The sequence below is a fragment of the Hakea prostrata genome, chromosome 6 (genome assembly GCF_041222555.1).
Source record: "Hakea prostrata isolate BN-2017 chromosome 6, UWA_Hpros_2, whole genome shotgun sequence".
Classification (NCBI taxonomy): Eukaryota; Viridiplantae; Streptophyta; class Magnoliopsida; order Proteales; family Proteaceae; genus Hakea; species Hakea prostrata.
Window position 1 is genome coordinate 39,688,293 of NC_142605.1, and position 71,073 is coordinate 39,759,365.

Below are 71,073 nucleotides of genomic sequence, written 5' to 3' on the forward strand. Positions count from 1 at the left end.
AGATCCTCTTCCTCTTGCATCGTCTTTCGTTCTGTCCGTCTCATTAAAAACAATCATCACACAAAGAGGAATCACGTCCTTTTAATTATAATCATCACTTGATTTTGTTTCCGTTGTTTCTAAACAAATTGTTTTTTTTTTTTTGTTTCTAATCCAGAAAAATCATGAAATAAAATAAAAATTAAAAAGAAAATACATAGAGATGTAATGTAGTTCATACATTAATGTGGTACGCTACATCAATAGGCAAAAAATGAGAACTTCCAGTACTATTTAGTTGAATACCAGAATCGAGATCTCTCAATCAATCACCACAACAATATTACAAAAACTCTCCCCTCAAATCTAAAGCGAAAATCCTAAGTCTCCATGACCTTGTAAATGAACATATAAAATACATATATATAGACTTTAATTAGGTAAGTAGATCGATCCAACAAATCGAGTCATATCATACTAATCCCCTTGCTTCCATTGTAGATGTCTTACCAAAATATATCATTGTAGTGGCATCAATGGAGGATTAGTGGAGTGATTGAGAACCTCACCTCTCAGTGCAGAGGTTGTGGGTTTACAACCTTTGCCAGTGGCATATGTAATATCTCCATTTTGAATTTTTCTATGCATAAAGCGCCTTTGTTACAAAAAAAAAAATTACTGTGGTTGATCCACCTTCAAAGTCCAATGAAGAATTTGGGTCACAACATGACCTGATTCAATCTTCTTATCTAATGGTTAAAATTAAGCTGGTCCACACAACGTGGGATGTAGAGGATCCTCATAAAAGAGAACTTCTCATGCCAGCCTAGAAAGGGAAGAGTGTGAGAGAGAGTGGGGTTCCACATAATGAAACTTCCAAACCCAAACGGGACAGGAGGTCTCATTTACTTTGTATCTCAATAAATGTTGGAAAGCGATGTAAAAGTGCCTTGTTTCATATTTTGTGAGATGTCGGCATTTATTGATGAAAAAGATGTTATCGTCTCTCCAGGTAAGGAAAAGTGTTGGAGACAAGGTTGAAAGCCTCTCCATTAATCTTAGGAGAACTGAAAAATGTGACTAAGAACCATTCAAAGAAATAATTATAGAATCAATCAAACTTTCTTTGGCAAATTTAGAAATATTTGTTGGGATACGGGGATGCACACTACAAACAAAAAAGAATACAAGAAAATTAAATACACAAGAAAAATAAAACATAGTTTGAAAAAACTGTCTATATTTTCAGAAGAGAGAAGAAATCTCACTATTTTCAGGAAATCTCATACTACTCTTACACCTACAAAATGCTATTATTTGCTTGTCTTCAATCACTATCCTCAGAATGAACTCTCCAATATATTTACAATTTGAATGAGAGTTGTTCAAGAAATTTCATAAAATATAGTGTTATACCCCTCTTCCTACCTTAATATAAAGGTGTCAATCGGTATGGTACCAACTTTGAATAATGAAAGCCAAAACCTTCCATACCGAATTTACATGGTACGGAATGATTTCGGTGTTTGCAAAAATGGTTTGGTACAATTTCGATATTAAATCAGTGCGAAAAAACAGTTTAAACATGGTATCTAGCACGGTACAATTTTGGTACGAACGAACCCATGCCACTTTTGTTATTAGTTCATTAAGATCCTAATGAAATTACGATCAAACAATCAATAGAATCTGACAATAACCGAGACAAAGTAAGTGAATCTAATTAAAAGAGACAAAACAAATAAATCTAAGAAGAGGAGCAAAGGACGAAATCGATAGACAAAAACAAAAAATTAAGAATAGAGTAAATATGAAGTGTTTTAATTATAAAATTACATTTATATCACTTAATTTAGTATTGCTACCAATTCAATACAGTTTCGGTACATACTGACAATATGAGTACTTGAAATCAGTGCGGTACCAAATTTCAAAATTAGGTTCTGACACTTACTATACCAAATTTTGAATAGTGACTCTATGGTTTTAGAAGACACAGTTCGGTACGATTAAACGACACCCTTGCCTATATATATATATAATTTGAAAAAGAGAAATAATTGCATAGATATTTGTTAGTGACGTTCAACTCGGTTGCAAAGCTAAACCGAACCCTTTCAATCAATTGAAAACGATTTACGGATCAAGGATAGACACCATAAGCTAAACCGAACCCTTCCATAAATGTTTTATTTTACGCTACCAAATGTGTTAAATGGTGCATCATTGATAAGAATTTCTGCTTTGCTGTTAATTGAGTTTCGTTATCAGATTAGACCATAGACCATCAGTTGGATGAAAACCCGTGACCAACTAACAGTAAATCCTACTACTCCCCATTTCCTTCCTTTGGGAGATTACTCAGATTAGCATTTAATTTACTTCCATTAACGGTTGACTCACTCTGATTTCAATCTTTCTTTTTTCTTCTTATGAAGCAAAATTCAAACCAAGCTAATAATTAAGATGCTCTTTTAGTCATAATTGCTGATAGCTATTGATATCCAATCGGTTTGGCAAATGGCAACCAAACAGTAACAGTGAGTGGATCGAGGAGAAAAGCAAATCATTTGAACTAGAGAAGGATTTGTTTGTTGCCAGTTTTGTTTTTTACTTTTAAAATATTTTTCTGTATATGTATTTCCAATTTCTGTATTCAGTCAATGCTCCAAGAGTTATCATAAACCAAACTAATTCACCATAACAATGTTAAGAAATTTTGATTTCCTAGCATCTTTAATTAGCATTTGGGTATATCATCAGGTGGACGTGGAAGGGTCTCCATCTCTCCCTTCCCATTCTTCACTATAAAAGCCATGGATAAACCCCAAGATGTATGAATCTCTATGTGACAGTGCATGAACCATACTCCTACAGAAACAAATAGAAATAAATTGTTACCCAACTAACACATATGATATGCTAATTATAATTTTCAAAACAGTAATTTCTAAGGCCAAGAAAACCATACCGGGATTGTCTGCAACAAATCTTATTGCAGCCCATCCACCCACTGGAACTGCTACTGTGTTCATGTATGGTGGATCAACCAGGTTGAGCTTCACTGAGTCAGGATCATAGTTGCCACTTCCATAGCCCACAACATAAAAGCTATATCCATGGAGATGAATGGGGTGGTTCTCAGTAGTCACTGTACCTGTGTCTTGCAAAATGAGTTGCACCTTTGATCCATATTCAAGGACCTTAGTCTTAGTCCCAACCAATGACTGGGTGTTATTGGGAATATTATTAGGTGCTCCATTAACAATAATCATATGAATTAAGGGGCACATCAGGGAAATCCTCACTGAAGTAACCATTAATCTTGTTGTAATAAGCTTGCAGAAGTGAAATATTAGGCATAACAAAAGAGATGTTGTTAATGGAAGCTGCCAATACCCCACCATTGGTGAATCTGCAATGCTTAGTGGGTTCTGCTGATTTGCACTTTTGGACATTCAATCCAATGGTAAAGAAGAGATCAGTGTCTATATCCAGAGGCAAAGCAACTGGGTTTAAGCTCCTCAAACCATCCATTATTGTCCTGACAGCAAGATCATCACTGAAACTAGGAAGCTTAGCTGATACTGCTAAGCTGTTAACTGCTGCATTTGTGTACTGCAAGTAAGCTATGGCTGGTACATTCAAGAAAGTAACATTCTTAGCAGACATGTATGCTCCCATGGCCATGGAGTACCTGCCAATGGGTTGATCAGCAGTGACAAGCACATTCATTGTCTGCCCCGGCGCGATCATCAGACGATCAACAACGAAGGGCTTCGTGTACTCAGAATCAGCTTCAACAATGGTTAATTTGTGGTTAGCAATGGTGAAGAAGTGCTCCATGTTCAAGGCTGCATTTATAATCCTTAACAGGTATGTCTTCCCTCGGACAACATCAATCTTATACACATCTGAAATAGATTTGCAGAAACTATATTAAAATTTGTAAAACAACCAACAAATAATTTGTTTTTATCCTTATTGAAGAAGAAAAGTTTGTTCCAGTAAAATAGGCATCAATATGAAGAATACTAAGCCAGTTATTACCATTAGCAGAGCAACTGTAATTGGGACCCGGGTGGCCATTGAAAAGGAAAGCATTTGCTGGAGGAGGACCTGCTCCGCTTGCTAGAACCTCATTCTCCAAGGGTATTACATCCCTCATCCAATGTTCCCCTGCCCATAACAAAGTAACATTGAGCCTTCTCTGTAATTGCAGTGATATACAACAATGGCGATCAAGCTTTAAGAAAAGAAGACGATCATATACAGTGGATTACCAAGTATGACAATGTGCTCTTCGTAAGGGTCTTTAAAGGGGTAAGGAATGCCAGTTTTGGGGAAGACGACGATAGCACCATAGACGGTTGCTCTGAGCCAAGATGCGTGAGCATGCCAAAACAGAGTACCCTTCTGCTGTTGCAGAGTGAACTTATAGGTGAAGCTTTGCCCTCCTTGAATTGGGCACTGTGTTATATAAGCTGGTCCATCATACCAGCAAGAAAGCCTCTGCCTTACTCCATGCCTGAAAACAATTTCAGTGTCAGGACCCAGTAATCCTCACGCATGGTGAAGAAAAGATACGAAGATCAATTGGTCATTATTATCCCAATTACCTATGCTATTTGCGTGACCCATCATGTAATTATGCATGAATTATGAAAGGGTAATTAATAATTAACAGAGCCATTATGGGTTTTGCTTAATTACCAGTGGATTGTAACATTGTGGGGTGTTTCATTTTTGACATTGACAATCACTTTATCGTCTTCTTGCGCGTAAATTACAGGTCCTGGAAACATTCCATTAATGGTGACGATGTCTTTGCTCTCACATAGCTTTGTGATTGTCTTCATCTGAACCTAGAAGAAAATAGAGCTGCATGCATGATCAGTTACAGAGACACTTGAATATAAAAAAGAAGGAGCTAGACAAAACCAGAGGGAGTGAGAGACCTTGAAGTCATAGAACCTTGTATGCAGAGGCCATTCTTTGGCTATGGCATGAAGAGTAGCAGCATTAAACATGATGACAAAACCGAGGAGAAACAAAGCAACCAAATTCGCCATTACTTTAATGCAGGGAGAGGGAAAGAGTTGTGGTGGAGGAATGAGAAAGCTAAGAGGGAGAAAAGGGGGCTTTTCAGTAGGATGATGAAGCTGAAGAGATGAGATGAAGCCTTCTAATAGTTGTGGAGAGGGTGCAATAATAGGAAAGGAAAGGAAAAGAGGGTCTGTCCAGTTTTGTATCATGTTTGTCAGCTTTCATGATTATGTAACATGGGTTCGTGATAATATGGTGTTGGAAGCGTGAGTTATTCAATTCATATGTGTTTGATCCAAAATAATAATGATAATCATATAAACACACACAGGAACACACACCAATCCTTCTCTCTCTTTTTCTGTCTGTGTCTCTCATTTCCATGTTTGGTTTAGAACCTGTAAAGACTTACACCAAGAAATTATACAGTTTGACTGAGAACCTGAACAATGAAGGTACCTGCTCCCTTAGCTCCTTCTTCCGGAATAGTCCAGATTCCCTCCACCCAACCTCTCTGTGGCCCCATCCTTCCAGTCTTACGTGATGCTTGACAGAGTCTCTGTCCATGTCAACCATGGGTTCCCCGTGTAATGCCTTTGTGAGTGTGGGAGGATGGAGACACGGTCAAGTTGGGTCGAGAAGATCTCCACACTCCCCCAACAAAGCAAAACACGCAAAACACGCCTGCATCCAATCCCTACATTAAGTTTTGTCTTGCAATCAACATGTTATGTGTGTAACGGGGGAGGGGCAGCAAGAAATCTGAATTATCTTCTGTCGAGGGAATACATACTCTTTTGCTTCTCTTACCACACAATAAGGGTGATGCATGCCCATTTGGGATCTAGTGGAGTTTTACCTTTAAATTATTTTTATTAATATTTTGATATGAGTCACACCCATATTGTATGGTACAAAAGCATCGATGGGGCAATATCATGTTCCTCTAACGAGGAGGTGATCCAAACTTAGCAACAAGTAGCTAGCCTTTTCTAACACCACATGAAGCTAAAATCTCAATGAACACACTCACCTAATACACAATATATTAAGTACTTGATCAATGTACTAAAAGCTCTATAGCTAATAGACGTGGCCCAATCTAACACTATGCACCACATTGGGCCCCATTAGACACGTAATGCAACAACCCCCACACCTAGCAGTTATGCATTTAATATGCAGCTCTGTGTTGTGGATATTGGGCAGCGCCCGCCACCGCCGGAACCGCCACGGAAAAAATATACAACGGTAAAATCAAACAAGTGGATACATGTGAATACAAAATATTAAAACACAAGACCACAAACACAAACCAGATTCGATCTTAAGCCCGAGTCGGCCACCACTCCAACGATCGAGATAATGTTAGACAGAAACAGCGCGGATGGACATGAGTAGATGTGAGAGAAAAAGAGAGGTTGGGCATACAAAAGGAATCAAGGTCCGAATTGGAGTTCAAGAGAAAGAAGAGAAGGGTGAGTGAGGGGAAAGACAATTCATAAATTGATTCGAAAATAACGAACACATAGGAATTCCCATAAGTTGAACCTAAGGTAGCGAAGAAACTAAAACAGAGAACCAAGAAGAAGAAGAGGAACGATAACAAGGAACCCAGCGGCGGGTTAGATGATGGCAGCACCGACAAGTCACCAGTATATGGAAAGATCACGTGTCTCACCCCCCCTCTGCCGGTGAGGGCAAAAATAACAACAAAACCCGCAGGAGCCGGCCACAAACAACACGCAACCCGGAGAGTCAAACGAAGGAAAACACGCACACAAGAGCGGGGGGGCAACAGTTGAACAAGCAAGAGTGAGGGGAACGCGAGGATATCCAAGAACAACAAAGAAGGAAAACAACCCCGCGCAGGCACGACGCGGCCACAACGGGAGAGGAGGGAAGGGGAGGACGGGAGCATGACCAAGAGAAGACAGAAAACGGGACACCCAGAGCCGAACCCCACGCCCCGAATGGAATGTGGGTTTAAAAGAAATTTAAAAATTAAAGATGTTAAGTGAATTAAATATGTGTATTACCTATCTTAGTTTTGTTTAACCATTAGATATGCTTTTCACGTGGCGTCGGCTTCCCGGTGTTTACGGTCGAGATCAAAATCTTGAGTCGGTTTCACTTTTCACCCGCTTGCTAAATGGATGGTCTGCCCACAATCGAAATCTCAGCCAAGTTTTCAATCTCAACCGTAGGCATGCTACAAACATGCACCCCAACCCTCATTTCTATGTTTGGTTGAGAACCTGTTAAAGCACTTCCACCCTGCAATTATACCGTTTTGACTGAGAACCTGAACAAGGAACCCACCTGCTCCAGTAGCTCCTCCTACCAACTCCCCACGCTCCCCCAAGAACGCAAAACACGCCGGCAATGTCACTCTTGTCTTGCAGCCAACACTCCCACACCATGGCACCCTACGTGTAAGCGATACAGTAATCCTCACCTTTTGTGTTACGAATGAAAACAACTGAGTTCTACGTAAAAGCTCTCATCAATTCTCAACGCTGTTGCACTTTACAGAGTCCGTCATTGGCAAGGAGTTATACTGAAGTACGCTCACACATCATTGCTTCCTTCACTCCTCGAACAAGAGGGAAGAAATGAATCATCAAACTTTCTTAGAAATGAAGCAATCATGGTCCTACATGCTACAGCCAACATCACCACACACATGGCCGACCAAACTCATTGACTTCTACCTTGCTTCAATTAGACCACTGCCTCTTGGGTGGGACCCTTTTATCTGTTTAAACCATATAGATTTATATATTAAGAAGGATCTAGACCAATCGCATCCTTAGCCTTTCAGAAATCATCTTTCCTGACTAAATTGGATCAATGGCTGGATCATTTAAACAAACCTTGAGGTGGGCTCTAAAACAGAACGTAAAGCCCATCAAGCCTTTTGTTTCTACGTGTGCTGGTGTTTGTAGAAAAGATTAAGATGATGTGATTTTCGAAAGAAGAGAGTGGACCCCAGTGGAGGTGGGCTCGGTAGCTTGGAAGTTGGCAATGGGCCTGGTCCTCTTACCACAGTTTGCCCCAACTCATACCATATATAATGGATCCCCTACACCATGGGACTCGGTTTAGCTGAATACGGATGCAATCATTTGGAAGCACCTGGTCTCACCCTTTCAGAGCCCAACACCACAACCTCACTCCTCGTGGCACAAGCTCAAAGTTTGGATCCTCTACCTGACAGTGTATATTTATGCTACCCTCACACCTCTCCACTACAAATTAGGAAGAAATTCACATGGAGTGGGATTCATTGGTCCAGTGCAATAGCTCTTCTTCATGCCATCATTTTGAAATTTTGATTGTACGGAGCTTTTCCTTTACATGAAGGATAAGAATAGACATCCTCCAAAGGCCAATTAACCTCAGATATGGGATATTCTAGACAGAATAAGGGTGTCAATTCGGTATAGTACCTATAATTTGGTATGGTACGGTACTGTATCGAATTTCAAACCCTCATATCGAAACAATACTTACTGAATTTATAACACTATTTTAAAAAACGGTTGGATACAGTTTTGGTATAAAATCGGTACGAAAAAAAGGGTACAATTCAGTATACGATAAAGTATAATTTCGATATTAAAAATATAAAAAAAAAAAAAAAGCCATTCTTCTAATCTTTTTCACTTCCAACGTAGGAGTGTTCATAGTATTAGTTGTGTAATATGGTTTTTAAGTTAATATATTAACTATTCAGATCTTTAATAGGTGAAGAACAAGATTAGTATACTTGTATTCTTAATACAATATACTTTCAATCTAAGCTTAATTAAAGAAAAAATCAAAATTTTTTTTTTTAACAATTGGGTCCAACCAGGAGTAATGTTAAGATGGATTGGGTCTTAAATTGGACCCAACCCAAGAGTAGTGTCAAGATGGATTGAGCTTTAAATTGGGCCCAACCCAACTTAGATATAAGATCTTACCAAAAAAAAATTTAAATATAAGAGTGTAAAAACTCACTACATACCATGGCATTGCTACCTAAGACCAAAACCGTAATGTATCAAATTCCAAAAAACAGTTTCACAAGTGATTGTACCAAATTTGAAAACAAATTGATTTAAACGACATCGTTCAGTATAGTAAATTGATATCCATACACAATTGACACCCTTACTTAATTTCCATTTTAGATCCTACTTTTTCTCTCACATTTCTACCAACATCAAGTGTGTGGCTGATTAATTAACCTAGAGAACCAATCAGGTGACGACATCAATGCTTTGGCATATTTCTTCTCTTTAAATCCTTGTGCATGCTTGAAGAAAATTTCTATTTACTAAAGGGAGGGGGGGGGTGGAAAAAAATTCTGCTAAATACGCATGCGTAGCTTCCTCGTGGCGCATGTTAGTGGGCCCATTCAATATCAGTATATATTTTTCCCGTTTATTAAGAATATAATTAAATTGGACCAAAAAATATTATATATAAACTTGCGACAATAAAAAAACCATAGGTCACATGGAATCTAATGATTCTCCACTCATTTAAACATGATAGTCCATCACCCTATTCTAAACGAATCCCACTAATCTTGACCACATTAATTTAATAATAACAGGGTTACCAAAAAAAATTTAATAATAACAGAAGGAACCACATTAATTTAATAAATAGAAGAAACGGTTTCCATCAACTTTCCTATCTTATATATATATATATATATATATAGTTCATCCCATCATAGGTTCTGACCACCTTCCTATTGTGATTGACACTATGGGAGGAGAAGAAGGCCAGATGAATCAATGTGGTTTCAACATCAAGATTGTCGGAAGGTAGCAAGTCAAGCCTGGTATGCTGAAGAAGGACTTAATTCAGCAGGCAGGTTAATGGCTAAGGCTGGAAATGTCAAAAAAGGTTTTTCTAAGTGGAACAGAACCACTTTTGGCCGTGTGCAGACAAAAATTTCTCATCTTCTCAAGAAGCTGGAAGTTGTTCTTCAACAGCCTTCACAAGGAAATGAAGAAGAAGAGGGGAAATTACATCAATTGCTGGAAATAGAACTGAAGAAAGAGGAGGAGATGTGGGCTCAGAAATCAAGAGAATTGTGGTTAAAGGCTGGGGATAGAAACACAAAATTTTTTCCGACTTCCACTCTTCAGAAAAGAAACAGAAATCGAATCTCAAAGCTGAAATTGAGTTGTGGCAGATGGTCAAGTTCAGAAGATGAAATCTATGGTGAAGTAGTGGCCAAATATAAAGAAATATTTTGCTCTAACGGTATTGATGAGGAATCCCCCAAAGTGTTCTCTCCTGATTGATCCAAAAGTTACTCAAGAAGATACCAAGATTGAGAGTCCTCCTAGAAAGGAGGAGATTAAGGCCGCATTGGTGGAAATGGCTCCGTGAAATCCCCCGGCCCCGATGGACTCCCCCACCTTATCAACAATTGGGATTTGGTAGAAGAAGATATTTGTAAGTTTGTCTCGAACTTCTCTCCGGTAGCATGCCTAAGGAAATAAACTCCACTATGTTTGTTTAATTCCTAAATGCAACCCACGAAACCATGATCAATTAGACCCACAGCCGGCAATGTTACCGTTAAGATAGCAACTAAAGTTATTGCTACTAGGCCGAAAGGGATTCTAGATAGGATTATCGGTGTGCCTCAATCAGCTTTGTTCCCACTAGAAATATTTCGATAATGTTCTAGTGGCTCATGAGTGCTTCATTATATCAAGAATAAGAAGAGAGGAAAGAAGAAAGTCATGGCCCTAAATTGGATATGAAGAAGGCTATGATAGTCCGGAATGGAACTGTCGAAAGGACTTATCTAAGCTGGGATCGTGATCAATGGGTGTCTCTAGTGATGTCTTGTATCAAGTCGCCTCTTACAATGTGTTAGTTACCGGAGCCGCCGGGGATCCATTGAACCCACGAGGGGCATTAGACAAGGAGATCCAATATCCCCCGCTATTTGTCCCGTGCCCGAAGCATTAAATGCCGTCTTCAAAGCCGCCCTTCATGAAAATCTCTCTCTGGTTGAGAGTCGAAACAGGACCAACCCAATCTCATCTATATTGCAGATGATACCGTGTTGTTTTCAGAGGTCAACTACAGGAGTTCCGAATATCAAAGCATGTCTTGACCTCATTGTGCCGCTAGTGGCCAACAAACAAATCAACGAAGTCATCTATATACTTCAGCCCTAACACCGCTCCTAGGTTCAAAAGATGGCTCAAGAATTGTGAAGATTCCTATGGAGGTCCACCAAAAAGTATTTGGGCCTCCCTTCGGAGTTTCAAGCTTCAAAGAAGGAGAGCTTTCGAGAAATACAAGAAAGGACAAGTAAGAGAATGCGGGGTTGGAAATCTAACCTCTATCTATGGCCGGAAAAGAAGTTCTGCTGAAGTCCGTGGGGCTCACCATAAACAACTATGCAAGCATCCCATTTTATCCTTCCTAAATCTCATCATAACAAGATTAGGAAGGATGCCATAAATTTCTTATGGGGAGAAAAGGAAAACAAGAAGAAGATGCGGGTGCATGGGAGAGACTATGTCGGCCAAGGACGAGAGGAGGTTTGGGGCTCGGGATCCATATTGCGAATCGGCTCCATGTAAGCTAGCTTGGAGAGTGTGGAGCAATCCGAGGCGATGGGTCAAATTCTTAAACAGACATACTTCCAAATCAGAACTAACTACCCCCGCAGGCACAAACCCCTCTTGGGCATGGAAAAGTGTTTAGAAGGAAGGAAAATACAAACCGGCAGATGGGTTGTGGGGAATGGAAATTCTATAAGAGTTGGGAGGACCGGGATCGCAACCCCATGTATGCGATTTCAAATGGAAGAGATGCCACCCGAGGAGAAATCGATCGAGAAGCACACTCTCACGCATACAATCCGGAGAAGGAAAGCCCGAAATGACCCGGGAAGGGATTACAATGGTCTCCCGAGCGGTGGTGGAGAAAGCGCAATGGAGGCGCGGAGTACCGAAGCTTCACCCTCTCCGGGTGCGATCGCTCAACGCGGAAGAATCGTCCGGAATGTTGGTAAGATGGGTTTCCTCCGGGCTTCGTCAAAAAAGGGATGCAGCCAAGGAGGGGGAAGGGGTGGGCCCGGCAGGGATTCGGATGGAAAACCCACAAGGGGGCGATCCCGCCTCGTCGCCCGATGGGCGAGATGCGGCATTAGAGAAGGTATTTGTTGGCTCTAGAGGAAGGCTTTGTTAAGCCCGGTGGAACGGATTCGGCGGAGGCGATCGAATTGGACCAACAGGAACCGATCCAGGGACATTCAAAACAGCCGGGATGGGGAATCCTCAGAATCCAAATACTTTTCATGTTAAAAGGGAGGTAAGCGAGCAGACTCCTGCCGGAAGGCCGTGTCCGAGCGGCCGGACTCTTGGCCTATGTTAGATCCCGGGTTTCTTGATCTTTGTAATCCGGATGCCTTGCGTGGGTCACGCGTTAATATATAGACCCTTTTCTACCAAAAAAAAAAAAAATATATATATATATATATATATATATATATATATATATATATATATCTTTACATCACAAACCATATGTATATTTTTATATCTTATATGTTATATATATTATATATATATCTTATATTTTTAATATATGAAAAAATACATCTAAAACAAAATGCAGTATTGTACTTATGTGATCTACCATCTACGTACGTATACGGTAAAAGCTGTACTCTTCGTTCAACTGAAAGTTCCTGCGATCTCTTCACTTCATAGGTCACAGAAGTAAGATTTGCTGTATTTACTTTTTCCATCTAGATCCATTTGCTTTGTTGGATTAAATTCGAAAAAGTAGATGATTTTGAAATCTGAATCTCTCAGCAGTAATTGCTTCAGAAGCTAACCAAAGTCGAGCTGCTTCTTGTAAGTTTGATCCCAGTTTCGATGCATTGACCTCGTTGCAGTCTGCGAAATACTTTCCTGAAACGTCTTTCAGTCTTGGATGTGCTGCAACATAGCAAGTAGTTGCCGCAGCCTGTGAAGCACAGTCATGATTTGAGTTTTAAGGTATCGAATCGAACAGTTCGCACTTCGAAATTCGAAGAGTTCTTATTTAAATGGAAGTTAACAAGTGAGACTAATTAATGTTACCTGAGGAATTGTTTTCAACAGCTTCGAGGCCAAGAAGAATAGCAGATCTGAAATTTCAACGTTGAAACGTCTCAATTTTATCTGGAATACTAAAGTAGCAGTGAAATCGAACTTCTGATGATCTATTTAATCCAACCAACCTGTAACGAAGCCTTCTCGATCTCTGGTGAGTCTTGTTCTAACTATCCCTGGATGAACACAATTTGCAGTTACGTTTGCCCCTGATTCCTGTGTTCAACGAGTAGGCAAATTGTTTATTTCATATCAGCTAAATTTTATATTCATTTTAAATGAGGCAAAAAGAAAGAAAAAAATTAGTAATAAGTCTCTGTTGTGATTCCAAAAATAATCACCTTTAGTTTCACAGCGAGCTCCTTGGTGTGCAACACATTAGCTAGCTTCGAAAGAGCGTATGCACGTGTAGCATCGTAAGATCTGAACATCAAGACAAATAATGATCAATTGTTTTTCCTTTCTTTTGGATTTCACGATCAGTCCAGCAGAGAAATCTACAGAAGTTTTCTATTTTTCTTTTCCGATTCTTCGAGATCGAACCTTTTATTTCTAGTAATCAATTCAAGATAACGGATTGTGTCACCGGAAAACCAGCTATGAACACTTGATGATACGTTTACTATCCGCCCCTGAATCCCTGTCAGATCCGCTGTTTCAATCATCTTCTTTAGCAGCAATCTTGTTAGCAGAAAATGCCCTGTATTTCGTCACAAAGAGAAATCCTCCATTAATAAAAAGCTTCTGAACAGCTAAAGTGTTTAATACTATTAGTATATTGTTTACCTAGGTAATTAGTTGCAAAAGTCATCTCGATTCCATCTTCAGAGACACAGTGCTCGTGCGAGAACTTTCCAGCGTTGTTTCTGAGTAAGAAAGCAAAAACAAATTAATCAGACCAGAATGAAAACAAAATCCAGCTTTTGCTTTCTTTCTACTTCGACAAAAGAGAGATTTTGGCTCACATACATGAGGAGATTGAGAGGCAAATCCAAGGCTTCGAACTCAGAGACGAAAGTTCGAACAGAAGAGAGAGAACTGAGATCGAGAGCCATGACGATGATATCTGAATCTGGAAACTCCGACATGATTCGAGCCTTCGTTTCCTCGGCGGCTTTTGGGCTCCGGGAGGGAAGGACTAGCCTTGCTCCGCGTTTGGCTAGAATCCGGGCCGTTTCAGCTCCGATTCCTGACGTGGCACCTATCAGCCAAACAGAAGGATTACAGTTAACAAGGAAAGAGACAGATTCTGAGAAAACAAACAGAAAAATATTTAAGTTTTTAATTTACCTGTGATGATAGCAGTGGTGGAGCTGAGATCAGGACAGTCTTCTGTTACTAGCTCCGCCGTTGACTTGGAGCCAAAACCACTTGAGCCGGCGGTTCCGATCAGGTATTTTACTGCTTCAAGCATTTTGCTTCTTCTTCTTCTTCTTGTTCTCTTCACTTTTTTTCTCCCTTTTGTGCTGCTTTGTAGGATTTGTTATTAAAACGGGTTTGGCAGAGAAAAAAGAGAGAGGGGAAGGGTGAGAGGTGGAGTTATCACTTGTCAGTTCTGCAAATTAGGCGCCGCACAGCATTTACCTAAGACGCAGAGAGATGTCGGTGAGCTTATTTGGTATAGGACGGGAGGAGAAGAAGAAAGTGAGAATAGTTCCAAGAGGACGTGAAAAATGTTGTTTGTCTGGTTAAGAACAAGGCAATGCTAGTATATAAAGAAAGGTTTGGAGGGAAATCTATCAAATAATGGAGATTAAGATACAGAGAGAGGATTTATTATTTGTCACCGATCATTGGTGGGGGTTATGAAGATTTAGATGATTAATGATTAACATCATTAATGTAATATTTTATGATATAGATTTAATGTCTTACCCAACAAAAAATAATTAGCCTTGAATTTGGGTGTCCTAATTTTATAGGTCTATACAAATGCAGAGTTTTTCTAGTGGTTGAAACTAACACCTTTTAGTGAAAAGAGTGAAAAGGTTGTGGGTTCGAGAAACCTCTTAGTGAAGAGGTGGTGGGTTCGATTCTCGTTGAGACATATTAATATCTCCATCAGCTGGTCTATATAATTATAATTTATTTATATTTTTAATTATTTACAATAAAAATATAATTATATAAAAATTAAAATTTTGAATTTTTTTATAAATAATCTTTATCAGATAACTAAATAACAAAGAGAAACAAGCTAAAAATAGCATCTTATAAATGTAAATCAGCTGCATTAATTATATGTACAATAACTGCTGCTAACAGTTGAAATCGAAATTTCAACCATCCATCTTACAAGTGGTTGAAACTTAAAAGGAGAGTCAAGATAGAAATTTCAACTGAAACTTGGATTTTGGCCGCTTGGAAGTAACTATAGAAAAGGGTGGAGTCCCATATATAGAAACAGCAGAGAAAGATGAAAGTAAGTGGGCACCCGGGTAGACGTTAGCTAGCTAATGGCCTAATACAGAAAAGCACGGCGAGTTTTTTTGTTTTGTTTTTGGTTAAGCACGGCGAGTATTAATGGGCAGCGAAGAAGGACCGGGAGAATCTTTTGGGCAATTACTCGGCTGGGGCTATCATAAAAGCTGCTTTGGGGAATTGGGAGTGGTGGTGGGTCCTACTGAACTAAAGGGCTGAGTAGTACAGGAAGTCAACAACTACTGCTTGTTTTCACTGTTTTAGTGTAACGCGAAAGCGTAGCCAGTGCAACCCACATCATAGCCCTATCATTCTGATCACAGACCTCTCTGTTCGGCTATTCCTGCACTTCATTTTATGCTGCTTCACCAATTCCAGTGAATATTGGCAGAGGATCCTTCTGCATCCTTGTCAGGGTCTTGGTCATGGTCATAGACGCCGAATATCCATCACATGGAATTGTGGATCTCCAGTCGTATCGACTCAGACTATTTTATTGTGTCGTCCTATTAACGATATGTATCGGGTTTGTAAATATTTGATTTTCTTAACTAAGTTGATAGTGCAACGGAGCAGTAAGTTTATGCTATGCTAGTCATGAGAGGTGGTTCACCCGATAAAAGACCAACGCTTTCACATAGGGCGTCAGGAATCTCCTCAAGGCTAGAGAAACCCTTTTCTATATTAATTATATAAAAACTCTCCTGGGAATGTAGTCATATTAAGTGCAAGCTGGCTCAGATGAACTTCAGATTAAAAAAAAAAAACTTTATGCTCCGCTTGTTATAGTATTCTTTTTTCTATCAAAATAATTAGTAATCTTTCATTTCTTTCTTTAAATGTCTCTATAGAAATAATTTCTTCTTTCAAACCATAGTTGCGATAGACAAAGACCTTCCATGGATGGAAAGGGAATCATGTTTTTTTGCAATCAAGAAAAAGGGAATCGTGTTACATAAATGTATTATTGATCTCATCTAATATGGATATTTTTTGCCATAAATGACACTATGATAGGGTCCTTAAAGGCAAAAAGAGAGATGTCGACTAGAGGATGATCCTTCTTTTCCCAATGAAAACTCTATTATCTTTGCTCTAGTGGCATGGAACTCAAGTAATTAGACTTTATGTTGGATAGAAATTTATAACTCCTTACTAGGTGATGATGGCATTTTCATTATCACTCTCATTATGATGCAAGGCCACACAACTAGGTATGGATATTTACCTCAACATTAAACATATTGACAATTTTGATGAAAATTAAAGCTTTATACATACTCAAAGTTACGAAGTACTATTAAAACCTTTAGTGATTTCATAAATCAAAATCCAGATGCTACAAGCTGTGGATTTTGGTATTAATATTCTATTGATCAATATGTACATGATGAGTGGTACATATTAATACATCATTCATCCATGACAAAAAAACCATCATTCTTGTCTTAAAAAAAAAAAACACTTTTTGTTAGAAAATATTTTTTTAGTATATATTAACATATATTTATTTTACATAAGAAACAATCTAATTAATACACATTGATGCTCTGTCTTCGCCAAAATATTTTTCCTCAACCATGATGGGTGAAGCAATATGTTTAAGAGATGTCCTATATGATACTATACACTGTGGCTGTAATTCGTTTTTCAGAAGTTTCAAATAGGAATCTATACTGGGAGGTTCGCAGTGTTAGTGTTTTGGATGATGTTCTAACTTCTAAGTTTGTATGAGCTTGTTGATGTTTGATGGGTTTAGTGTCTCTTTTCTCTCTCCCTTCTTCTCTGCTTAAGGAGAAAAATACTCTCAAAATCTGACAAACAGGCTGAACTGAAGGCAGAAAAGAACCGCGATGAACATGTTGAGACTTGGGATTCTGGGGATCTGAGCTGAGTCGGGAATAAAAAAGAAAGAGTATTGCAGAAGTTGGAAGTAGCAGGTCTAGGCAAATAATAATAATAAAAAGAAAAATGCACAAATGTCGAGTAAAAAGAACTAAAGAAGAAGGAGAAGTGGAGTTGTGTTTAACATTTTTGAATTTAGTGAGTAGAAATCACACGTGAGGATTTCCGTTTTGCAGCTCAGTCAAATTCATGTCCTTGGGTTTGACACTTCCGGCTGGGCTTTTGAATTTAAAATGTCTCCACTCAATCATTCTCGGTTAATCACTCTCTGTGCCTTTTCCTTCTTTTCCCTTCTTGGAAGATAGGAATCATAGGATCATGGACGGAGTGATGGAACCTTTAAGATAAGTGGCTTCAATGCTAGATTCTCTCTCTCATCATCGTCTCAAATGCCTAACTTCCACATGTTTCTCGCCCTACTATTGCTTCTCTGAAGTATTAATTATTATATTGTCACCTGTATTCTTGTATTCCATTTCAAAGATCGATTGATATATTTGATCTGCAACTCAAATGAGAATTGACTTATATTCCTTATGCTCGCCTACAAAGTAATTGAGAGATTTGAGATTTTTGCATTAGGTTTTGAATGAGGGTTCTTGTAACGTATCTTTGGTGATTGGTTAGTAAGAGATCTCTATTTGATTCTTGTTCTTTTTATTATTATTATTATTATTTGATACACAAAACGGGGTCAAGGACCCAAAGGAAAGACTGAAACACTAACTAGAAAAAAGCCTAAATTTATCTTGAGGATCTCTTACAATTATAAACCACATTAAAATTGTATGTATTTTAAATTTCTTTCTATTTCAATTAGTCATCTCAGGGCCGGGCACGAGCGAGACAAAATTAGAGATCAAACACAGACCAAACCAGAGCATGGTCATAAAAAACGTGGTTAGTTGAATTTTGAATGAAATCAGATTTATCTTAAAAATTATTATGAATAGGTTTAAAATTAACGCTGATAGAGGGTGAAACCGGTTCACCTCTCCCATAAACCGATCACGTTTATAAAATGTGAATCTCGATCATAAATCTAGGGATCACACAACCAAACGGCAAAAATCTCCCATTTGTGAATCCAGAGATTTGAAATCTCTGGATTCACGTAACCAAACAGGCCCTTAGTGCTTCATTTAATATCAATGACGGTTGATACTAATACAAATTGACACATATAATTGATCTCATATTGATAGACTATGATTATGTATTACTAACAATATTCTAATTTTGTATTCATGATACATTTTTTATCCAACCCAGCTCAACCTGCTCCATTTGTCCATTGATTGATTGATTTAAGCTCAACCCAGAAAGGATAAACAACGGAAACTTTGACTACTTACCTCTTCCATTGCTGTTTGAGTATAGAACAGAGACCCCATTTTCAGGAACAATTGCATTTTCTAATCAGACTTTCATAGTGGAAGTATTCGAAGAACTTAGATCAGCTTCATTTGAATAACCAGTCAGAAACATTTTTAAAAACGATTCCCCAAGAGCATAGTTTTCAGTTATTTTAGTGTTTTAAAAAACGTGGAGAGACTGTCTTGTGCTTGAGGTAAATTTGACTAATGAAACTATTAACTGCAGGGTTTGACTAACTAAACAAGAATTAAACAGTTCTAAGACCAATTTGACTGACATTGGGAAGACAACCGATGAAGGACGACTTATTGGAGCATGATCACAACCCATTTACCATCTTTTCTCCCAAAAAAAATGGTGAATTAAATATGCAGGCTAGGGTCTAGTGATGTTGGAATTCAGAATTCCAAGTATGTTTTGGGCAAATGGCTCCCTGAACTGGGAGAGAGTTAGGTTAAGGCCTCTCTCCTTCGCACATGAGATGATGAGATACCAAAGGAACCCATTACAGAATTTTCTCATTGACACGCATAGAAGGAAAAAGCTTTACAAGCAAATCTGCAAAGAGCTATAGAGAGATTCTGAGTTAAAAAACTTGGGAAGCTTTCCACCAATGGTCAAAAGTTTCTTTCCATCTGATTTGTTAATTTGTCTCACATAGAGATACACTGGATCTGTTACACCTAATCTGATAGTCTGATATACTTAAAAAGTCTTTGATTCTATTGACTAAGAGGAGAATAGCTTGTAATCCCACATGGCTCGATGAAAGATTTTTGTTCTACGTGGTCACCTATCTCTTGGGTCCCCCACCCACACCCTCACATCCTTCTTCTTCTTCTCTAGTCTTCAACCAGTTCTTATGAACAAAAGGAAAAAAGAGTTCTGAATTGAATTAAATTACACTATAGTTCTTCAATGATTGCTTCACTATCCTGTGGGAACACCAAATCTGTGGGTGGGGCTGTTCCCTTAAAATTAGGCTTATCGTTTTCCTTTAGAGATTTCTAAATATTGAAGCTGGTGAGATTAGGAACTAATCATCCTCCACTCCTTATTATTAGTCTAATGACTCCTCTACAAGATTGGTTGATGGGTTTCTTTCAGTGCAAGATTATCAAATTCACACTCAGTCTCTCTCTATCTCTCTCTCTTCGTGCCTTTGATTATCCATTTCTTTATAAATCTTAGTGGATCTAAAGCCAAAATTATTGGAAGTGGAAACTGAGTGGGAATTTTTGTTGGTTTTCTCTTTGCCTTTCACTCTCAAACCAACATCTTTAACTCCCTCACACACAGTGCTTTTTTTCTGGATTGGAGGGCTTTCTCCATCGATCTTAATCCTCTGAGGGAGACCCATTACCTGAATTTATGTAGATCCATCATTATCTCAAAGGATCTTAAGATTCTTATTCTTATAGATTTAATTTTCTGTGAGGATTATGGAGATTCTTCTACTAATTGTCTGTGAGACATAGAAGATAATGAGATACCATTAACTCCCTTTGGTTATTATTTGATCACAGAACCCACAATCAATGGTGTTTCTTTTCTTGTTTCAGTCACATAAAAAAGTCCTGAAACTGGTAACTTGATCTTCTTCTTCTTCTCCAGAATGTTGGTGCCATGGAGACATACACAAACCCTACCATGGAATCTTGATTTTTAACCTCCTCAGATTCGACATTTTGTCACCAAAGCAAGAGACAAGCATAGGTTCTGGTACAACCACTACAGAACATTACATGATAGTGGATATATTCATAGATTTGGATTTAGATTTAAAGCATCTACTGATCTACTCCACCAAACCACCAGATCAAGAACAATCATACACAACAGTCAACTAAGGCAGGCTTTAGCTTGGACCAGTTAATTAATCACATGAGATGAATTAAACTATCTAATAATGAGAATTTTTTTAGTCTCTATCATAGAACCTAATCCAGGGTGGGTAACCCCACAGATCTATATATCTGTACAGGCACAACCTCCACCTGTTGCACTTAGAAATGGGTCTTCAACTCCAACTTCAACTTCAACTCGAAGTTTTGTTTTCTGAACCAAATGGGCTTTTTTGGATGATACTGTTCTTTATTTCTCCATTAGTAAAATTACTTGTAGATTCCTCCTCATAGACTGTTTGTTATGGCTCCAACCACTACTAGGATACGAAGATGTGCTAAATCCCCAACTTTCCTTCAAGCCAATCACTCGATTGGTCCCCCTAACCCCCAATCTTTATGGGATCAGACCTAAATCTTGTAGGTGTGGATATTCCACCATTTCCATTATTGATTAATTTTACAAATCATAAGAAGGCATATCTCATGCTGCATGCTTATGTCCAAACATCCAGTCTGATAAAGATCCCACTTACAACTGAAAATCATTTCTTAGGAACCAAGTTATGTTTACCAAATCTTTGAGTCGCTGGTGATTAAGCTGATCAATTTCAAAACCAGAAAAATTACCCTGAAGCTAACAGAAAGAAAAAGATTTCTTGATGGGCTTGATGGGCTTGGTAATCCTCAACTCCCAACCGTTGGCTGATGAGAGAAGTGGGCTGCGTATTCTCTTTTCTGCCATTGAAACCCATACAAACAAAAGATGCTTGCTACATTCAGATATTTGGGCCCCCATCCCATTGGGCCATTGGGCTTGTCCAAAAGCACCCCAACCATGGCTATCTATGGTTCAAGCAAGGAAAATTAGAATCTGATCAATGCCTCTTTTGGTCTTTTTGGTCTTTTTGGTGTCATTTCTCATTCTCTAGGAATTCATTTTTTTGCCAAAAAGAATGTTGTTTGGTAACTTTTGTCCATAATAAATTTTGAAATAAAAAATAAGTTATGATATATCAAAATGAAAGTTTGATAAAAAAAAAATAATGGTAATAAAAATTAAAAACAAATCAAAGCTTAGGAGTGAGAAGAAAAAAAAAGATTTTCATAAAAAGAATCTACGTTTAATAATATACCTTCAAGTTGCATTTGGATTTTAAGTGACTTGTACAAAAATGAATAAAATGAGTTTTGGACCGCGAGTTTGGGGAGTTTTTTATTTTCTTTTAACAATGTAAGAAAATGAGAATGATAATTAATACCATAAAAGCTATTAATGAAAATGTTATATGTTTAATTCTCTCTGGTAATATATGAAATAGTTCCTTCTTTATTTATAGTAAATCTTCATTATACCTTAAAAAAAATTAGAATCAAATCAAACTCTATGTGCTTTGTTTTATCACAGATAACCAAAGGTTAGTTTTTCAATGATTTTGTTTTGATCTAACTCATTAGCAATTAATCATTGCAAGATGAAACTAATTGAATCCAATCAAAATCAGATTGAACATATTGTTTGACGTCCCTAAACTACCTTAATATTAAAATTTTGAATTGGGCTGTTGACAAAAACTAATGTCTCTTAATAAAGAGGTCAAGATTCGATTATTACTCACAAACTCTAGATTGACATTTGTTGATCCATGTTCTAATTTCTTTTTGATTTGAATCCCTGCAATTAGTATATTGGTTCTCTCTTCGTCCTCCATAAATTTCGCATTTATATCTGAAAAATTGCAACTCCAATAAAGAATGGTTGATGAAATGGAAGAAAACCTACAGATCATTCATGTAAGAATGTTCCTCTTAACTTATTCTCAAATTTCTATATACACCCTTTTATTAATTACATTCCCTCTTTTCAACCCGTTTGTTTAGAGTCCGGATCATCTTCCCCAACGGTCATTGACCACAAATTACAGGGGCCCACAGGATTAAGGTGCTAGGTTTTTTTTATTTTAAAAAAGACCCCACATAGTTTGTCGTTGTTTATCCCCATTCCACCTCTTGCTCTCTTAAATTACTTCTAATTCTCTCATTGTTTCTCTAATTATTCAATAATGGGTTGTATGAATTTCAAGCGACCTAGACGCAAGCATTCCTGCATGAACCAATCTGGTTTGGTTCACAGCAATTTGGTACCTCTGCAACTTTTCGACCCCATTGTCATCTCCTTTTGCCAAAGGCAAAGGCAATAACAATCACATTGTCACCCTGAGCTCCTCCATTCTGCGTCTAGTGGAGGTGCTGTGAGAGTTGCAAAAGGAGTGGGAGAGTGATAGTGAGACTTTGATCACGGGTTCAAAAGCCACGTTTTGGTTAGGTCGGAAGATCATTGGCATAAAAATAAAAATAAAATTATCTAAGGAAGGGGTTTTTTGGTCATTAAACAACTTAAAGGGTATTTTTGTTACTCCATATTTGAAATTTGAAAAAACTTACCTGTAGAAGATGGTGTTAGTTGCTTTGGGACTTAAACGTAGTAAGAGGACCCAACATTAGTTTATACGCTATTAAAAGGATACATGCGAAAAGAAAAAAAAAATATATAAAAATAATTAAAATAATGAAATTTGGGTTAAAAAAAAAAAAACAGAAATTAGGGTAGTTCGATAAAACCGAAAACCCGTTTTTAGGTATTTTGAATATATAAACAACTCAAAAATATCGCTCTCCAGTCTCTACGCGCTTTCTTCACGGTTTGGTGTTCCGTTTGCCTTTTAATTCTCAAATTCCCTGCAGATTTGTGCAGTTCTCCGACCTAAAAGTCTCCTTTTTCTCAGATCGCGAAAATCCATTTAGAAGAAAAGAGGAATTCAAATAAAAATCGTTGAAGATGGAGAATTCCAGCATCATCTCGTGCGAAAAGCTTGATCGAATGGCGTCCTGGATTGGTACGAATGTGGCGTCGGCGTTTTTTGCATCGTTGGAACGGTGTTCTTGCATTAACCTCACCACCAATGACCCCAATGATTTTGAAGACGAAGAAGAAGCCAAGGATCGTCCACTGATGCTCACCAAACCGATCAATCACGATCTACCCGAGACCCTCGATGTCGTTAAGCTACCTGTCTGATCTTTAATGTTCATTGATTGCTGTTGGTACTCCTCTTACGTCTCCCATATCAAGTCAAATGTGTTTTATTCTGTAATATGTGGTTCTGATTTTAATGGAGAGAAACTTTCTTCTGTTAATTTGATCGTGCCTGTACCGTGTGGATATTGACCTAGAAATTTGGGCTGCTAGTGTTTCGTGTTCATCTGTTGAACGCGATTTCTATCTTTGATATGTGCGTCTGAAGAACTTTTCTGTTTCGCTTTTGTTATCTTTGATTCAACTTTGTGTAGAATGGAGCCTGACTGATTATGACTGAAGAACCTCAAAAGATTTGTGCTGCAATTGGTTATGCAATTCCTCTTTTTAAATTCGGACTTGAATGAGGAATCTCAGATATTCATAGGTATTCAGGCACCTCTCCTTAACGATTAGTTGTTTAAGTTTTGCGAACGCTCCCAACTTTTATAGAATTTGGGTGAAAGCTTAGTTGTGAACAATTTGGTGATCACGGATTTGGCTTTGGGAGCCAAAAGCCTGTTTTTTCGTATTTTTCCAATTGGTTCATATGAGAAGGGATGGAGATCATGTTATGCCTTTTGGAAGCTGTTTCATATATGGTGATCATGGTTTGGCTTTTACCCAGAAAATTTAAATAAAAGAATCATGATTTGGCTTCATTACATGTTTGGGCTGTAAGTTGTGTCTAGTTCCCCCTGTTGGATGGGACTTATTCATTTTCATCAGGCATTACAAATTCGGGGAGGTTGGGTGGGAGGGATGCTGTAGTTCTTTTTCTACTTGCCGCTTTACATATTTTCCTTGTATTTTTACTCAGAATAAGCCTTCTAATTTGAGTTGGAATTAATGGAGCTAACTTGAAGTTTCTTAAGTTTCCTTCTGAAAATATTTGAAGTATACTGTTGTCACAGCTGAAATTTACTCAGCTCGCCTCAGTCTTTCTGAACTATATAGGGCTGGACACTGATCCTTTTTCTCCACTCTGCTAATCATTCTCTAGGTAATTAAAATTTTTGCTTTGCAGCCTATCGTCAATTTTATCATCTCATTTTCATTCTTACAGTGCACACCAAATATTCTGGTTTTATTCTTCTTACCTCTAATTTTTTTTTTATTCCAAGGTTGATCTCCTGAAGTACAACTTTGCTTTTCACTGATATTGTTTCATCCACCAAAACCACCACCAACAGATAGTATCCACCAAAGTATTTAATCTTGAATGTCTCTAGTCAACTGATAGATGACCATATGAGTAGGGCAAACAAAGGGCTTCTAGATTGTCAATATTGGTAATGTTGGATTTGGTTATTTGATGGGCTATGGAACATGAGTGCTACATCTTTTAAATTGGTTATCTTCTTGGATATCCATCCATGGTTATTTGTTACACATTTGCTGCCACTTTTGAGTTAGAGAGATCTTAATTTGTTGTATTCGTTGTTTCTAGGTAGATTTTAAACTAATTATCGTAATGGAAATGCATGTGTGACTTTAACTATAAGTTTGTTTGCTATCCTAATGAATATGTAAACGACTTGTTGCCTGTATCCAATACACTGTGATGTATAGTACTACTGTGTCATGTTTCCATGACTCTGGAGATCACATATGTCTAGCTGCAACATGTTTGTTGGTCTTTAATATCATTTATAGACTTCTATGTCTTAGACTTAGTTACATGACAGGTAAAACTCATGTAAGGAACCCAGTACCATCTCTCTTTTGTTCCTGTGGATTAGCTGGTACTTCTTTCTAGCAGTTGATTCAACATTTTCCGAAATCATTCAATAAAGGCTTTCTTCATGGTCTTGTGGCTTATGTTGTGGTTAGAAAGCTTTTCATTGTAGTGAAACTTTAATTCCATTACCCACAGGTGGTTGGAATAGGTTTTGCAAGTGTTTTTTGCCTCATTTTCTTAACACTCCCCCCCCCCCCCCTTCCCCGAGATGCAAGTAAAAAAGTGTTTTTCAGTCTTATTATTTCACTCGTTAGAAATGTAGGAAGTTGATATGAGAAAATGGTTATACACTATTTATTGATCTATCGGTTGGCTTTCAGGTTGTTATGATTTTGAATGTTAGTTGGATCATCCATGGGAATTTCTTTTTCTTTATCTCCCCCCCCCCCCTCCGCGCCCCCCGGTCCGCCAGGGATTTAAGGTTCATCAGGGCCACCTTATGCACAGCTGGACTACATCTTCAAGGGAGTTTTTATATAATGAATATAGGTAGGGCTTCACCTGTAGTTTGAGGGGAGATTCTAACTTTGATCTCCTACATGGAAGCGTTGGTCTTTTGTCAACTTAGCCACCTTTGAGGGAAATTCTTGTTGTTGGATTATAGGAAACTGCCAATCTATCTTCATTCTCCTTTGGGAGATTAGACGTTCTGAACTTGACACAGTAAAATGACTGAGTATGAAAAAAAGAAACAGATGGTACTAGAAAACTAGTTGACACTTATATGTGGAAAATTATGTCCAAGTTTTAGAATCATGCAAGTTTCAACTGCCATTCTATTCTATGGAGTTGCAATTTGCATTATTTGTAGGCTTTGTGAGGACGCATAAACTCCCTTTTTGGTAGGAGATGGTCTAGACAGTGGTGTGCTCATTGATAAAACTATTGCACCTAGGCCTGAAAGCCTAAGATTGTTTCTTTTTAAATTTCCTTTGAATGCCTCTCTAGTCTCTCCCTCTCTCTTTCTCACTCTCTAGCCTCGATCTGGTTGAGTAAAAACAACAGTTGCATAACACAAACACTGCTTGAATCAGTGTCGATCAAGTTTTTTTTTTTTTTTTGATGAAATAAAAATAGCATTAAGAAAGGTTAAAAGCAGTTACAAATATTAGGTACTGTTCTATTACAGTCATCCACCTGATTAGCTACTATATTAGCTTCAAAATATGATTGAAACACTGGGTTTGGGAATTTATCATAGTTCACATTTTATGCTATCTTAGCCAGTTCCATTAGCATACTTAATTCTCCTAAAGTTTATGTCTCTTTTGAGGGCCATGGTAATAGAGCTGTAACTTGTTCATTATTGGTCCAGATTTCTTGTACTTGTAACCTATTTCCTTTTGTCTTGTCCATCCTAGTTGTGGTCCCATTATTTTTTGGCCAGAAGTTGTAGCTCCATTAATATTGCCTTCAAGACGCCTTTTGTTCTTCCTTTATCAAAATTGACAAACTGTATATGTCCATCTATGCATATCCCCGTGTCGATCAAGGTTGATTGCCAAAGCTCCGAGGCATTCTGGCCTGAACAGGCAGAACCGTTTTCCAGTCGTTCATCTTCACAGCTTTTTAATGAAATTTGCCCTAGTATTGCAGAGAGAGAACCCATTTCTTTCTCAAGATGGAAGTTAGGAATAAGCTTAATATCATTTGATTGAATAATTACATTAGATCCCCGTGGCATGGGAAAACTACGATGTCAATTGATCATGTTTCGTGATTCTTTGAATTAGTAATCATTAATATATTTTAATTAATAATGGTTATATGATATAAGTTATCCCAGCAATGGGATGCTCAAGTGTTAGGCACTAAGTTGTACTCTTAAACATCCTCAAATATTTTTGCTTCCAAATACTTCAATAGAACTCATAATAGTAGAATAAAGTGGAACCTTACTCAACCAGAAGCTGCCTTCCAAGAAATAATGATGATATTTTCTTTTCTTCAATATAGAAAGGAAATAGATGGTTGAAAATATCGATTAAACACAATCCCCAAGCGAGGACTTCAACTCCTAACCCAAACCAACAATGTATCTCTGATATAAAATATGTTGCATCAAGACACATTACAATAATTCAAAGGCTAAGATGCCTTTGGCCTTCCTGATGATGAACCCACAAAATGTATTATCTGCAACATACATGGAACGACGAAATTATCTGTACCATACTTAGCAGAACGAAACGTGCATGTCTAAAATGATGCCATGGCGCTTCAGAAACTCTCCCAACACCTCCAACCCCAATGGAGGGCGTTCTCTCATTTTGCTTGTGCTGATCAAGCCAAAAACGCATTGAATTTTCTCTCATCAGTCCATTAGCACTGGAAATAGATATTACACAGCCTTCAATATTTACCTAATCCCTGCGAGTTAAAACTATGACGATGACTTGAGTATCTTCTTGTAATCATAGAAATTCCCATCGAATGGTTTGACGGTGCCTTGTGATACCACCCAGAGTTCGTCTACACTTCCAGATATAAGATGCTCATCATGACTCACCTGGAAGGATTTAATTATGATAACCGAAGTTAGGAAAATAGTAAACAGTGTGTCCACATCAAGTGAAGGAATAATTCTGAAAAGCAGAGCATCACTCGACGACGCTTCCAACTAGGGAAAAGAGTAAGGACATATTGTAATACCATGAGTACACCTCCTTGGAAAAGGACAAGACCTTGAATAAGTGCCTCTACAGCATCCAAATCCTGCACTCCGAATAATGAAAACCATTACACAAGTTTCCTGGCTAATAGCAATAATATCAGACAAAACTAACTTTTTCCAACCAGGAGGTAATTTCTATAGCTACCAATATATTATACAAACATGCAGAATGAGACCTTAAGGTCTCCACCCAACCTACAGGACCTAAATTAGAGTATCACCCAGTCCCAGAATTGCTAGAAATGGTAATCTAAGTTCTAACCATGATAATCAAAGAAACCATCATGATCCATACAAGTTTTTCTTAATGAACAACGTCATTTCCAACCAACTATATACATACAATCTGGGGAATGGATGCAAACCCTGAAAGCTTTAATCAGTTCTTTTTCAAAATAATTTCCAACATCCAAATCCAAGAAGCCACTATTTAAGATGCACCCAGCAATAAATGGCACGAACACACCTCTTAGCAATATATATTGATCATCATTTATCTCCAGTTCCCATGTATTCACTAATTTACACTAGGATTTATACTGCAGTTGTGGACTGGACACCCTTATCCCAAGTCCCGACAACTTGAGATTGGTTATTCTCTTCCTGTTCTTCCATTCCATTCTAAGATTCATGCCATTTATTGAATTGAAAATCTCTCTTATTCTCACTTTATCTTGGGTATTCTCTTAGCACAAAACAATTTTGCCCTTTGAACCCCTAATATACCAAATTGTTCTTCCTGATACAACCGTTGGTCCCTATTGCACTTGCACCTGTGAGCCAGTGAATGCTTCAAAACCCACTGTTCAGTTTGACCACTCATATTCAAATGGATCAAGCTTGTGTAACAGAACTGTTGATTCAGGGAGGCAACTTGCATCAGTCAACATTTAGAAAGTGATCATTGATTAATATGTGTTAGGCTTTGTTCTTACCAAGTCCCATGTGATCCATTCCCTACTTAAACAGAGATGCAATGAATTGCACAATATTATGATTGGACCTCAACTAGCTAGCACTGGACACAAAACATATGAGGAAAAAAGAAAAGAGAGGAAGAGAAAAAAAGAAGGGGGGGGGTTGGAAAGGAAGCAAGGTACATACAAGATGGTTCGATGGCTCATCAAGCAGAATAATATGTGGTTTTTTGAAGGTAATCTTGGCAAATGCAACTCTACTTTTCTGTCCACCTGAAAGACCAGATTTAAATTCACCAATAAAATACAGCTGGGCTGTTTAAAAGAACAATAGTATAGGTCAATGTTGACATAAAAACCGATATAATCTAACTAAATTCAAGTTCAGCAACATATCAAGTATACAACTAATGCAACTCCACTAAATTAAGTTAATAATTCATTCTCACTAAAAACAAAGCCTTGTCCCAACTAAATCGGGTCTGCTAACTTGATCCCTGCCTTTCAATCAGCTCTAATTGAGGCCATATTGGATACAAGGCCTAAGCCATGCATACTTTTTAATCAGAAATTGCACTTGAATTCCAGCAGTTTTCAGTAGTAATATAGCTTCACCATGGACCAATTAAAAAAGTCGTTCATTTTAAATTTTGAACTATCAAACTCTGCTCCCGTCAGGAATCCAGTGCTTCACCCAATTGCTATCTCCTCGTCCAGTTAAGTTAGCCAGTCTCATCTGAGGAACCATTATCTTTTTTAACTTTCAGCATCATAACATCAATGTCAGCTTGGAAAATCATCCACTTCCCAAAAGCACCACCATCATCAACAACAACAATAAGCCTTTCCAACTAAATGTGGTTGGCTTCATGGATCCTTACCTCCCAATCAACTCTATTTGAGGCCAAATTAGACACAGGGCCTAAGCCATGCATATCATTTCCATCAATTTTACCAGGAGAAACAATTGGCACTTAAGTTGATTTTTATTTCCTTGATGAGGGAACTAAATTCAAAACTGGGTTATAAAACTGCACTAGGAAAATCCTGAGGAATCCAAACAACAACCAAGGGCGTTCTGGTGAATAAACCACCATTTACAATTATGTTATGTGAGAAAAACCTAGATAACGGAATCAAGTGTCATTATGTAAAAGACAGATGATGGAAGTGTAACTGACACATAGACCATATGCTCTAAACACAAATGGATACTTGAGTTCCAAATCAAAATTGATTTCTTGTTAATTGGTTGGTCCAGTTCACCTGTCAAGTGCATAAGCAACAACTGGAGTCCCAGCAATACTCACCTGACAAAGTGTACATAGGTTGAAGAGCCAGATTGCCTGTAACACCAAAAGAACCCAGATGACCTCGGAGCTTCTGTTCAGGCACTCCCTGCAAGAAGCAAAATATTTTTGCTTATGATCTCATATAATAAAACAATTACTACTTTTATAGTCTTGATAAAAATAGGAGAATACTTGTCAAACTATTTTGAAAAAATTCATTAGAAGAACAAATAATTTGATATTTGGTAAGTCTCTTCTCAGAGTTTAGCAAAATATGCATGTAAGTGAGCAAAAAGTAGTCGAGTCTTCATATTTTGCAAAGGGTAACTGTTAAGCAATATAACACTGGACTAAGTGAACTAATCTGAACTAAGTAATAGAAATAACAGATTTTTCATTCTTCACTATGTTCATCAATGGGTACATGCAAGTATTCAAAGAGAAAACCAAGACTCCTAGTTAGACTCTCAAACTGAATTAATTCGTAACCAAACTCTATGTTCTATGTAAAAAACTAAAAATGCCATACCCAGTGCAATAGCTCCGACCAATGAGGGGTGTGGGGAGGATCATAATGTCAGCAGCCTTACTCATACTTCCACAGAGTTCCCATTTACAGACTAAACCTGCTACCACTTGGTCTCAGTGAAGCAACCTTGACGTTGCACCAAGGCCCACCCTCAAACTCCACATTCTGGGTATTTTCAAATAAAAATAAATAATACCCTTCCAACCCTTAAGTAGTTAGTAGACCAAATATCAGGTTGGACCATTTCCAACTAGGTTTGGGTTTCCAACTCACTCATGCAGGCCCAACCAGTCTAGCGCTACTGCATCACAGAGTCAGAATACAGAACCAAGTACATTCCATCATTCGCCCCATAAAAAATCCCTCGTGACTGGCATGAATCTCCTAATACTTCAACTCTCATGTACGAGTCAGTGTGGTCTATACAGAAAAAAGGCATGTGTGATGTCCACAGAAAGTAACTTAAACAGAAAATAAAAGCAGATCCATGTTAATCATAAGACCGATACAATTCTCAAATAAGAAATCTCAAAGGCATGATACCACTTAAAAAGCTAAGAACTCACTGGAAAGCAGCGCATCATATACAGAAGGGGGTTCGAAGATAAGTCTAGCCCATCAACATGGTGCTGGCTAAACACAGCAATACGAACCTGTAGAAAGCAGACCAAGTAAATAACCAGAAGCAAAGCCACAAAAGACTCCATCAAGCTCATCAATCTTCAGACTAATTTCAATACTTAAATTAGATCATTAGAATACCATGTTAATATCATATTCTGGAGATCTAACAGGAACAAGCCCTGATGGCTTCGTTTTTTATGAATAAACTTGAAATGATAGAGGCAAAGCTGATGAGAAGATATAACTAACATGCATGTATCAATATCCTCATTACATCTTTTAGCCACAACTCAGATACATAAGAAAATGCTTGCTAAATCCTTAACGGTAAGGAGCATGTCTAAAACAGTTCTAAAAAGCACACAAACAGGACTGGTCTTAGCTGAACAGCTTGAAATCTGAATCAAGGCCAAATTCCTCTTGCATTCCAAATTGTGTTCAAATAGAAAATTCCACAGGTTGTAAACAAAAGGTTCATTATTGTCCTTGAAACTAACATAGCATTTCTATTGCCAAGATAAAATGTAAGAGCCTGAATGAGACAAAAAAGATCAATACCTTAGCCGAACGGAAAACTGTACCAGAGACAGGTTGAAGCTCCCCCGAAATTAATTTAAGTATGGTTGATTTGCCAATGCCATTTGGGCCAACCACTGCGAGGCACAGATTGGGGAGAAGGACACCAGCATTAAGAATTTTACCAAACGGTAGAAAACAACAACAACAACAACAACAAGCCTCGTCCCAATTAAATGGGGTTGGCCACATTCTTGCCTCGCAATCAATTCTGTTTGAGGCCATGCTAGATACAAAGCCTAAATTATGCATATTGTTTCTCACCACTTCTCTTAAGGTTATCTTAGGTCTACCCCAAGTAGTTCCTTCAATTTGGATTATATCACTTCTCCATACAGGGGCATTTATAGGTCTCCGTTGAACATGGCCTTGCCACCGCAAACGACTTTCCCGAAGCTTATCACTTATGGAGCAACTCCCAAACCAACTCTAATATGATCATTCATTATTTTATCCTTCCTAGTTTCATGGATTCAACTTTATATGATAAACGGGAGAAAAGAACAATGGGGAGGTGGGAAATAGAGGATGGCACGACAAGATAACACCTTAGAATAGCCATAACAGCTGAGTAGCATCAGGATAAACTTGCACCAATATGAGTTTACCCACTGACCCAACACCCCTGGTTACCCAAGCCTCTACGCTCCCCTCCCTCCCCCCCACCCCACCCCACCACACCACCAAAAAAAAAAAGCCCAAAAAGAAAAGAATAATGAGGCACACATACAAACAAACACTCACACAAGAAGAAGGTAGATTGTAACAGGTCTGCAAATGATTGCTGTGCCTGAATCTGGATCAATTTAAACAAAATGGCCAAGTAAACTCAAGCTTGGATTGGGATAAGCAGAGCCTAAATAAAAAATCTTGGGAGTACACAATCTTGTCATTTGAGTATAGAAGCTTCAAGCTTCCCGTTTCCTAAAACTTGGCTGAGCAACTTTGTTTCACCAGTTGGCCTTTCAATTGGGAACTAAAACTTGACATTTGAGCAAGGAAGCCTAACCAAGATTTTCAGGACAGGATTGAATCAGATAGGAGTGGCTGGATCAGCTGATCCATATCGAGATCCACAGTCATGGATCCATCCATCCATCCACCCAGCCATACCAGCCAGGCAGCCACTACTATGGGTATTATTCAGTAATCAGGTTTGGATCTACAATCACTGATCCAGCTTCCAACCCAGGCTTCAAATCTTGGCTTACCTGTTTAACAAATTTCAGCCACAATCAAGCTGCCACAGGGCACAACTAGGTTTATCATACAACCAAGGATCTTGGTAAAGGCAATCAACCCAATATTGAAGCTAGCTAATATATTCATTACAACTTCACAAAAAACATAAAAAAAGACCAATATGCATCAAGAAGTGGGAAAATGTAAGTTAGTATTTTGTAGAGACAAGGATTTAAATTGTCTTCCACAATTTGCCATCACTTTTCAAGAGACAATAATCACAGCGTCAACAAACAAAAGCAATGAGATTGCAAGGTAGGTAATCCTTACTTGCAATGCGGCTGTCAAGATCTATACCAAAATTCAAGTTCTTAAATAATATGGGCCCCCCCGGATATCCAAATGAAGCATCACTGTGACCACAAGGAACATCAAGAATACCATTAACAAGAAGTAAAGATAAACGATATTCAAACAAAGGTGACAATCGAGGAAAGGGGGGAAATTTACCAAAAAGCAACCTAAAGAATTCACTGAATTAACAAGAACGCTATTCACAATACATGCTTGCAATAATTCTACACAGACAAATTGCCAAGACAAACCTGAAACTTATTATTGGAGGACCCGGTCTGTCATCGGGGGTTGGGAAGTCAAACTTATAGCTGCACACAATCAAAAACTTAATCAATTTTATACGCTAAGAATGCCAAAACACAGACTAAAAGAAACACTAAGCGCAAAATATAGATAATGCAAAAAATTTCTTGTGTCTAGTTTATGTGATTACTATTAGATAAAATAAAGACAGAAATTGAGTTTGTAACAATGTAAAAATGAATTAATCATAAATCACTGAGGGTAATGCATACTCAGGGTCATTGACCACTTCATCCACATTGGCCATTCGATCTAATGCCTGAAATTTCCACATAGCAAGTGAACAAAAATCTGTTAGGGCCTTTCAACCAGTACTGGGGGACGAAGGCAACAAAAAAGAACCAAAAGTAGTTGTGGACAAATTACCAGATGCAAAACCCCAAAGTCAACATTACTTATATATGTTTATACATATATATAAAAAGCATAGAAGAAAATTCGACCGAAATTGTCAAAATTTTGGTCAAAATGTCTGCATTTTTCAAAAACGAAATTCGAATTATTTCGGAAAAGTGTCAAATTTCGACCGAAACTTCGGAGATTTCAACCATTTTGGAGGTTTTGACTGAAATTTCGACCATTTTGAACATTTCAACATTCCAACTTGTTTTTCCTTAGTTTTTGTTGATTTCTATCCCATTTTCACATAATTTCCACAACTCCTTTGCCTTCAAACATCTCTTTTGCTCATATTTTTTGCCTCCAAACACCTCCTAAGCCACAACAGCTACAAAGGAAACTCTGGCAACAATAGAATGTGAAGCATAAGCCATACCCAACAGCTCCAAACTCCCCCTTTTTTTAATTTTTGTTTTGTTCATGACTTAAATGATCTTGTATTGCCTTGATTAATATATGTTTAGCCTAGGACTATGATCTATGATTGTGTTTTGTTACTTATCTTTTTATTATTTGCTACCACTTTTTCATTTTCTGATTTTAATAATTATTTTCCAAAATTATGTATTTTTATTTTATATATAAATGATATATAGGCTTCAACTTAATATATGTGAGACACCATCACTTGATCTAGTCGGTCATTTTATTTTGTTGACTTGTTGTATATATAACCATTCTACCAAACAATTAATGTATGTTGATGATTCTATGCATGTATGCAATACAATTTGCACTTGTCGGAACCAGTCATTTGTTAATATACTTGAATGATAAATTTTCAATGGTTTTTTTTTGGCAAAATATTAGTTCCATTGTGTTTATTATGCTTCAACTAGGTAGTATGCAAAAATCCAAATCATTTTGAATCCATATGAGGCCCGAAATTGAAGTTTTAATTTCCAGAAATAAGTGTCCAGTTTTGACCAAAATTTCAACCGAAACATCGAAATTTCGGCCTTTTGAAAAGTCGAAATTCCTGTTTCGGTCGAATTTTCTTCCTTAATAAAAGAACAAATATTATTTTGTCCAGCCCCAAACAATGATTTCTACTGAAAGTAATGGTTCCTCCCCCCCTTTTAGGTCCACCCACTGACAGAAAGAGGGGGGAGGGGTGTTTGTTGACCTTTGAAAATGGCAATTTTTTAAAAAATGACATTAATAGGCATTCTTCCTGCGGTGGAAACCCAGACCACATTTTCAACCCACTAGGTGAATTAAGGTTGAAATCTGAGTACTGCTTAAATCCCCAGATATCCCAAAATGACTAAAAAAACTGGAAAATGAAATGAAATTTACAAGATATGATCAAAGTGAATTGCAGTTTTTATGAATTAACATTCGTACTATGTCTCCCCATTGCACCATATTAAGCTAGCTCATCTCCAATCAGTGTTGGTCAAAGAAATTCTGAACAATTACTAAGAATTCAAAGACAGCCGATAAGCACCTTGATTCTTGACTGAACAAGAGAAGCCCGTTTTGCATTATACCGGAACTTATCAATGAAAGCCTGCAGCATTGGGAAGGAGGGGGGGGGGGGGGAGGAGGAGCTTATCAGTCACCCTTCATTTCATGGTATAGCTAAAGCTGCCATCAAGAGGAAAAGAAATGCCATGCCACATTCACAAAGTCAGCAAAAAACAAAACCTGCATATGGGCTTTAGATCGTTCACTTGATTCAAAAGCCTTCTGCTGGTTCTTGACCTGTTCTTCCTTTGTTCTCTCAAATGTGTCATAGTCTCCTTTATACGTAGTCAGTTTTTGTCCGTGTAAATGGATAATATCAGTAACGACCTGGTATTACAGTTAATTAGCAAGAAATTAATCAACAAAATAATATGACAAAAATTCAAAAGTGTTCAGTTTCAAAATATAAAAACAACAATGTATAGCAAAATAGAGAGCATTACCGTGTTCAAAAACTCTCTAGCATGGGAAACAACTATAAATGTCTTTGGCCATTTGACAAGGTAGTTTTCCAGCCACAGAACAGCATGAAGATCCAGGTGGTTCTATAAAGAAGCAATACAATTTTGTCAAATTTGGCCAGACAATAGAATTAAAGATACCCCAAAGGAGGTTTCGTCGAATTTACAGTGGGCTCATCAAGTAGCAGTAAATCAGGCTCTATAAACAGAGCACGAGCCAGAGCAATTCGCATCCTCCATCCTCCAGAAAAGGTCTTCGTTGGCTTCCGCTGCATTTCTGGAGTGAAACTAAGGCCCTGCAACAATTTTAAAGAACTAAAGCTCAAAGAATAGTTCTGCTGTCTTCTGTAACATTCCAAAATAGATGAATGAAGACAATTTTCTTACACAGAATGCTTCATATATTTCCTGCTAGTGGTTTGCTTTTACTTATTTTCCCTTTCCTTCCTAATATTTCTTCAAGACATGGAACGAACGCCTAAGAGGCTAAGAGTTTAGAAATACAGGCATTTGTTGGCATCTTTCTTGATATTGTAACCCTCAACAACTCAAACACCCAATGGCAATTATGATATAAATGAACTTGAAGCATTCACAATTTGGTCCAACTACAAGCAACTTATCAACTATTTTTTTTTGGGAAAATATTATATAGTAAGATTATTTCAATAATAGCAAATTACCATCTATTCGTGAGATTAAACTATGGTAGAATGTTACAAAATTGAAAATTATTTTGAGTATGTTGCCAACCTAACCAAAACTGAAGTATAGTTAACCAGTTATTTTATGATAAAAAGAACTCTCACTCACAAACCCATCCCATCCAATTTACCCAAGAAGTTACGTTCCAAAAATCTGTTCAAATTCTGCAAGTAAATCCTAAAAGTTAGACATAATTGCAGTGTAACAAACCCTTGAATACAAAGAAAACAATTATGGGGGGAAAAAAAGCAAACTGACCGCAAGAATGGACGCAGCACGTGACTCAGCTGAATATGCATCAATGAACTCAAGCCTTTTATATATCTGCTCAAGCCTCTGTGAGATAGAGTCCTTCTCAGTTTCCACGTTAAGCTTCACATTTACCTGTTCCGTTGTGGCCTCTAATTCCATTTCACTCTTTAAAAAATAAAAAAATAAAAAATTCAGCAACTTCAAGAAAGCATTAAAAGTTTAGCAAGACCAACCACAGTAAGAACAGGGGTAAATGAAAAACCATAGCATGCAACAAACATCATTATCATTTGTTAAATCCAGAATACAATTGAACCTGTTGAGCAAGTAGGCGAGCTTCTTCTTCCAACAGCTGAGTTCTTTCAACATCAGAGTTAAGAACGCATTGTACAGCAGATGTATTATCACCCACCACTTCCTGCTCTACATGTAATATCTGGCAATTCTTAGGAATCCCAGGAATCGCATGCATGGCCATGTACCTGAGGAAGGTTGTTTTCCCAGTACCATTCCTCCCAACGAGACCTGCACAAGATACAGTCTAGTATAATGCATCAGTTGTCACGGTGTCACCTGAGAACCATTGCCTCAAAATGGAGAAACCGTTGAACTGTCAACTTAGAAAATGACTCAAATGAGTATCAAACAGAACCACTAAATTGAATGAGATCTGAAGGAAGGTAAGGAACCACAATCCATGTCCTTGATCACACAAAAAGTAAAGGATAAGGAATAATACAGTATGCAAAACACATAAAAGAATAAAAAACAGAGAACACACTCTACATCCTGGTGTTAGACAAGTGTTGTAGAAGTTCGAAAAATCAAAACTTGAAATATATTTCTCCTACTGAGAAAACTAAGCCTAAGGTTCAATACCTCAACAATGTCTCAAGCACCAAGCTTCTTGGAACACACGTTGGGTTCAAAAGCATTTAAGTCACTAAATGCACACCTAAATGAATAACAACTCAATTAAACAGCATGCTGATTTCATAAGTAATTCAGGACTCTTATCAGAACGAACACGTAAAAGCAGGGACAGAATAGTAATTTACTCAAAGGAAAAGGACAGTGAGCATTCAAAATGAGGGTTGAGATACAACTTCAGAGGAGATGGGCAATCTACCAAATACAAGAAGAGTTTAATGGTACATAGAAGAAGAGACCCCCATCCACGATTAGAACAAACAGCATAAATTCTGCTAATTTCAATCAAGAGAACCCAACATCCAAACCACCTGAAGTTTTGGGAGAAGATATAGCTAAGTCAAGATTCTCTCAACCAAATCAACAGAATCCAGTCAGAAGTCTGGGAACTAATAAGAAAGTCCTAAAATTTTGATGGAAAACCAGTTCTAAACTCAATTTTGTAACTCTCAAGTCAAACCAGAATTAGTGTTCGAGTGTGACAGAAGAAAGTCACATTTAAGTCATTGATTCTAGTCCCCAAGTTTGAAGGTGAAATACCTAGGGATGAGGGAGGAAAATCCGGGTATATTGGGGCTGTAACTACCGCTAGAACAGGTATACCAGCAAACGACAACAAAATAGGAAATAAAGAAGAAAAACAAGGAGGAAGGAAGAGGGAGGGAAAGGGTAGAAGAATGAGAAAGAAGGGTCAACGGTCAACCTTGAGCAAAAACTCATGTCTGGATCGAGCTAGGAGGGAAGAGAAGAAGAATGGAAAAAATAAAAAGGATAAGCCAGGTGACTTTTTCCTTGTTGGGTAACCTGATCAGAATGCAGGGACGAGAGGAAAGACCACACAACCACAAGCCATGAAGGCAAACTCAAGGAAACTCAAACTTTCTACTTCAATGCTAAAACACAAAGGCGGTTCTTATCCAGAAACTAATTGCTTAAAACGCACCAAAGGGGGGGGGGCAAATCCCTACCTCAAAAAAAAAAAAAGTCCCCCACATAGTTAACCTCTATGGTGTAACTAAACTAAACAAAGATTAGTATTAACTCAAATCAATGCCTAATATTGACAAGAACAAATTAAGATTCGGACCAATTATTGATTCGAGCAAGTCCACAGAAGCAATCATGCATCAACCAGGGTCTGTTTGACCCCTGAAGGAACCAACAAGATGGTCCAATATAGGATTGAACTTGTTTTCATGGAAAAGGAATATCTGCATATAGGTACACACACAACTAAACGAGGACGGGGAATGATAGAAATGTTTACTCGTAAAATGTCATGGTGGAAACATCTAGGACTGCAACAGTAAACCTTCTTGTTTTTTATTCTTTTCTCCATCGTAGGCCACAAAATGCACACCATAATTCATCGAAAAAAAGCATGCTCACCATAGTGCCGTCCAAAAGAAAGTGTTACTGAACCATCTACAATGAGTTCACGACCACCAATAGATACACTGAAGTTCTCCATATGTATATCCTTGACTGTTGGTCCTTCCCCGCCCATGTCATGATTTACACATACAACAGGCATCCCAGCTCTAGCAGCTTCCATCTCTGCTAAATGCATTTCATATTGTACCTACATAATATATGATGTCAAAGAGTAAAATGAGTATGGAATACATTAGCTGAGAATTTAAGCACAATACTAAGAAAAAGAAAACAACACACCTACTACTGCTCCAAACAAGAATGTGATATGATTCAAAACTGAGCACAATATGACCAAAATTACCAGAATGGCCCAACCTTTAATTATAACAAAATGATATCTTTGTAATTTTTATGAAACATTTATTGACTTCCAAACCACTTTCTGTTGCTCATTTAGAAATAAAAATCGGCCAATAGATTTGTGGATAGCATGAGTAACCTCCTGTGGGTATCCAAGTCAACCATGCAGCAGGTATAAACATTAAGAGTAAGCATAAATACTTTCCTGACATCAAGTTTTGTTAAATGTAAATGTCTCAGACTATATTGGGTAATAAAACCCAGTAAAAAATGAGAGCTAATTGAAGGGTTGGAATCAATGAAGACACAAAATGAACGAAAACTGAACTATGGAATATGTCAGCATTTTGTTATGTTCTCACCTCTCTCTGCCGCTCCTCCTTCCTTTTTCTTCTTTCAAGCTTTGCTTTGTCTCGCTCAGTCAGCAGAGGGCCATCAAACACCTCAGGTTGTTTCTTGGGAGCTTCTTCTTCATCCATTCCATCAAACATCCGCAAGGGCGTTGCAAGGCTTCGAACAGTAGGTTTAGCTTTAACCAATCCATGCTTTCCAAATTTATCAGAGAGAGTGCCACAAATCTATATTACCATGACAATTGATCTTAGTAACCAAAATACACCCCAGGATTTCGAATAACCCAAAATTCTTTCAATATTTAACATTATACATTACTAGTTATGACATCACCTTTGTATCACAATTTCAAGGACACACTGACTGAAGATAAATCACTATCTAGCTACTCAGACAGAAGAGAAATAAGCAGGTTAGCAATATCAGCTAGGGAATTGTTCTGGCGGGCAATCAAATTCTATGATGCTAATGCTAACCAGTATTTGTGTTGGACATTACAGGATACTCTACGCACCATTAAAAAACAAACACAGAACTGCGGAACATTTGGAAATTGCACATTTACAGAATAAACGAAAACGAGAAATTGTAAAACCCCATTACAAACAGACCGAGAAGGATAGAAATGCAACAATATGAAGCAAAGAGAAGAATTGTCCTCACCGCGCGACTTTCCTCACAGTTGCTAACGCAGCCGGAATCAACAAGAAGCTCCCCGATAGCATCGAAAGCGCCCTCTCCTTCGATTCCAAAATCGAAATCCTCGTCAGCGAGAACATTGATGATGTAATCGATGATAGGCGTATCGACATCCAGAGCTCTTCGACCCAATACTTCGTGAACGACAGATCCCACTACTTCGACCATCTTGACGACCAAGGTCTAGACAGAAGATTTGCAGCATAAAAAATTACTTACTGGATTTCAAAAAAACTATTAGAGATCAAAAAACAAAAACTATCAGACACTTCAACAATTTAGGGCAAAATGTTCTCTACTGTTCGCGGGAAAATTCTAAGCCCTCCACGTCACAAACAGTGCCGCGGCTGCGCCTCTCCGCCGACCTAATCGCGATTTTATATAGGCTTCGCCGACGACGATGAAGTGTTTGGATACCATTGTTATCGTCTATAAAACATTGATTACGCACATGGAATACAGACCACTATCAGCTCATTCCATTTCCTTGTGGGTATGTGACAAATGTTTCAGCATCACATCAATTTTGATAGAAATTCATTTACAGATCACATTAATTAACTGAATGATATAACCTGTAAATAGATTTCCAACATTTGATGTGATGCTGGGACACTTGTCACATATCTGCAAGGTAATGGATTGTGGACTTGATAAATTTCCTATAGGATAAACCCCGAGGGGTGGCTCAGTTGGCAAACCCAACGCTTCTACATAGGAGGCCAGAGTTCAAATCTCCTCCTATATTAATTATATAAAAAGTGCCTTGAGGATGTAATCATGGTGTGCGCAAGTTGTCCAGGATAAACTTCAAAACAAAAAAAATCCCATAGGATACGAATTGTGTCACGGAAGAACAATGTGCTCGGGACGAGGCCCACATGGAATACACTGAATATTTTATTTTTTCACTATTTATAAGTAAGCCCTACCATTACCGTTGTGTGGTTCAAAAGTGTAAGGGGAGCACTTTGCTCTCTTCTGACGACAAGTGATTAAGATTCGGATATTGCTAGACTAGTGCCACTTACATGGAGATGCTTGTGGTATCTGGTATTAAATGGTTGTTATGTGAATTTCATTAAATCTCAAGTGCCCAAAACACTGAGTTTGTGCACCTATAACCAACTTAATTCAAACGAATAAAACCATGCTTTGAGCAACTGAAATTCATTGAAATTTGCGAGATGGCCATCTAACGCTAATCACCACATACATCACCACTTGAAGGGAGAACAATGTTTTTTTTCTCACGATAGGGGGTGAGGTCCACATGGAAGTATGGAACACATTTAATATTTTAATTTTTCACTATTTACAAAGAAGCCCTACAATTACCACTGTGTGGTTCAAAAGTGTCTAGGGGAGCACTTTGCTCTCCTCTTAACGGGCAAACGAAATGGTCGCTATATGAATTTCATTAAATCAATTTCAGATGCCCAAAACACTTTGAGTAGAGACACCAATAACCAACTTAATTGAAAGAAAAATTATTCTTGAAAACAAATCATGTTTGAGCAATTGGAATTCAGTGAAATTCATTTGAGGACCATTAATCTGATCATCACATACACCACCACGTCAGCGGCAATAACCAATAACCAAACAAAATCTGCTGAAGTGTCATATGGTAACGTGGCAAATCCTTGTAAGGTTGGCGCCGCCCACCAAATGGGGCGCATTAGGAAAATTTCCTTGGAAATTCCCAAATTCCAAGCTTAACAACCAATGCTAAACCGGTTTTCCTACTTTATTAGCTCGTTTCTATTTGACATCGTGATTTCTGGTGTTTTGGGGGTGAAGTATGGTACAATTCGAACTTTATAAGTTCCCTTTGATTCTTCAGATTGATCAGAGAGAGAAAGGGGAACACAATCGAAAGAGATTCAAAGTGAAAAGCAAAATGCTGGATCGGAAGAAAGGCATCTCCTTCGAGTGTCCTCCACTACTTCTTCACCAATGGCCATCATCAAGCCACTCACCAATCTCTACTCGCCGCAAGAGCTATGGAGAAAACGGTCGCAACAACTGCTTCAGCCGTCAGCGGTCTCTTCTTCTTCCTCACCATCGGTCTCTTCAACGGTAGGTTACCACTTCATTCCCTTCTCTGTTAAGCAAATGACGAATAACTAACAGAGATGAACCTGGTTTAGCTCAATTTCATTGTCTGTTTCCCGTAACTGTTTGTGCTCAGGAGGAGTAGAAGGAAACATCGGCGTCGACTATGGAACAGTTGCAAACAATCTTCCAGCACCGTCAGAGGTTGCGAGATTCATCGTTCAAGACACTCTGATCAACAAAGTGAGACTCTTCGATGCCAATCCAGCGATATTGCAAGCCTTCGCTCATACCGGCGTAGATATCACTGTCACGGTTCCTAACGAACAGATTCCTGACCTAACCAAGCTCGTCTCAGCTCGGCAATGGCTGAAAACGAACGTTCTTCCTTACATTCCGGCGTCCAACATAGTTCGCATTCTCGTCGGCAACGAAATCCTATCGACGGCGAATAAAGTATTCATCGGGAATCTCTTGCCGTCGATGCAGAATCTACACGCAGCTCTTGTGGAGGAAGCTCTCAACCATCGGATCAAGGTGTCGACCCCACACTCCCTAGGAATCCTATCAACATCAAGCCCTCCATCAACAGGGAAATTCCGGAAAGGGTACGACAACGTTGTACTGAAACCAATGCTGAGCTTCTTAAACGCTACTGGTGCGCCTTTCATGGTAAATCCTTATCCCTTCTTCGGCTGCTCCGCGAAGACGCTTGACTACGCCTTGTTTCGGCCAAATGATGGAGTGTTTGATGGTAACACCAAGCTTACGTACACAAACATGTTAGATGCACAATTAGATGCTATTTTCTCGGCGATGAAGCTCCTTGGGTTTGGAGACGTTGAGATTGTGATAGCCGAAACAGGATGGCCGTCGATTGGGGATCCAGCGCAGATTGGTGTAGACCCACAAAGCGCAGCGGAGTATAACGGGAAGCTGATCCGGCACGTGAACTCTGGTATCGGAACGCCTTTGATGCCAAACCGGACGTTTGAGACATACATCTTTGGTCTCTTCAATGAAAATCTGAAACCTGGACCCACAAGTGAGAGGAATTTTGGTCTCTTCCGTCCAGATATGACACCTGTCTATGACGCTGGGATCCTAAGACATAAGGTACGATTGCAAATTTTTTTTTTACTGGTGCTTTATTAATACTGGAAATGAAATGTTACAGGGTGGAACCCATGACCCCTCAGGCCTCAACTGAGAAGTATGGATTTTACCACTCAACTAACCCTATATTGGCAATGGCAATTCCATTTTAGTTAATAGTGAATTTATTTAGATCAATTCTTGAAAAGCCGGTTTAGACTCAAATTTGGGTCAAATTAGATCATTTTTCCAATTTTAAGCTCAGCCCATTAGATCTAGGTATCCTGGTGGTAAAGATCTATATTTTACAAACCCCTGTACATGTTATAGGGGGGAACCTCACCCCACAATTGGAGAAGTAGGATTTGCCCTAATAACCCTTGGCAATGGCAATTCCATTTTAGTTAATAGTGAATTTATTTAGATCAATTCTGAAAAGCCGGTTAGACCAAATTTGGGCAAATTAGACCATTCTCCAATTTAAGCGCCCAAGCGGCCGGGGAAAAGGATTTCCTACCCCCAATGGAGAAGATCTTGATGCGCTTTTATTTATTTTTTAAGAATTCAGAGATAAGAGATAGATGAGCTCAAACCTTTATATTGACAAGTAGAGGATCCCAACTCGGCCTATTGTTTTCTTGAATCTAGATTCTTTGCCCGTCATCTCTGAGAACTGACTAAAATAAACTAGTTGTGAGACCTTAGTGGTCTAAGTGAACCACATTTTTATTGTGTGATAGAAAGACATACATTTCCTCAAAGGAGATTATATATATAACTAGTTGTGAAACTTTAACCCAAGACCTCCTCTAAGGAAATTGGACATTTAACCGCTTTAGTAACCCATCATTGGATCAGGGAAAGACATACATTTCCTCTAAAGAGATAGTGATCCACACTCTCATCTACTAAAATTATGATGTGCTATTGTCTTTGATTAATTTGCGTATTTGGCTTATTAGCAGAATTCGGCATCAATTCCTATAAATCCACCCCCAGTGGTAACTCCCGTGAGCCCAATGCCATCTACAGGAAAGCAATGGTGCGTACCAAAATCTGGTGTTGACCCAACTGTTCTTCAGAATAATATTGACTACGTTTGTGGGTTGGGCATTGATTGCCGGCCCATACAAGCTGGAGGTGCCTGTTTCTTGCCCAACACAGTCAGTGCCCATGCTGCTTTTGCCATGAATGCCTATTTCCAAGCTATGGGTCGGTATGCTTATGATTGTGATTTTGCACATACTGGAGCCATCACTGAAGATGATCCCAGTAAGAATCCTACTTCTTATCTGGAGTTTGCCCTTCTTCATCTTCTCTCTTTTCCCTCTTACAAAATTATTTTTGCAGGTTACGATGGCTGCAACTATTGATCATGATGCTTTTCAGAATGCAAATTATTAGATCAGGGAAATCTTTTGGATTTGTAGTTACCCAATTAGTTCATTACTGTGATGAAAAGGAAATAGTATAACATTTTCTCTGTAGCGCCCAAAAAACAAGGGCAAAATCCATTGAGATTATTCTAGGTTATTTATAATTCATGAGTTTAAAGCCATTTGGCTTTCTTATTCATTGTGGGTGTTCGGTAGTTTTAAAGAATGAAATAATATAATCCATTTGATTAAAAATAAGATTCTGCACCTATTCTTGTAACTTCTTTTTCTTTGGTGTAAGTTCCTATTCTGGAAATGCTTCTCCTTAGAGCCCTCAATCACCACACTTTTCATATTACAGTGGAAAGTGGTAATCAAACCTTGTGTCTTCTCTCACCCTCTTGTCAGCTCACCCCAGTTAAAAGGTATATCATTTAGTCACTCATATTCTTCACTTGACTAATTCCTTCACTAAATACTCATTCTCTCATGTGCATAGAGAAGTCAATCTTGCGGAGGACATATTTGCCAAAACAACAGCAAAGACTGATGACTAGTTTGTTTATCACCACTCCCTACCCCTTTCTCATCTTGAATTTTATTTTTCGACTCTCTTTGTTGTAAATTTCCTCCTGACTTTGTCTTATATTAATATTATATATATATGCTTTAAAAAAATATCTATAGGAGCATTTGCCAGCTCTAATTTTATATTTGACAATAATTCATTTGATTTCACAAATATTTAAAAAGTCCAAAAGTTTTCTTATCATGAGCCAACAATATTCCTTAGACGAAAATAGATAGATAAAATATACTTTTGATGAAATTAGTCCCATTGCAACCTAAGGCAAAGTGTCTAATTATAGAATGAGAATGAAATACAAAGGTAGAAGTGTTGGAAAACACATATTTATATGTTTATATGCCAATGATACATTGGCTCCGAGCATTTGGTATTTGAAGCTTTACCATCTTGAGAGTTCAGACTGGCTGATCAATGGTAAAAGTGGCACATCTAAATTATAATTAATGCCTTACTTACTAAAGATAATGTTAATACACTTGCCATTAGAATCTGGTTTATGGGTTGCATCAATATGAATTTTCGATATAGTGGTCACAAGTTTGAACTAAGTAACTTCATAAAGTGGATATAAGATTAGGGACTTGTACATTATTCCACAAGATTCCTTATCGATGAGGGTTGGATATATTAAAAAGACTTCTTTTATTTTGTTAGATTTAATAAAATTCGGGTCACACCAAATTAGTTGCCAAGTATTTATAGTTCTTGGCTCTTGGGACAAATATTTCGTTTTTATTCTCATCAAAATAGACCAATTTATAGCTAATTTTATAAAGAATTTATGTGAACATTATCCATTCGAGTAAATACTAATTATTGAATTCTTATACACGTATAAGATTTTTAGGTGTGGGTTTTTTAGTGGATCACAAACGAATATTGAGTTTCCTTAGTGCAATATATTACATGTGGGTCTTAACTAGATTAATACCGTTAGTCATTGTTAATTATATTCAAATTTTAAATAGACTAAAATATCCTCAAATTATTTTATATATTTTATTATATATATATATATATATATATTTAAATCATATAATTAATACAAGTATCTCTTTTTCAAACCATATAATAACAGAATGTATTAAATAATCTGATGGATACTTTGAAAATACTTAACCAGTATTCTCATTGGGACCCGCATATGATCTATTCTATTAAAGGTCCAACATTAGATTATGATCTACTCAACGATGAAAAACAGAATGATAATTTAGTGAAGTCAATTTAGAAATAAAAACAGAGACTGAAGCCCATATATTGATTTACTCTCTGTTCAGCATTTCTTCCTTGGATATTTGCAGGATCTCCATGTTGAATGCATGTCCGTGATTTAGTGATGCCACTGCTCTGCCCCTTCCACTATACTCGTTGGTTGCTTACTGGGCGTAGTTTCTTCTTTACAAAAGAAATCAAGACTCCGTTTTCTCTGATTCATGTTCCAGTTTAGCAAATGCACAAGTGGCAGTCTTTCTCACACCCTCCGTTTGAAGTTACAATCTTTTTCTAGGTTTTTCTGCTATCTGATCAGTCTTTCTGAATTTCTATTCACGTTTGGTTTCCTTTTTCATCTGACATCATGGGGATGGGAGACTGGGAAGTTCTTGCTCAATCAGTAGTGTTCGGTCTCATTTTTTCATTCATTCTGCCGAAGATAATATCAAAGGTCAATTCATTGAGAGGTGAGAAGCTTGGGTTGGGACGGGAAGAGCGTATGCCGAAAATTTCAGTGAAAGAACCTGATGTAATCTTGGAAAAATCAAGTGTGCCTGCAGAAGAGAGGCTCCGTGCTAGTGAAAGAAATCTTGATATCATTGAGGATCGTTTCGAATCTTTCGATTGCCAGTTGGAAGATGATGATGATGATGATGATGATGGCGACTGGGAGGTAGTTGAAACTACCGAGCTTGATGAGACATTTAGTGCTGCTTTGGCTTTTGTGTCGGCTGCTGCTGTTGATCCTCTGTCACAGAAAGTGTCTAAAGAAGTTCAGTTGCAGCTTTATGGTCTCTATAAGATCGCCTACCGAGGGACCTTGCCGCAGACCACAACCCTCCGCCCTTATGATGTCGGCTCGTGCCAAATGGTATTGCTCTATGCTTACTTCTCATTTCAAGAACTGATGAATCTGAAATAATAGGTTTTCCGCCATGCATCATTAGCCTATAATAACGGGGAAGGAAAGCTTCAGTTGGTATTTTAGTCTGTACAAATTCATGAGTGATAGGCCTAAAACGCAAGGTCTCTTTAAATGGTATAGCACAGACCAACGTTTTAGGGTTTTATACCTTTATTTTCTTGGGTGATCTTGATTTTCATTTAGCTATCACATACACTATAAAATTGTATAATTACACAATGGAAGATCGACTTAGAAAATATGTGGGTTCACCCAGCCAATGGGCATATCCATAAGACTGATACGTCAGGTGTAAAATTACTCTATTGGAAATGCAAGATGATCTTTGCATCAATGGGCAAAGAATTTCAATAGTGGGAAGTTTTGCATAAGTAACTAGGTATTTGTTCATTTTTTTTGTAGGTTGAGAGCTAAGATTTTACAATGTGTTGGATCACATAGAGAACCCCTAAATTTGACTGGGTCTCATGGAATTAAAGAAAAAAAATTATAATCACTAATGAATAAATATATTCTGTGTGGCGGCTTTAATTGGAGGCTGCAGATAGCACCTCGAGTTTCTCCTCATATTGTTCTTTTATTTGTGTATCTTATCAGAAGAGAGACAGAATGATTTTATCAATGTGAAAAACCGTCTGCAGATACAGCAGTATATGCACATAGCAAAATAACTAGGACTCTACATAACTGAAAAAAGAAAGGACTTATAGCTCATGGTGAAACATGCTTGGGTGGATTTTGTTCTAGAAACCTCTATGAGTGACCTTCAGAGTGTTGAATTCTTTGTCACTTTATTCTAAAGAATGATGAGTTATAAAGGCAATGCAACTAGGCGTTTCCTATTGACATGCCTGAGTTTTCATGTAGGCTAGACTGTGCCTGCTATGACTTTCAGTGAAGATGATTGACAACTGCATATCCTTATCCCATCAAGATTTGGTTGGATACATGGATCCTGCTTGTCCAATCAACTGTTTTTGAAGTCATATGCCGTAGAAGGCCTAAGCCATGCATGTCCTTCCTCAGGATCACCCCTAGAGTTATTTTAGTCTTGTATTCCATTAGATCCTTCAATCTAATTCAGATAACTCCTTTGAACTGTAGCATCCGAAGGACTCAATTGAACATGGTCATGCCACCGTCAAACAACTTTCTCATAGTTTATCATGATTCAGAGCTACTCCCAGCTCTAATCTTGTCATTCCTGAATTTCATAAAGTTGGTGTATACTGTACATAATTTTGCTCTAAAGTTTCAGCTTTGATAATGGAATTTTGGGCATATTCACCGATTTTAATACATCTGTTTTTGTGAAGAAATTTATTGCTCAAGTTAAGGGATTCCCTTTTTATGAATGTATGGATTTTTTTAACAAAATCAGGAGAAGATGGTGGACCTCAATATGATAAAGTGCTTTATGGCTTATGCAACCTACTGGTCATGGGTTCTAGTTAAACAGCATCTCTTCAAGAGTGGATAAGGCTGTGAACATTATGACCCTCCCTAAAGCCTGCAATAGTGGGAAGCCTTGTGCATTGGGTATGCCCTTTTCTTTTTTGCATAATCAGGAAAGTAAGCTTCTTAAGAACCCTTTTTTCCCCCCAACTAAGTGCTATTGATTACTCCTAGGTTTTAAACTACAAGATTAGTAATGTACCCTTTTGGAGCATTCTTAGGCATACCAATCCAGACAGCTTAATATTTAAGGTATTCAGGTTGCAATGAACCTGTTATTTCCTGTGGATTGGTGGCCATCTACTGTGTTTTGCAAATGCATTGATATACACAGTTGTGTTCTGGATAGAGTGATCATGATGGGGAATAAGGAAGCTTTATTTGTATATTTGATTGTTTGATTGGTTTTGTAGTTATTGCCTTTCAATATTTTACCTTTCTTGAGTGACATGCTAATGAATATCTGGTGACTTCTGGAAGGAATGCATGGCAGAGTTTGGGTGCTTTGCAGCCTGAAGATGCAATGCTGAAGTATATAATGATAGTTGACAAGTTATATCCTTCTTGGGCAGCTGGGTCTACTGTGGTGAATGTTTGACCATTACTTCATATGAGTGCACTTTCTTTGCTCATATACTTTTTTTTACTGAGTTCTTATGGTTGTTATAACAAGAAATGTAAAGATGGAGGCCATGATGCACCTGGTTCAGATACTCAAGGACCAGTGGGACCAGTTCTTGGCACCTTTATTCATGAGGAGGGGTCCAAAAGTGAACTGTAAGGTTCTTTAGCTATGGATTACTGTGATAATTTTTTCATTTCATGTTTCCTCATTTACATATCTTTGACATCTGTATTACAAACTGCTTTTATTGTTGAGAATGGAACTAACTATTATTGCCGAGTAAAGAAAATTAGCTGCCTTTTTATATTGGTGTGCCATGACATCTTTTTTATCAGATGTATGGTTGTGAATTGTCAGTTTCTTATGGAATTGATCATAGCAAGCTTTTCAGAGTATTTCCCATGAGAAACTGTAATCTCTTGTAATCTGAGCTCTTGTCAGTTTCTTTGTATCATCCAATAACCAAACTAACTATCTCTAAGATATTAGATATGATCCCACACTTTCATAGAACTCCAACCCATGATTACACACACTAATGTTATAGGTTATCTTGCAGTTGCATAAAGGGGTGAAATTTCTAGCTAAAATTGTGTGGAGTATGACTAAAGGTCTTGATATTTCATCTTTGTAAATATTTATGTATCAGAATACATGTTTCGTAGGTTAGGCGCCTCCCTGCACTCTCTTGCTATTGCTGCTATGTGGCTGGATATGGACCATGAATCACATTGGGAGACTTTGGATGTTACACATTTCCAGTTCCCACTTCTTAGTTCAACCCAATTTTATTCACAATATATTGGACATATCTGCTAATAGTATTAGTCATCAAAATTATTTGCTTCTTTTTTTTGAAAAAAAAGTCAAGAAATTCATTTTTGGGCCTGACATCCACAATTAATAGAGGATTACTGGTGGGTCAACTGATTCAACACATGGATCCCTTTTGAACTCTGAATTAGGCTTCCATGTGCTGGTCATATTTGTCACTGCGTAGGCATCCAAGGTACCTGCTTGATCATCATGGTCACCTTGCAACCCCTCCAATGCTTTGGTAGCCTAGACAACTGACAGCTATGGTACTGGTTTCTTTTTGTCTCCTAAATTTTCTTTCTTAATTGACTCTTCAAGCAAATCTAATTCTATATAATTTTATAATTTTTCAACATATTGTATTCAAGCTTTCGACAGATTTCAGCAGAGGGGTGTAATCTGTGCAAGTATATTAATGCGTACATCTTGTAAAAAAGGTATTCACAGAAGATGGTGGGCAATAAGTGGTTTAGTTTCAGTCATACAGGTTGATTCAAGACACAAAATGCAGTAAAAAACAAATCTAAGAATTTGGATAAATTTTCATAACCAAAGGGAAGCTGGGTTGCAGCAATGGCCTAGTGCAATTGGTGAGGTGCACCAAGGCCATGCTCAGCAGGAGGTCTTGTGTTTGGCCTCCAGGCTGTTATCATCAAATAACCCACCCCCCAAAAATAAATATATAAATTAAAAAACTCTGGCCTTTCCTGTAATAAAAATAATAAAAAAGAAAAGAAAGGCAAAAAGAAAAAAAAAAAGAGACTAATTTTGCATTCAATTTTTGTTGGTTATTTATTTGGTTCCATTATCAGTTTAGGTTCTATTTTAGGTGTTTATATCAATTCTTTACTTCTTCACTAGCAAAAGAGCTCTTATTTGTATCAACGGGGGTTGGTCCAAGTGGTAAGCAACTTGGTCCGCTTAAGCAAGGTTCCGGTATCAAAACCTTGTGGATGCAAAAAATCCTCGTTGGGAGACTCACCCACCACAGCCAGGTGTGCGACCGGGTTGAACACCGGATTAGTTAGGGCAAAGCCTTGGAACGGGGTTGGCAACCAAAAAAAAAAAAAAAAAAAAAGAGCTCTTATTTGTTACAATAACAAATATTCTGTAATCCACCAAACTTTCTTCCAAACATTAAAAAGAATTAGAATATATCATCCACATTGATTTGAATATTGAAAAGAAAATAATTTTGCTTGGTCCCTTGTTTCGTTCAGATTAGGTAATTTGTTCCATCTGAAACTGAACTGAACTGAACTGAAAACAAAACATAATGAATTTGGCTTGAATTGCTCAGTTTCGGTTCTAAATTGATACCCTTAATGTACTAATGGGGCATCCTTTCAAATTATCAGGGAGATGGAAGCTATACATGCCTATGCAAGAGATGGAGGTATCTTTAGCTTGCTTCAAGGTTTAGCTAGCAGTAATTCAGTTGATCTGAAAGGTATGTATCCATTGATCCTATAAATCAACAGTAAAAGATCTTTTGTTGAATGCTGTTCTTCTATCTTAGTTATAATTTCGTTCTTGATTTACAATTTGTTTCTGGTTATCAATAATGCATAAGAATTAAATATTAAGTCAAGTCTGCATGATATCTGCTCTTGAGGACATGGATATCTCTTTGTATATGACATTAATTCTCAAATCTCCATCTTTCTCTTGCATGGCTGGGAGTAAACAATTCCTTGAAGTTTTACCAAAATTTAGACCAGTAAGTTGTAAATTTCAGTGTCTAAACTGAAATTGAATGTTTATTGTTTCCATCTCTACTCCAGTTAACTTCTCCTCATTGTATGTTTCTTGTGTTCATGTGAGCTGTTAGTGTTGCTAAGGTGAAACCAAAACATGCAAAGTCAGAAATGTACATTTTAAACTTATTTTGGGGGTAGCTCCAGTATGTGACTACTCAAGAGACGTTATAAGCAGGATGACATCTTCTGCAGAATTCTCTAAATGGTCCAGTAACAAGTAAAACTATGAGAGGTGGAAGCTAGTATAAATGATTTTGGGAAAGCAGTGAGAAAAGACAAGCATGGCCTTGGATTATGGCTCAAATTAGAGTTAGGAAAAAAAAAAGAGAGAGTTAGATGGTGAATTAGGATTTGGTTAGACAACTCGATTTAGTTGGTTAATGCACAGTTCAGTCAAGTTGCGCTGCTTGTGCATACCCGGTTTTGCAGAGTTAAAGTTGAATGAAGATGTTCAATCTCGTCCTCCACCCTAATTGCACAACCGAAACAAGAGGGAAACAATTATGTTATATCCCTCAGTCCACATTAACAGCTGTTAGGCATTTAGGTTCCCGTGCAGGGGTGTTTTTTTTTTTTTGGGGGGGGGGGGGGGTCAGCATTCTTGAAAGTTCCCTAGATATATGTGGTCCAAAAAGGCAAGGGAATTGGGGCTACTATTCTCTAGAATGATCTTAATGTTGCCTCCACAATGACCATGCCGTCCTATAGCAATGATGTTTCTTTTTATTTTTTTATTTTTTATTTTTTATTACAAACAGCTTTGAGTTCTGGTTGGATACTGTATCAGGAGAACATGTTAAATAAGGTCTGAGTACTTGGGCTTAGTCTCAATGAGTATAATTCTCTTTAATGTGATACTTTGCCTCTACATCTAGATCCTTTGATGTATGCTGGATTTTTTGATAGTTTAGCATGTTGGATTCAACATTTTTGTCAAGTGTCCATAAGAGGAAGCAGAAATCTGGGAAGTGCAGAAGTGCTTTAAGTATTTATATTTTTCCTAGAGGTTTCAGTAGTCTGACATGTTTTGACATGCTTTTAGACAGTGAGGGCCGAACCCCTTTGCATTGGGCTGTTGACCGTGGCCACCTCAACATTGTGAAGTTGCTAGTCATGAGGAATGCTGATGTGAACTCTAAGGTATGCTGGTATCACAAGTACTTCCAAAAGTCTCTAAAATGTCCTACCATATGATTAAAAATGTGGAAACTTCTATTGCTGAAATTTGCTTGTTATATTCTATGAGAATCTCAATTCATTATCAGATGTTGACCTTATTGAAAAGATGGTTTTTTCTACAAATTATGTCTCGATTCCTGTTGGGTTTTGACAAATGCAAGTCAATTTTCTTCATACATTTACATGCGGGTTTCATGAAGGTTAATGAATTACTGGTCAAAACTGAATCATGTTTTGACTATCATGTATTGTAAGAAGAATTTGAGAATGCAATTATCTCCCATATTGTGTGTTTAGAGTTCTTACCAGTAGAATATCATCAAGTTAGTTAGTTTGCTTGTATTGATCCCATTACAGCCAATTTGCATTTATATCTTGACAAGACTTTTTATAACTTTCCTGATGGTTATTTGATTTCTTTTATCATTATTTTGTTCTGTTTTTTATAACAGTGATTTCGTCTTCTTTTGATTTGTTTCCTTCTCTTGATGTCCATGAATGTGAAAACCAATTGTACCATTGTTTGAAGGTTATGCTGGGGATTTGTCTGTGGTGCCATCTGTGATGCTCAGAACACCTGGCAATGTCCTTCCTCTTTTTCTCGGGTGGCGGGCTCATCTCCCCCCCCCCCCCCCCTCCCCCCGCGCTCCTGGAAAAAACATAACTAAATGTTTATAGACAATTGCAGAAATATATTCACCCTTACCTACCCATCCCTTATATCGTATGCTGTTGGATTGAAGCCTGGATTCTATGTTTCCCTGTTTCCCTTTCAGTATGTACTTTCTATCTATTCGTGAATGTGCATTCTCATTTTCTATGGCACTGTTTTGACTCTGTTCAAGGATAACGAGGGTCAAACTCCATTACATTATGCGGCAATGTGTGACAGAGAAGAAATTGCTGAGTACCTTGTGAAGCATAACGCCAGCATTGATGTGAAAGACAATGATGGTTGCACCCCTAATGACTGGTGTGAATCGAACTGGTCCTGGATGTTGTGCTCATAATCTGCAAAACCGATTTGTTGATGGTTTCCTTTATCTTCCACACTGGCTACACCCACCCCTGCAAGATGTATAACCAAAAGAGCATGTGGCGCCTTAAGTTCTCGAATTTGAAGAAGATTGGAATGCGATACGAGCTTACTTGTTAACAGGCATTATTGGTGCTTAGTTGTAGCAGTTTTTGGATGTATGACTAACAAAGCCCAATTGGGATTCTTTTTAGTGCTGTTTCGTGTTTTGTTGTGATTCCCACATCATTCCACGAGGGAAATGATTGTTAGGAAAAGGGAAGCAGAATTTGTTTGTGAAAAGGGGATATTCTTGTAACTTGAAACTATTATCAATGTGCAATTCTCTTTTTTTTTTCTTTCTTTCTTCTTCTTCTTGGGGTGGGTTGGGAGAAGAGGTGTTGGGTTACCAATCAAATTGGCATTAGGTTTTGCAACTCTCACAATATATGTATTAGGTATAGGCGAGAGGACAAGACAAATCTGGTTGTAGAACAAAAATGAAGGGGTTAAGCATAATGGAACCGTAAAATACAAAGAGAAGAAGTCTACTCTGACAAAAAATCATAAGTGAACAGGCGGAAATCTGAGCAAAAGAAATATACTTAGTAGTTCCCTCACTTTTCTGATTCTTCCTACGTCATCCCTGAAGCTCCATCACTCTGAATTACAACAGTTATAGTCTTTGAGTTACAAGAATATGTATTGTATGCAGCCTTAACTGAAAATTTTCCATCATTGCTACCACCCCAAATCAATTTATCTTCCCTAGGGAATATAGATAATTTGATGTACATGATAAGAGACTTTGAGAAATTTTAAGAACCATCTCTTTATTCTAGTGTGTGTGTTTGGGCTGAAACATAGAGATGACTTCAAAAGGTTGATAGCTTGGCCGATGCTTGATAGTATTTTTGCATGCAATCCTTGATACTGTGTACACTAGATAGTCTCACTTCTGAGAATAGAATAATATCATCAACAAACATCAGATTAGTAAGTGGATGTGTTCTTCTCTTTATCCTAATACCCCTCAGTCTCCCTTCTCTTTCCTCTCTTGATATCAACTGTGCTAAGTCAAGTGAGTAGATAACAAATAGTGCTGGTGAAAGGGGATCACCTAGTCTAATTCCTCTTTTAGGCACCATAGAAAACCTTAATAAAAAAAAGTGTATGAGACCGAGGTAACCACATTCATGATCATGTCCACCACTCCACTCCATGTTGTCATATTTATTTTTCATATCCATTTTTAAAGCCATGAAGGCCTTTTTTTTTTTCTTTCTTTCTTTTTCTTTTTGATGTAATGGAATGCCTCATGTGCTTTAAAAACATTGTCGGATATTAATCTCCCATGGACAAATGCTGACTGAGAAGAGGGAACAATAGTAGGCAGCAACTCATTCATTCTTGTAGCAATTATCTTAGTGACAACCCTAACAACAATTGTGCACAGACTGATGGGCCGAAAATTCTCCATCGTTTTTGGGCTCTCTATTTTCGGTATAAGGCATACTAGAGTATCATTGCTACCTTTCGGAAGAGCACTTGCAGAAAAGAAATTGTGTACAAAAGCACACAAGTCTACATAGACTATATCCCAAAAATTTTGAAAGAGGGTGGGGGAAGCTATCCAAACCTAGGCTCTTTGTTGGTTTCATAGCGCACAATGTAGCTTTAATTTCCTCTTTGCTTGGTTGCTACAATAAGGTCGCATTTTGCTCAGCTCTCACCATAGGATCGATATCATGAAGTACCTCATTAAGGTCATCATCAATAACATCTTCAGAGGCAAACAATGTAGCATAATAGTCTGAGAAGGTGTCATAAATCTCTGCTTCTAAAGAGCACCATTCCCTAGTTGTGCTACAAATTTTTAGCACTCTATTTGTTCTCCTTCGCATCACAATCGAGGCATGGAAAAAAGAAGTATTCCTCTCCCTCTCCTGCAGCCATTGTACTATGGATTTCTATTTCTAGAAGACCTCTTCACACCTTAGTAATTCTTCTAACTCCTTACTCAGCATTTCTTCACAAAACTGAGATGCCTCTTCCACCGACAACCCCTGTAAGTGTGATAATTACTTCTGCATCCGCTTAATTTGTGATTGCAAATGACCAAAGAATTCTTTGTTCCTCACTATTAAGTCATCTTGACACCATTGTAACTTCTGAAATAAAACGGATAATGATCAATTATCTCTTTTTCAAGTCATATATTAACATAATGTATTAAATAACTTGAAGGATATTTGAATATATTTAACCATAGTTTGCTTGGGACCTACATATAATATTTTGTATTAAGGGTCAACATTAGTTTATGGTCTATCCAGGCGTAAAAATATATTCGAAAAAGAATGATAATTTATTGAAGTCAATTTAAGAAATAAAAACAGAGACTATATATTGACTCTCTGTTCAGCCTTTGTTCCTTCGATATTTGCAGGATCTCCTGGTTGAATGCATGTCCGTTATTTAGTTAGTGATGCCACTGCTCTGCCACTCCCACCATACTCGTCAGTTGCTTACTGGGCGTAGTTTCTTCTTTACATTTTCTTGAAGACTTCATCTTTCTTTACCAAAGAAATCAAGACTCCTTACGTTTCTGACTCATGTTCCAGATTAGCAAATGCATAGGCTACAAGTGGCAGTCCTCCTCACACCCTCTGTTCTAAGTTACAATCTTTATCTAGGTTTTTCTGCTATCTGATCAGTCTTTCTGAATTCCTGTTCACGTTTGGTTTCTTTTTTCATCTGATCATCATGAGGATGGTAGTCTGGGGAGTTGTTGTTCTTGTCCCATCAGTAGTGTTAGTTCACATTGTTAAATGCGTTCTGGCGAAGAGAAGATCAAAGGTCAATTCATCGAAAGGTGAGACGCTTGGGTTGGGACGGGAAGAGAATATGGTGGAAATTTCAGTTGCAGCCGATGCAGAACCAGAAGCTTCGTTTTCAGTGAAAGAACCTGATGTAGTCTTGGAAAATGATGATTTTGAAGATTATGATGATTTTGAGGGTTATGATGCTGATGACGATGACGTCGATATTGTGGAAGTTGAAGATAGCGAGCATGCTAAGACATTCAATGCTGCTATCGCTTTTGTGTCGGCTGCTGCCGCTGGTTGTCTGTCACAGAATGTGTCTCCCAAAGTTAAGTTGCAGCTTTATGGTCTCCGTAAGATCGCCACCAAGGGACCTTGCAGTTGCAACAAACCAAAAGCACAACCCTACGGCGTTAGAACGTGGGCTCGTGCCAAATGGTATTGCTCTATGCTTACTTCTGATTTCAAGAACTGATGATCTGAAATAATAGGTTTTCTGCCATGCATCATTAGCCTTTATGAGTGATAGGACTAAAACACAAGGTCTCTTTAAATGGTATAGCACAAACCTTTATTTTCTTGGGTGATCTTGATTTTCCCAACCACACCAAATAAATCCAAGAAAAACCAAAAAGGGCCCCACAAGCAATCCAGACGACAAGCAAGGATCCCAAGGGCAAGAATTTCAAGGGAAGTTTCAAGAACAGGATTTATTCATTTTTTTAATAGGTGGGCAGTCTTCAATGTGTTGGATCGCATAGAGAACTCCTAAATTTAACTGGATCTGATGTAATTTAAAAAATTATAATCACTAATGAATAAATAGATTCTGTGTGGCGGCTTTAATTGGAGGCTGCAGATAGCACCTCAAGTTTCTCTTCATTTTCCTCTCAATATTGGCAATGGCGAATGATGTATTGGTCACCATAAATCGTATGAGTGATTGTGCCTTTCTTTGTTTACATTGGGTCAGAAATCAGAATCAGATACTAAACATCAGTTTGAATTGAAAAAGGAATTGGGTTCAATCCACTTCAGAGGCACACACTCTTTTTCTGTACTTTCTTACCAATCTCCCACCCCCAAAGAATGGTTCAGGTTCTAGCATAAGAACCCTCCTGGGTAAGTACCAGAGAACGAATGGGTTCCATCTGTATGCTTGACAGCATGAATGATTCTTGCAGGAGGAGAACTCAGATCTAAGTATTTGTAGTATCAATACTAAGTGCTATTGATTACTTCTAGGTTTTAAAATAACAGATTAGAAATGTACCCTTTTGGAGCATTCTTAGGCATACCAACCCAGACAGCTAAATATTTAAGGTATTCAGGTTGCAATGAACCTGTTATTTCCTGCGGATTGGTGGCCATCTACTGTGTTTCTCAAATGCATTGATATACACAATAGTGTTCTTGCTGATAGAGTTGATCATGATGGGGAAGAAGGAAGATTTATTTGTATATTTGATTGTTTGACAGGTTTTGTAGTTAAATTGCATTTTAATATTTTACCTTTCTTGAGTGATATGCTAATGAATATCTGGTGACTTCTGGAAGGAATGCATGGCAGCGTTTGGGTGCTTTGCAGCCTGAAGAAGCAATGCGGATGTATATAGATATAGCTGACAAGCAATTTCCTTCTTGGGCAGCTGCGTCTACTGGGGTGAGTACTTGACCATTACATTATATGACTGCACTTTCTGGGCTCATATGCTTTTTTTTACTGAGTTCTTTAGTTATCCTCTCTTTTTGTTGACCATGTTCTTCACTTCTTCATTTATCCTTTCTTATGGTTGTTATAACAAGAAACGTAAAGATGGAGGCCATGTTATGTTGGGTTCAATTTTCTTCATACATTTACATGCTGGTTTCATGAAGGAATAATGAATTACTTATCAAAACTGAATCATGTTTTGACTATCATATAGTATTGTAAGAAGCATTTGAGAATGCAATTATCTCTCATACTGTGTGTTCAGAGTTCTTATCATCAAGTTAGTTAGATGTCAAGATATCTTATCATCACTTATAAGATAACTAAATGTTTGTAAACAATTACTTAAACAAAATTTAATTTGGGAGGGTTTTTTTTTTTTTTGGTGAAACAAATTTGGGAGGGTTTGAGTGCTAGAAATATATTCACTTCTACCCACCCATTCTTTATATCGTATGTTGTTGGATTGAAGCCTGGATTAATCTATGCTTCCCTATTTCCCTCTCAAAGGAAAATCTGAATTTGGTTGGATTGGTGGTTTCTAGAAGCTTTCAGTAGGTAAATATTTTCTATCTATTCATGATGCGCATTCTCATTTTCTATGGCACTGTTTTGACTCTGTTCAAGGATATTGAGGTCATGCGTAACCATCAGGGACAGAGCAAGTGGCGCCTCATGTTCTCGAATTTGAAGAAGATTGGCATGTGGTACGAGCTCACTTTGTAACAGGCATTATTGGTACTCTTTCCACATCAACACAATGGTGTTTAGGTGTAGCAGTTGTTGGATTTATGACTGGGATTCTCTGTAGTGCTGTATCGGGTTTTGTTGTGATTCCCATATCGTTACACATTAGTAAGTGCTCCATATTACTTCCACAAGGGAAATGATTGTTAGTAAAAGGGTAGCTGAATTTGTTTGTGAAAAGTGGATATTCTTGTAACTCGAAACTATTATCAATGTGCAATTCTTTGTGTTTTTTTTTTTTTTTTTTTGGTTGGAATGTTCCTAAAGTTTTTCTTAGTCATTTCATATGAAAATAAATTCATGCCCCAGTCTGCAGCCATATAAGGGAAATCCCCACTGGAAACCCAGTTTGCCACAATTTCTTGGTGACTGCAAACATCAGGAGTAAAACAAATTGGTATTAGGTTTTTGCAACTCTCACTATATGTATTAGGTATAGGCGAGAGTAGAAGAAAAATCTAATTGTAGAACAAAACTGAAGGGGTTAAGCATAATGGAACCGTAAAATACAAAGAGAAGAAGAAGTCTACTATGTTCTCGGTACAAAAAATCATAAGTGAACAGGCAGAAACCTGAGCAAAAGAAATATACTTCGTTCTCTCCTCACTTTTCTGATTTTTCCTACGTCATCCCTCAATCTCCGTAACTCGAATTACAACAGTTATAGTCTTTTGAGTTGCAAGAATCTTGCATCATGCTGTATTGAGCAGTAAAAAGAAAAAACTAATATAAGCTCTTACAGTTCGTCATGTGAATCATCATCATCATCATCACCACTTGAAGCACCACCAGGAGCTCCACCAGATCTCTGATAGACAGCAGAAATGATTGGGTTGCACACAGCCTCAACTTCTTTGAGCTTCTCTTCATAGTCTTCTTTCTCAGAGCTTTGGTTGTCATCAAGCCATTCAAGGGTCTCCTTGACAGCCGTCTCAATCTTTTCCTTCTCCTCTGACTCTAATTTATCGGCAAGTTTGTCCTTGTCATTGATCTGGTTCTTCATGTTGTACACGTAAGTCTCCAAGCTGTTACGGGCATCAATCTTCTCCTTCACCTTCTTGTCTTCCTCGGCAAACTCCTCTGCCTCCCTGACCATTCGGTCAATCTCCTCTTGACTTAGACGACCCTTATCATTTGTGATGGTGATCTTCTCAGCTTTGCCTGTGGCCTTGTCTTCGGCCTTGACATTGAGGATACCATTGGCATCAACCTCAAATGTTACTTCAATCTGCGGGGTTCCCCTGTTCAAGGAAAGAGAATTATATTTAAAATTGCTCCGAAATTGTAACAGAATCACACTTGAAGCAAAACTGTTAAAAGCAAAACTGTTGTGTAACTGAATGATGTCAAACCTTGGAGCAGGGACAATGCCAGTGAGGTCGAACTTTCCCAGCTCTCTGCAGTCCTTAGTCAGACTCCGTTCACCTTCAAAAACCTGGCAAACATCATAAATTACAAATCAAATCTGTATAAAATGAATGTTGCATATGCAAAATTTCATGTTCCACAAGATAAGATCTGAGACAAAGAGGTCAATCCTTTTTGTAATCAACTCGATAGAATGATGAAAACTGTTGCCAACATTCTAGTGTTGTGTGAACAAAGCAAGGGTGAATCCTAATAGTCTTCCCATGTAGTGGTAAGAATGGAGGAAATCATGGTTACCTGAATTGAGACAGTTGTCTGCTGGTCCTGGTAAGTGGTGAAAACCTGAGATTTCTTGGTTGGAATAACAGTGTTCCTTGGAATCAACTTGGTCATCACTCCCCCAACGGTTTCAATACCAAGAGTAAGGGGAGCAACATCCAAAAGAAGAATATCTGCACCAAGAAGCAATTTAGTCAACTAAGAAACATAAAAAATTCTCCCCTCCACATTTTTCCTTTTTATGGAAACAAGAAGGTTTGGAGTGGACAGATTAGCTTTTAATTGCGACTAGAAAAAGAAGCGCTCTATAGTTAATCTGGGAAAACAATAATACCTTTTGTTTCTTCACCACCCTCACCACTCAGGATACTTCCTTGTACAGCAGCACCATAAGCAACAGCCTCATCTGGATTCACACCCTTGTTAGGTTCCTTCCCATCAAAGTAATCCTTCAGAAGTTGTTGGACCTTGGGAATCCTGGTGCTTCCACCAACAAGAACAATCTCATCAATCTGGTTCTTTTGCAATCCTGCATCTTCCATTGCCTTCTTCACTGGTCCCATTGTTTTCCGGAAAAGATCACTATTCAGTTCCTCAAACCGAGCACGCGTCAATGGTTCAGAGAAATCCATGCCATCATAGAGAGATTCAATTTCCACACGGACTTGGTGCTGGCTACTCAAGGCCCTCTTGGCACGTTCAGCCTCCCTCCTGAGCTTTCCAATTGCCCTATTGTCCTTGCTGATGTCTTTCCCATGCTTCTTCTTGATTAATTTGATGAAGTACTCCATAATTCTCTGGTCAAAATCCTCACCTGCAAAAGAATTAATTAACTATATCACCACATTTCCTAAAGCTGCAGAGATGAAGTCTGTATTCTTGAAAAATATAAATAAGCTGGACAATTTGGGGTAAACCACTAATGCAATCTAATCTTGCCAAGAGCTTAGAGAAAAATCAAATATATTTTGATGTAGTAAAAATACTAAACTCAAAATTAGATTTCTTCTATATTTTATGTACAAAATTTAAATTAAATTGCGATGAAAACAAGGTTAAGCATTTCTATTAACAAGATCCTAAGCTGGCACAGATATTCAAAACTGTAGTAACCCCCTTTCTAGACAACAACAGTACATGACAACACACATGGTGTTAGCAGAATCCTAAGATGGCACAGGTATTCAAAACTGTAGTGACTAGTGAACCCCCCCCCCCCTTTTGTTTTTTTCTCAAGAAGAATAAAAAATTTATTTAAAAAAATAAATAAATAAATAAAAGAGATGCAGAACTCAGGTTTGATAGCTAATTCTCGATCATCAGTGGTTGGGACATATTTTACAATTTGCAAGAGGTTTTATTCATTTTATCCCCCAAGTGGACCCTCCTTCCTCACAAACCAAAATGAGGGAAAACTAAACATGCATAACACCAACTACCACATAACTGTAACCATGAAAATTCATACCTCCAAGATGAGTGTCTCCATTTGTGGCAAGAACCTCAAAGACACCGTTATCAATTGTCAAGATACTGACATCAAATGTACCACCACCAAGGTCAAATACAAGGATGTTTTTTTCCCCACCCTTCTTGTCCAAACCATAGGCAATGGCTGCCGCTGTTGGTTCATTGATAATTCTGGCGACATTCAGTCCTGCAATAACTCCAGCATCCTTGGTAGCCTGTCGCTGTGCATCATTGAAGTAGGCTGCAATTTTTTAAGGTAGAATGAGTAAACTTACATATAAATTTAGTTATCAACTCAATGCTAATTTACTTTACAGCTCCACTGGTGCATTCATACCAGGAACTGTAACAACTGCATCCCTGATTTTCTTCCCAAGGAATGCCTCAGCTGTCTCCTTCATCTTCACAAGGATCATAGCACTAATCTCCTCAGGGCTAAAGACCTTGGCTTCCCCATCCTTCATTTGGACTTGTATATATGGTTTGCCATCCTTGTTCACAATCTTGTAAGGAAAAAGTTTCATGTCCTTCTGCACTTCCTTGTCATCAAATCTGAAGACAGATAGGTTAGTCACATGTAAGCCCCTAAAAATTATAAAAACAAAAGTCTACTTCTTTTCTTTTTCCTTTTCATTTTTTGGCCGAGGGTGGGGGATGTGGTGTAGTGAATGAGAGAAGAGCTTTTACTTTCTTCCAATAAGTCTTTTGACATCAAAGATGGTTCTCTCAGCATTCACAGCTGCCTGATTCTTTGCAGCCTCACCAATCAATCTTTCACCATCTGTAAATGCTACCCATGAAGGAGTAATGCGGTTTCCTTGGTCATTTGCTATGATTTCAACATGACCATTCTTGTAAACACCTACACATGAGTAGGTCGTTCCAAGGTCTATCCCAATAACTGTTCCTAACTTGGTAGCTTCCTCTTTTGCAATGCAAAATGCGGAGAGGCACCCTGCAATCAATTCCACAAATACTAAGCTCATAGTGATCCATTATAGACATTTGACCCACAAAACAAGGTGAGAGAAAGACTGAATCAACCCTTAGCTAAATTGTAATATGAACGCCAGCATCAAGAAGGAAATCAAGCTGAATGCAGAAATAAATGGTAGGCACTACAGTAAACATCTTTTTCAGAGACTCGTGTATAGATGATTCAACAACCTATATTTTCAGAATGTAATCGATAAACATAAGGATACATACTGGTTCTACCTCAATAAGCCACTTATTAACAAAATCCATTTTACAGATTTGATTTCAACAGCGGCCTTGCTAATAGAAAGAATCCATTCGCTAATTAAAAGTAGATAGAAATGCCGAAGAGTATATATATTTCCCAGGGGAGGTAAATTAGCATCGCATTTATCTTTCATACAGGAGCCATAATCCAACAACATAGTAAGACAAACAGATCTAGAGCTTTTCAGATTAAAGCATCCTAAGTTTCTAGTTTAGCCGCTGAAAGATGTTTTTTTAGTCAACTCGAATAAAAGGCTTTCTTTTATCACTTCAGAGTCTAAAACTCTAGTTCGTCGACGAAAAGCAACAGAAGGATATAATTGAAAATGCAAAACCACAAACAACACCATCACACAAGGATCTCGATTTCCAGGCCAAGCATTCTTTCCATAATCAGATTCCAATAATCAAATTAGAAAATATGAGATCCAATAAATCATGTCCACGTAAACAAACAAGTAGATTGTTCGCTGGATAAATCTAAACATCTCTCATGATCTTCAAATCCATTAAACATTGATAACAAACACAAGAGGGAGTAGAAGTAAAAATAGATCTTGAACTAGAAAACCGTCACCAAACAGCAGATTAACTCGGCGACGCCGAGAGAATGCTAAAAATGCAAAATAACAGAAAAGGAAACATTGCAGGTAGAATACAATAATGAAAATCCAGCAGAAATCAACTAAACTAATAAACGAGATGCATATCAGATCTACAGTCTCACTTACCGAGAAGAACGATGCCTAGTATGATCGAAGACCTGCCCTTTCTCCACGAGCCATCCATGGCGTAACTCCGTGTGGTTAATGATCTGAACCAGATCCGAAACAAATAGGAGTAGATGTAGATCTCTGGTAGTACTTCTCTCACTCAAACTTTTTAAGCTTTGAAGGTTTTCTTTCAGATTTAATTTTTCGTCTTTTCGAATGGAAGCTCGGATCGAACCAAAATTTATAAATTCATTGGACCAGCGTCTCCGTAGAACCCGTCAGAGTCGGAAAGAAAAGAAGAAATCCATCGTCAAAGAACCTGTCATCGAGCATGACGTGGACCAATTAAATGTCGAGGATCGGATACCCCAACCAATGAGATTTTATTTTGCGTTGGGAGAATTTCCACCGTTAATTTGAGGAGCCCGTCGTCATAAAAGCAAGACTTGATCTAGTTTTTTTTTTTTTTTTTTTTTTAAAATCTAATTTGATGTAACCGTTAAAGGTGATAACCGTGATATACCAAGGGTTGTGCTTTAGTAATGCATTTCACTTTACGGTCAGGATTTAAAACGGTAATTCGATTTAGACTATTCATTTTGTTTCCTTTTTAAGTTTCAGTCTTTGTAGTTCAATAAGTTAAAAAAAAAAAAAAAAAAAAAAAAACGGAACGGTGGTCAAGATTCATCAAAATTGATCCTCACCATTCGTAGTTAATTGCACAGCACTGAAGCCAAACACGATATACTAACAGTTCTAACTTAACATATTCAAATAGCTATAGGTTGTTCAATGAATAATAATAGGCACATCTTAGAAAAGAGGTCATGGATTGATATATGTTTGGTTACAGAGTGTATCGACAAGCCGGTGTCGAAAAGTGCACTTGATCTTGTAAAGTTTTAACTAGTATTCACCCCTTTGGATGTAGCCCCCATTATTACAGATATTATAAGCGTAATGACCCATTTTGTGTCATGCATTGTTGCACATATCCTTAGGTAGATCAATGCTATGGTGGATCACCTAGCTAGGAAGGTGCAGTTGATCGGTCATCTTCCACTCTTTGGTTGGTGGATTTTTATTTCCCCCTTCCTTGGCTTTGTCGCTTGAATGAATAATACTAAAATAATTAAAAAAAAAAAAAAAAAAAAAAAGAATTATGATCCAACTCTCAAAGACTTGTGTGACATGCCTTGGCAATAGAAGGAAATTCTAGAGCTAAACCTGATGAATGGTAAGATTACACAATCTTTTGGGTTTCACACATGTATGGAAGGTTAGAAGTGTTAACATAAGACCTCCATGAATTGCCTTGCTTTCATGTATTGTAGACTTTGTAGTAAAAGGATTGGAATTCTTTACCTTGTACACGAGAATCTGTAGGAGCTACAAAAGTAGTTCTTGAGAAGGTGTATTTTTTTATTTTTCTTTAATGTTTGTTGTCTTATATCCACACCCTACCTCAGTTTCTTTTTATTTGAGTTATATAGAAAAATAGCATTAAAATTGAAGTAGAAAATTAGAAAAGAGTTCTCCTACCTACCAAAGCCAAGATAAAAGCAAGGTTTGAAATGTCGGACTATGTCGATGGTTGGTACCACCACCGACGTGGGGACATTTTGCTTACATGTCGACGACTTTTTGCAAAGTGTCGATGAAAATTCAACCCCTGGTGGGGGCGCTTAGGGTCGTTTTGGCTTGAATTTTGTTGTGTAGTCTAATTTGAGGCCAATAAACACATTGAGAACATTATTTTAGCGTAAAACACCACTTAATCTAAAGTTTCTGATTGGCACATGCCTGGCTATATGTGTGCAAAATTGAAAGTTTGCTCATAAACTAATGTAAATATACAAAGAGAATACAAATACACAACTAGTGAAGAGAAATACTAAAACCTACAATTCATTGTACAATTATGTTGAGTATGATTCATGCTTCACATTCTATTGCCGACGAACACGTGTCCCCAAAGCTTGTAGAGATCCTACTTCACTTTGGCAAAAAACGAAGGAAAAATCCGTGAAAAATCGAATGTAATTCTGTTAAATATGGTGAATTTGACAATATATCGCCGAAATTTTACTTTTCAGGTTTGCCCATGACCCGTCGGGCAGTGTGGTCCCCACACTCACAGCATGGGATCTGGACTCCCAATAAAATGGCCTCCAGCTCCATGGGACGGGTCTGACTGATTCCATTGAATCCGGTCCAAGTATTACTTTGTCCAAGCCCTCCATGGGCTGTGAAACTGCTTTGAACAACCTTCCTATGAAATCTCTAATTACAAAACCGAGGCCCATTTTTTTCTGGGCTTGGGCTTGGGCTTTTGGGTGGGCCTAGCCGAGCTTGATCTTTGTGGCTCCACTATTGTTTTCCAGTATTTCTCATGAAAAGTGAACAGTAGACACCACAAAGACCACCTGCGGGATGCGTACCAGGTGGACTTTGACGACCGCTGGTGCTTATCCACTTGCCGCACTATTTTGTCTTGTACCTTTCCGTGATTCGGACAGTATTTTTGTCCTTTCAAAGCTTTCTAAAGTGGTTGGATTCTATTGGTTATTAGAGGATCTTGCCTTCTTTTTTTTTTTTTTTCCTTTTTTTTTTCTGTGGCAACCGAGGATCTTGCCAGTAATGGAACCCTACACAAAGTTTCCTTCCATGATGTGAGTTATGACCCCCTTGATCACCTATGCTACTTGAAACATCTACAGACTTCAAACATTTAGAGATTTCAAATCTGAATTGAAATATTGGACTAAGCGTTAGTTTGAATTGGATTGTACAATTGAAGGAATAGGCTATAGAGGAGAATCATGATCCCACGAGGAAGATTTGATCATCATGAATCGGAACCCCACTCTTTCAGATATTGAATCCTAGAAAAAACAAAAACCAAAGAATTGATATTACTAGTGAATTGGATTGTACTAATAAGAGAACATGACCCAGATGAAGTTTGCATATCCCCGATAGAAGTAGAAAAACAAAAACCAAGATATGCATATATAATCAACTTAAATAGAATCAAAGCAATATGATCAACTAAATGAATCAAACCGAGGATCTTGCCTTTTTTTTTTTTAATGGCAACCGAAGGATTTTGCCTATAATGGAACTCTACACAGAGTTTCCTTCTGTGATGTGAGTTATCACCCCCTTGATTATCTATACTACACGAAACATTCCGCTACAATTACCAACTGAAATGAAATATCACTAGCGAAATTGCATTGTACATTTGAAATAGGCTTAAAGAGAACATGATCCCAAATGGAGACTTGACATATCCCTCACTCTTCCAAGTCTGTCGTAATCAAAAATGAAAAACCAAGATTTGCTTTATTGGGTATTTAATGGAAGCTACAAGTATATAAAACACCTTTCATTAGTATTAATACCAACACATGGATCATAAATGCATGAATATGATGTACCAAAAAAATCTGTCTGGTAGTGCTCTGGTGTTTGGATTTCATTAAATTTCCATCGCTTAAAATACCATATGCACAAATAATCAACTTAAATGAAAAACAAAAATCATTTTTTCTTTAAATGAATCAAACCATATTTTGAACAGCTGAGATACAATAAAATTCTATTGACATGCTTTCAACACGGGCACCACATGCACCACCACCACATTAAACGCATACCCAAACAAGATTTGTGCTCGATAGATCTTGCTAGGCTAATGCCTCTAAAGTGGTGGTGCCCAACGTTGGATCATCGCGGTGTGAATTTTATGAAATTCTAGCAGCTCAAAACCCCAAGTGCAAAAAAAAAAAAAAAACAAGAAGGTTTTGGGTGATCTGAGTTATCACCCATAGTATCAACCATCAACTAGTTCCGTGTTGCAAAACCATGAAGATTAAGGTTGGATTCAAGGTTGGATTCAGTGGGTCTAACTCAAAATATTGAGCTATACTTTGGTGGCAAAACGAACATCTCTCATTCTTCCCAAGAAAAGGTCATAAAAAGCAAGTGGGTTTGTGCCTTTGTGGATCTTTCTCTAAATTATAATGTCTAATTAAGAGGTTAAGAAATTAAAACAATTAGTCAATGATCCACCATTGGATGCCAAAGAGAAGACAATGAGACAAACCAATCTCATTTTGAGAAGGCCAAGGTCTTCTTTCAACTTCAAGGCTTTTGTTGTTCTTCCATTTGCCGACATTCTCATAGTCTTGTTCTTGCCTTCTTGGAAGGTGGACGTGTAGGTTTCCTAGGTTCATCATTAACTCACTCAGTATTCATTCTTTGATTCCGACAACCGTTATCATGACCAACATTTTGGTCCCCTTTTGGATTATTCATTTAATTTCATGTAATTACCATAGTACATTACTAATATTAAACACATGATATGTTGTTGGGGTTCAAAAGGTTCAAATTAACTTTCAAAGGTGTCTCTTGGTAGTGCTCCCCACTAATGGTATGCTAATTTTCTCCTTTCTTTCTCTAGGGTACATGAAAATCCAACTCGAATTGGTTGGACCGATTTGGATAAACCAAAACAGGCCAAACCCTTACCAATTTCAGTCTTGTTAATTCTAAATCACCATGAGTCAGGATGTTTTATCAGATGGATTTAGATCCTCTCCACCCAATCTGCTTATACTCTCATTCTTTCACATTCACGTAATTAATACCTGACATAGGACCTGATCGTGTCGACCTTTGTGAGTGTGGAAGAATGAAAACACAGGTAGGTTGGATTAATCAATCAAGGTAGATAGATATATGTATGTGTTTTTGCTCACACTTTTCTACTACACATTAAAAATAAGCTTCGTCTTTGGGTGTTCATAAATAAATCGATTAGAAATAAGACTCCCATTGGATCTGATCACATGTGTTTCTGTCCTAATATGCGGTAGAGATGCACCAGGGGTGCACAAACCTTGACCTACATTGTGGATCTAAACTCCTCGATCTGGTTCGATCAATCAAACTGAACCAAACCGATCATTGAAACCAAGTACACATGATGCATGTTAATGTGGTGTTGAAAACCCGAGCTGAAATGGATGAGTTTGAGCCATGCAAGTTCCCTGTAATGCATCCTTTAAATTAATTGAAAAAAATTAATTTAATTGCTTTTTGGTGGAGAAAAGGAAAGTTTGAATTTTTTTGATGTAACAGAAGGTAGTGCCAGTTGACTTTGGGTGGTGGCTAAAGCAGTAATCCCTCTATTGCATTTCATAATCATTCTACAGAGATCTTTGGTGGATTGCACCATAGCTACAGCTTTCATATATGGCCCCAGCCTCTTCTCCGGTTCAAGCATAAAAGCCCATCTTCCTCTCAACAGCTCTGTGTCTCAAAATCCTTCTGATCACATTTCAAGAAGAAGAAGAAGAAGAAGAAGAGGAAGAAGAAATAGCAGGGATAAGCCATGAGGAGCACTCTTCAGATCATCAAGATCCTTCTGCTCCTCTTTCTTGTTCTTTTCATTTATCACCCACCCTCCTGTAAGTAAGCAAGCATTTCCTGTATCCTTCCAAAGCTCTCTAATCATCTTAAATGAAAATAAATCTCTCATTTTTGCAGGCAGAGCAGAAAGCTTCGAGCATGCTACGAAGGTGACAAACCCAGTTAACGAGGTATATACTT

General features: G+C 37.8%; 5 protein-coding genes, 1 long non-coding RNA gene and 1 pseudogene across 10 annotated transcripts in view; 3 read left to right on the forward strand and 4 right to left on the reverse strand.

Annotated features, from left to right (window-relative positions):
* Positions 1-2,418: 2,418 nt before the first annotated feature.
* LAC6 (laccase 6) lies at positions 2,419-5,115 on the reverse strand. The gene is given in 7 exon segments (XM_089158555.1): positions 2,419-2,850; positions 2,951-3,245; positions 3,247-3,893; positions 4,030-4,158; positions 4,263-4,507; positions 4,693-4,844; positions 4,938-5,115. Coding segments are annotated over 7 exon segments (1,713 nt in total). The 5' UTR covers positions 5,052-5,115; the 3' UTR covers positions 2,419-2,719.
* Positions 5,116-12,563: 7,448 nt separating this feature from the next.
* Positions 12,564-14,969, reverse strand: LOC149014060 (short-chain dehydrogenase TIC 32 A, chloroplastic-like). Its single transcript, XM_089158548.1, has 8 exons — positions 14,448-14,969; positions 14,127-14,358; positions 13,944-14,023; positions 13,701-13,857; positions 13,499-13,580; positions 13,286-13,373; positions 13,146-13,192; positions 12,564-13,029 (listed from the first exon to the last, which is right to left on the reverse strand). The coding sequence occupies exons 1-8, from the start codon at positions 14,569-14,571 to the stop codon at positions 12,832-12,834; spliced, it is 1,008 nt and encodes a 335-aa protein (XP_089014674.1). The 5' UTR covers positions 14,572-14,969; the 3' UTR covers positions 12,564-12,831.
* A 12,329-nt stretch (positions 14,970-27,298) lies between these two features.
* ABCF3 (general control non-repressible 3) lies at positions 27,299-41,387 on the reverse strand. Of its 3 annotated transcripts, none has more exons than XM_089157996.1 (19): positions 41,282-41,387; positions 40,947-41,165; positions 40,292-40,507; positions 39,582-39,774; positions 37,579-37,787; positions 37,269-37,427; positions 36,473-36,601; positions 36,288-36,389; positions 36,025-36,171; positions 35,825-35,887; positions 34,188-34,234; positions 33,921-33,980; positions 33,646-33,728; positions 32,116-32,210; positions 31,500-31,586; positions 30,423-30,510; positions 29,300-29,385; positions 28,174-28,236; positions 27,299-28,030 (listed from the first exon to the last, which is right to left on the reverse strand). In XM_089157996.1, the coding sequence occupies exons 2-19, from the start codon at positions 41,148-41,150 to the stop codon at positions 27,905-27,907; spliced, it is 2,157 nt and encodes a 718-aa protein (XP_089014122.1). In that variant the 5' UTR covers positions 41,151-41,165; positions 41,282-41,387; the 3' UTR covers positions 27,299-27,904. The 3 variants fall into 3 exon arrangements, with proteins under 3 accessions (XP_089014122.1, XP_089014123.1, XP_089014120.1); XM_089157997.1 differs by having other exon boundaries at positions 27,299-27,800; positions 27,885-28,030; positions 40,947-41,382; XM_089157994.1 differs by having other exon boundaries at positions 40,947-41,381.
* Positions 41,388-42,901: 1,514 nt separating this feature from the next.
* LOC149014062 (O-Glycosyl hydrolases family 17 protein) lies at positions 42,902-45,717 on the forward strand. 2 transcript variants are annotated; one of them, XM_089157999.1, is made up of 4 exons: positions 42,902-43,064; positions 43,177-44,156; positions 45,101-45,407; positions 45,486-45,717. In XM_089157999.1, the coding sequence occupies exons 1-4, from the start codon at positions 42,989-42,991 to the stop codon at positions 45,506-45,508; spliced, it is 1,386 nt and encodes a 461-aa protein (XP_089014125.1). In that variant the 5' UTR covers positions 42,902-42,988; the 3' UTR covers positions 45,509-45,717. The 2 variants fall into 2 exon arrangements, with proteins under 2 accessions (XP_089014125.1, XP_089014124.1); XM_089157998.1 differs by having other exon boundaries at positions 45,101-45,717.
* A 1,595-nt stretch (positions 45,718-47,312) lies between these two features.
* LOC149014063 (acyl-CoA-binding domain-containing protein 1-like) lies at positions 47,313-55,391 on the forward strand (annotated as a pseudogene). Its single transcript, XR_016174094.1, has 6 exons — positions 47,313-48,186; positions 50,176-50,281; positions 50,369-50,472; positions 52,495-52,586; positions 53,939-54,036; positions 54,921-55,391. The product of XR_016174094.1 is annotated as an acyl-CoA-binding domain-containing protein 1-like (transcript).
* A 5,444-nt stretch (positions 55,392-60,835) lies between these two features.
* On the reverse strand, positions 60,836-65,728 carry LOC149014064 (luminal-binding protein 5-like). Its single transcript, XM_089158627.1, has 8 exons — positions 65,470-65,728; positions 64,181-64,448; positions 63,831-64,045; positions 63,492-63,734; positions 62,358-62,837; positions 62,042-62,196; positions 61,729-61,811; positions 60,836-61,617 (listed from the first exon to the last, which is right to left on the reverse strand). Exons 1-8 carry the CDS (start codon positions 65,525-65,527, stop codon positions 61,113-61,115), a joined length of 2,007 nt encoding a protein of 668 aa, XP_089014753.1. The 5' UTR covers positions 65,528-65,728; the 3' UTR covers positions 60,836-61,112.
* Positions 65,729-70,794: 5,066 nt separating this feature from the next.
* LOC149014065 (uncharacterized) overlaps positions 70,795-71,073 on the forward strand; it is a 1,176-nt gene continuing 897 nt past the window's right edge. The window contains exons 1-2 of the long non-coding RNA XR_016173893.1: positions 70,795-70,931; positions 71,011-71,063. This is a non-coding gene — a long non-coding RNA (uncharacterized LOC149014065). The remainder of the gene's footprint in view (positions 70,932-71,010; positions 71,064-71,073) is intronic.

Coding starts and splice junctions, on each gene's coding strand:
- LOC149014062 (XM_089157998.1), top strand. CDS start 42,989: ATGGAGAAAACGGTCGCAACAACTGCTTCAGCCGTCAGCGGTCTCTTC. Junction 43,065..43,176: donor CACCATCGGTCTCTTCAACG/GTAGGTTACCAC, acceptor GTTTGTGCTCAG/GAGGAGTAGAAGGAAACATC. Junction 44,157..45,100: donor CTGGGATCCTAAGACATAAG/GTACGATTGCAA, acceptor GCTTATTAGCAG/AATTCGGCATCAATTCCTAT.
- ABCF3 (XM_089157996.1), bottom strand. CDS start 41,150: ATGGTCGAAGTAGTGGGATCTGTCGTTCACGAAGTATTGGGTCGAAGA. Junction 36,602..37,268: donor GTGCTGCGTCCATTCTTGCG/GTCAGTTTGCTT, acceptor AAATTGTTGCAG/GGCCTTAGTTTCACTCCAGA. Junction 36,172..36,287: donor CTAGAGAGTTTTTGAACACG/GTAATGCTCTCT, acceptor CTGTAATACCAG/GTCGTTACTGATATTATCCA.
- LOC149014060 (XM_089158548.1), bottom strand. CDS start 14,571: ATGCTTGAAGCAGTAAAATACCTGATCGGAACCGCCGGCTCAAGTGGT. Junction 13,374..13,498: donor AGCTCGCTGTGAAACTAAAG/GTGATTATTTTT, acceptor CGTTGAACACAG/GAATCAGGGGCAAACGTAAC. Junction 13,193..13,285: donor TCGAGAAGGCTTCGTTACAG/GTTGGTTGGATT, acceptor TTGAAATTTCAG/ATCTGCTATTCTTCTTGGCC.
- LOC149014064 (XM_089158627.1), bottom strand. CDS start 65,527: ATGGATGGCTCGTGGAGAAAGGGCAGGTCTTCGATCATACTAGGCATC. Junction 64,046..64,180: donor AAAAGACTTATTGGAAGAAA/GTAAAAGCTCTT, acceptor ATCTGTCTTCAG/ATTTGATGACAAGGAAGTGC. Junction 61,812..62,041: donor AGACAACTGTCTCAATTCAG/GTAACCATGATT, acceptor GATGTTTGCCAG/GTTTTTGAAGGTGAACGGAG.